The following is a 60,948-nucleotide window of genomic DNA, read 5'->3' as shown; positions in this document are numbered from 1 at the left end:
CATTCCATTTAAAACGAAATAAGATGATGCAAACTAGGAAATATAGCATATAAACCCTACAAATTCAGTAAAGAAATTAAAACTTAAAATAAAAAGAAATATTTTTATTTCAAACTAGCATTCAGCACACTACAATAATGAGTACACCAAGTTTTGCAAAATTACAACAAATATCTTCGTAACGACCTGAATTAATCTTCAGCCTTGTATGACTGACTTCTTTTGGGAAATCATTAGATAATTCTTCCACACGATTAGTGGCCCAAGGAGCATGGACAGGAGCCATCATTGGTTCAGATCAATAAATGTTTGGTCAAACTATTCATGCAATAAAGTGATAAGCACGATGTACAGTTTGAACAGAGCAAGTAGCATGCATACGCGCACACGCAATAACTCGAAATGAGAACCTTATAGTTCAATCAGACCCTATGAAATGCAGTTTGGAAAGAAAGGGAGTTCCACATACGACAGAACGTACACAAGAGGTACTGCCATCTAAATCCAATTGACTGATATTAGGTGTGCATACAGCAAGTTGCATCAATTAATCCAAACCTTCAGTATCACAGCATGAATCAACCATGGATATTTCAAATTTGCAGCTAACCTCCATGCCTCAACTATTTCATATCGAGCATGGATAGTATTGAGGCACCGGAAAAGCCTGCATTCACAACAATACATACAAATAAGCAGTAAAATCAGGAGGAACATACTGAACAATGGTCAATGTGAATTTAGCAGGAATATATCGAACAGGAAATCAGAAATTCTTGTTATACCTGGGTAGATGAACAAAAATCTGAAGATCATGCAAATATATCTGAAGACATTTTGTGCTGGCGGATGATGGCATGGATTCTTTCTTCACAATTTTTAACGCATTTTAGTAGCTTGAGATAACTTTCATGATCAAACTTTGATGTATACATTTTCCAGAAAAATACAACTGTCAACCGTACATACAGGTTAGCAAAAATAAATGGGTAACTACAAGACCTATTTACATGATCTTGTTCTATTTCTTCTCAACAAACCGGGCTGCCTCGGCAGCCAGGCAGGCCACATCGGTGAAAAAAATTACACCTTTGGATCCTAAATTCACATGAAAGAAGAGGGAGAGAAGGCTATCAAGCTAGCTTCCATGATCTCAAAGGGAAGAAAACGTTAGTCTACTTTACTTGTACAGTACTTTGAAAATATTTGCAAAATCACTTCCTTTGCAGATGGGAGGCCCTAGTCAGGCTTTGTGTATTCAAGCAGCATATGTGGTGATCTGTAGATGTTTACCAATGTCCAGTATAGGACTTCTTCCACTTCTAACTCGCCTTCTGCTCTTGCTGCATAAATGCCTTCACAAATGTCGAGTAGCCTACACAAGGCAGCTATGTCATTCTTAATCCTAGGAGAACAATCATTGACGATAAAATACATTCCAAAAATGCGTCAGATTGTACTGTGACCATCTGGATTTGTTTTGCAGCCTGTTGTTTAAGTAGGAAATAAGTGATAGAAGTGCAATTCGAAAATGACAGGCTTTCAACTTTATCTCACAGCATAAATTAGCACAAGATAATGGTAATACAAAAATTAGGGCTTCAGAGCTGTGCATATGCCTATGAAAACTTTCGGATTAGAACATAGTTTTGGAGCAACATATCTCACGCCACCACTACAAGCTAAAGTATGCTGCCATAAGGTTTGAACAGACGTCATCTGTGGTTGCATCCAAGATGATAACTGTGGTCCTGGATGAACTGACTCAGTCAAAGGGGTGGGTGTGGTGGAACAATACATGGGGGCATCAGACTAGTGACAGCAGATAGATAGAATGACAAGACACCTAAAAGCACATGGAAGTTATGGAGATAGCTTGCTAATTGTGGACAGTGCTAAGATTTTCCTCTACAATTGTGCACTCAGGGCAGACACCATCATGCTCTTTGTGCACTTTATCACTCACAATGATGACCTCAAGCACAAGCAACACCTCTGAGTAGTGCCCAGCACTGGAAACTAAAACGAGAAAAAATTTAGCATCTGATGCAGGTTAACTTGGTGAGAGGAGCATGGAAGTATGAAACATCCTCTTATTCATGTGGATGTCTAGGCCGTTTCTATCACAGGAATAGAAAAAACATAGGATTTTGCAGAATGCAAGTGGGCAATGAAGGATAGAGAAACTAAATGATCATTTGCAGAACTAGATCAGTTAGAATTTTATTAAGTTGCATGCACCGACCAGTTCAACCCAAAAACTTAAGCTGATGGGGAGAGGTGGGCAATTCCCTTATATTCCAACAATTTATATCCATGAGGTTGCACCTCGTATTAGAAATCCTCCAAAATTCCTATAGAACAAGCTAGTCCAAAATGAATTTCATAAGATTGTAAGTCCAATCCTTTGTTCCAAATGGCTTGTTTTCTACTTTCCTATAGGAATTGAATCCTTCAAAATTCCTACAATTTCCCACATCCCAAAAGGAGGCTTTAGCATTCCATTTAAGGGATAAAAGGAGACCTCAGTGTTCCCAAATCAAAAGAAGCTTAGTTTTCCGAGGATAAAGAAAGAAGTAGGGAAGGTCATACATTTCCAAGACCTTAGTTTTCCCAAATCAAAAGAATAGAAGAGAAACATTAGCATGATCTGGAGGAGCTTCGGAAGCACAGTTGCACAAGACCAATTAAGAAAAAAATGATGGTACAATTAGAGATAGATTCTTTCCCAAAGACATGAATCCAAATGATGCTCACAAGATACATGGTTGAAAATTTGACCTTTTCCCACTGTTGTTTACTTATAAAGCTCTCAAAATATACTCACCACTTGTGTATTCACCAGAGATTTCTGGTTTCGCGTCCTATCAAGTTTTGGTTTGCAGCTTTGTGTCCCCTCAAGACATGAATTCTCTTTCTCAGAATGGTGGAGGAAGAGTGTCAAAAAGATCCAGAAAGACAAACGGAAAGGTTTCAATACATTGGTTATGTTGGGTGCTTGGATCATTTGGAAACACCGAAATGCATGTGTCTTTGAGGGTGGCAGACCGAGCTTGGACAACTTGTTTCAGGCTTTCAAGGATGAACACCATTTTTGGTGTCTTGCAGGCGCTCGGAGCCTTAACTCCTTGAGTGCTGGTCAAGCCATTGGACTAGGATAAGATTAATTTTGTCCTGAGTGGGTCTCGTGGTCAAGTGTTCTTTTACTTTTAAGAAACTTCAAATTCTGTATCTCAGCCACTCACAGCTCGGCTCGGAGTGAGGTGTGCTGCTTGTAAGGGCCGACTTATTCTCTCTATTAATACAAAGGTACGCAGCTCTCATGCGTACTCGAGAAAAGAAAATAAACTAGAACATTCTCACATATATCTGACATACCTGTCACAAGACGGAAGATTCTCATATGGTATTCTCATTCTCAAGTCTGAGCACTGCAGCCTAATAAATCTTGCAACAGCTAAAACAAAAGTAATGTATAAACTCCATATGCTAAATTTGCTGAGTGTCTCACCAATAATGCCCTCTGAACAAAAAAAAAACATAAATTGTTAGCAGGAAGGTGATAGCAGCTAAAGTAACCTTAGCTCCATGGTACAAACAAAAACAAACAAGAGGAAAAAAATAACCTCACTCATGGGTTTGTTCTGGATAAATTTACAACTAAACTATTTAACATACACTTGAGTTTATATGATAATGGAAATCAGTAAAAAATAACAAACATGAAATATAGAGAAATCTAAGTTAAATCTCTGCCAACAATGAAAAACCATTGGTCTACCTTTTCTGTGAGTTTGTCATCGTACCTAAATCAAATATAAGTCCAAAATAAAAGCCCAGATGTAGTTTTGCTTTTTTTTAAAAAAACAAAGATACATTACATCACAAAAGTCATGCAATGAAAGAGCAAGAATAAATGTAACTTTCAATATATAAGACAAGTTTGAGGCAACACCAGAGATGACTACAGGTGAAACTTAACTAGATATTTCTGTTTGTTAAATTATGAATATCTTCAAACAATGTGAACTAATAAATCTTATCTATCAGCTTTTAAAGGCCATGCTAGAGTTAGAAGAAAACTCATGAAATTTGAGGCCAAGAATAGATACATACGAGGTGTCTCCTCAGACACAACTATGGCCATGGGACCATTCAGCCCTTGACAGCCTGCCAAATCTGAGGGTTTTGTATAGAATGACCACCAAGGAGGAGTGCCATTATTCAATAGCAGTTCCCCACTTACTGAATCTATCTGCAATTATGGATACAACCAAACAATTTAGGTTTTGTTAGGGAAAGCTAACAAAAAATGTCCAGAACTTTACTGCATACCACTGCTTCTAGTCGCCGGACTTCACCTGATCCAGTAACCCGAAAGTACCTAGGGTAAGCATCGATTATGCTGAAGCTGTGTGTAGTTCCATTAAGCACTTGTTTAACATCATCTACACTCGGGCAGTGTTCAATAGGGGATTCATATCGCACTAATTCCTTCCCTTTTGGTCTAGCTCTGAGAAAATCCCAATTTAAAATAAGTTCCATCTTTTCAAAAGGTATTTCTCTCTCAAGGGATTGGATGAATCTGCTTTGGACTGGAGGAGGTATCAACCACATTGTTGATGCATCCGGTTGGCAGCAAATCAGCTGAATGTCGTCAACATTGTATGACCCTAGGTATCCTAGAGGATCAACATCATCGTAGGCCTTCAAATACTTCCAGGGTATTTTTTCACAAGCAGTAGTCTTAAACAAGGTTAATCTTCCACCAAGTGCCTTTATATCAATCTGAATACTTACATCAATAATGGGGTTGGCAATATTTGTAGGATTACCGCTACTATAAATCTGAAATTTTCGAAGAGAAAGAAGCTTCTTCAGACATTGCCAGAGCTCTATCAGTTGGATTGGGTATTCAAGAACAAAAAATGAGTTCAGGGAAGTTAATGGTAAAAATTTGACTTAAGGGAAAATGGGAACAGCATTAATGCTTGAACATTGTCTTTGGCGATTAGCAAAGCTTGCACATTGAATGATATGGTCGAGAAAGGATGTTACATAGATATATCATGTTTACTGTGCTCGGCAGAAAGTAAGTAGTACTCAACAGAAAGTATATTTGAGGAACAAAATGACGGACAGTCCTCTATGGTTTATTAAAATAATAGAAATAAAAATACAAATGTAATAAGTATCCATTTAAACAGCTATTCTTTGTGGTGACATGGAAAAGGAAATGCAACTGTAAACAAAAGGAAATATGAATATAAATGGAAACTAGGTAAGCAGTATGGAAAAGACAAATCAATATAGCTACTATGGAAGATTCCTGTGTTCACATACCAACATAGGAGCCCAAATAACGCAAATAAGTACAAAGAATAAGCATATCCCACTACAGAACTTTGTCATTTTCGATTGCTTTTCTCCTTGTCGATGATTTGCTCTATTCAAAATTGCATCGCATTTCACAAGAAACAAGCTTGCATATATGTCCTCCAACTGTTCAGAAGAAGTATCATGTTGCAACATTTTATGTAGCAATGAAAACAATACTGTAAAGTACAATTAAATAAATTGTTGGAAATGGAGAATGCATGTGTTATATTCTGTTAATATGAAGCATATGTTGCTGTTGGTTATATTCAGTGCATGTGTTGTAGGAGAGAATAATGGCTTGTATTCCTCCAAACCCTAGAAGGGTGGGATATATAGATCCTATACATGGGCCTCTATACATGGGCTCAATATACTCCAACACCCCCCCCCCCCCCCGCTAGTCTGAACTACCGGCGCAACGGTGTTCAAGACTGGACAACAAGAAAGCTAACACCCCCCGCAGTCTGAACAACCGACGCAGCGGTATTCGAGACTGGACCAGAAGAGAGTACAAATAGAGTACAAAGGGCAAATACCCCCCCCCCCCTCCGCGCAGCCACAACTAGCCACCGGTTACGTTAAGCCTGGATCGAAACTCCGAGAAGGTCGAGGAGGGCAGCCCCTTGGTGAAGATGTCAGCAAACTGGGAGGTAGTCGGGACATGGAGTACCCGAACATCGCCGATTGCGACTCTATCGCGCACGAAGTACAGGTCGATCTCCACGTGCTTCGTCCGCTGATGCTAGACGGGGTTGGTGGAGAGATACACGGCGCTGACGTTGTCGCAGTAGACAAGCGTGCTCTTGGCGAGCGGGCTGTGGAGCTCCGCCAAGAACTGTCGTAGCCAGGACGCCTCCGCCACGCCATTAGCGATAGCTCGGTACTCCGCCTCGGCACTGGAGCGGGAGACAACCGGCTGCCGCTTGGACGACCAGGAGACCAGGTTGCCGCCCAGGAAGACGGCATAGCCGTAAGTGGAGCGACGAGTGTCCGGGCAGGCAGCCCAGTCAACGTCGGTGTAGACCACCAGCTCAGCAGAGGATGAGCGGTGAAGCACCAGGCCGAGGTCCACGGTGCCACGGACGTACCGGAGGAGACGCGTCAGCGCAGCAAGGTGTGACTCCCAGGGATCATGCATATGGAGACAGACCTGCTGAACAGCGTAGGTGAGGTCCGGCCTGGTGAAGGTGAGGTAATGCAAAGCGCCTGCCAGACACCGGTAGGCAGTAGGATCAGCCACCGGATCACCCAGATTAGCAGACAGCTTCGCCTGAGTGTCGACAGGAGTGGAGCAGGGCTTGCAATCATTCATCCCAGCCCGCTCCAGAATATCAAGTGCGTACTGCCGCTGGTGAAGGAGAAGACCAGACGGGCGAGGCTCAACAGTGACGCCCAAGAAGTGGTGGAGCTGACCGAGATCCTTCATAGCAAACTCCTGCTGCAGAGAGGAGATGACACTCTGAAGCAACCGCTGACTGGAGGCTGTGAGTACAATGTCATCGACGTAGAGCAGCAGATAGGCAGTCTCATCCCCACGGCGGTAGACGAAGAGAGACGTGTCAGACTTGGCCTCGGTGAACCCCAATGTCAGCAAGAACGTGGCGAACCGAGAGTACCAAGCCCAAGGAGCCTGCTTCAGTCCATAGAGAGACTTGTTGAGCCAGCAGACAATATTCGGACGACTCGAGTCCACAAATCCCGCTGGCTGAGAGCAGTAGACAGTCTGACAAAGTGCCGTGAAGAAACGCATTCTTCACGTCCAGCTGTTGCACAGGCCAAGAGCGCGAGAGCGCAAGCGAGAGGATCGTGCGCACCGTAGTGGGCTTCACGACTGGGCTGAAGGTCTCATCATAGTCCACACCAGGCCGCTGAGTGAACTCTCGGAGAACCCAGCAAGCCTTGTAGCGCTCCAGCGTGCCATCAGCCCGACGCTTGTGCGTCCAGATCCACTTGCCAGTCACCACATTGCAACCAGACGGACGCGACACGAGGTCCCACGTTTGGTTGACAAGAAGAGTCGCGTACTCCTCTTCCATCGCGCGACGTCAGTGAGGATCTACCAAGGCGTCGCGGACAGAGGAGGGTACCGGAGAGACCCGCGCCTCTCCCTCGGTGGCGGAGTCGCGGCCTAAGACGCCATCCGCCGAGTCACCATGGGATGCATATGCCGTGGATCCCGATGGATGACTGGCGGGTGGTACACCTCCGGCTCGGCTCGAGAGGGAGCCGGAGGAGGCGGCGGCGGCGATGGCTCCGGTGTCGGCGTCGCAGGAGCCTCTGGAGCAGGAGGCAGCGCCGGTGTCGACGCCGAACGACGCCGGTACACCTGCACCGGCTCAACGTACCGCTGCGGCGCCGGGGTCGGTGCCGAGCGACGCCGGTACACCTGCACCGGCTGAGCGTACCGCGCAGGTGCAGGGGAAGGCATCGGGGCCGCGCATGGCGCAGTAGGAGACACCGGGTCCGCGCGCGGCACGACCGGAGGTCCAGGGGCCGCGCGTGGCGCGACCGCGGGCACCGGGGCCGCGCTCGGCGCAGCAGGGATCACCGGAAGCGGTGCCGGTGTGCCGGAAAAACCTGCAGGAAAAGGACAGACAGGTAGCGGTGGCTGAACCACCGGGTTAGTCCGAATCAGAGACTCCAGCTCGGGGTCAGGAGAAGGTGTGGAGGAGGTGGAGTAGGGGAAATCCGACTCGTCAAATACGACGTGTCGGGAGATCAGGACGCGGCGAGAAGTGAGGTCAAAGCATCGGTACCCCTTGTGGTCAGGGGAGTAACCAAGGAACACACCGAGTCGAGCGGGGCGCCAGCTTGTGAGGAGCAGTGGCGGAGGTGTTAGGGAACACGCACACCCGAAGACCCGAAGGTGGTCGTAGCGAGGAGGGGTACCGAAAAGAGCGTGGTGCGGAGCGGGAGCAGGAGAAGCAGTGGACGGAAGACGGTTGAGCAAGTAGGTGGCGGTGTGGAGGCTCTCCGCCCAGAAGCGCGGGGGCAGAGAGGCTTGAATCAGAAGGGTGCGCACGACGTCGTTCGTCGTGCGAATCATCCGCTCAGCCTTGCCGTTCTGGGGAGAGGTATACGAACAAAACATACGCAGCTGAACACCCCGAGAGAGGAAGAAGGAACAGGAGGTGGAGTTATCAAACTCACGCCTGTTGTCACACTGGACGGCCTTAACGGTGAGGCCGAACTGAGTGGACACCCAGGCAAAGAAGTGGAGGGTGGGGAAGGTCTCAGACTTGGCGCGCTAAGGAAACGTCCAAGAGTAGTGCGAGAAGTCATCGACCACCACCAGATAGTAGTTGTAACCAGAAAGGCTAAGTACAGGAGAGGTCCACAGGTTACAGTGAACAAAGTCAAATGCATGCGTCGCATCCGAAGAAGAAGAAAAAGGGAGCCGAACATGACGACCGAGTTGGCACGCATGGCAGAGGGGCTCAGCAAGAGCCCTAGTACCAGGAACATCGGTACTACGACTGAGCTGAATCAGAAAATCGCGGCCAGGGTGACCAAGACGGCGGTGCCAGGGGGTGGAAGACGTTGTCGCGGCAAAAGCGGCAGACAAAGACGGCCAGGGCGAAGAAGGCGAGAGTGGTGCAGCGGAAGAAGGAAGGCGAAGGGTGTTAAGGGGCCCCGTGCTGTCACACCGGAGTAGCGGACGCCGGGAGGCCGAATCCTTTACAGTGAGGCCAGAAGAATCAAACTCGATAGAACAAGAATTGTCAGTTGTAAATTGACGAATGAAAAGAAGATTATGAACCATCTGAGGAGCAACAAGGACATTGGGAAGACGAAAAGAGCCAGAAGTAAAACCCACGTCGGTGACAGGAAGGCAAGACCCGTCACCAACCATGATGGAAGCAGGACAAGAGTGGTGTGGGGGTCGGACAGAAGAGAGGATACCGGCATGTGGGGTGGTGTGAAAGGAGGCACCCGAGTCGGCGATCCACTCGGTGCTGACCGGCGGCGTCCGCCCCATGGCGCTGAAGAACTGCGCCAGTGTGGCCTGGTCCCACCCCCAGGCCAGGCCGGCTGCTGGCTGGGTGGAGCGGGCGGGGTCCAGAACGGTGCGAACAGGGGAGCAGCAGCGGCGAGCATGGCCGCCGGCCGGGGCTGAAGACGAGGGCCCCCCCCTGCGCGGCGGGCGCGACGGCCTGGGCCTGCGTGGCGTGCGCGGCAGCCTACGCAGCGGCGAGAGAGGCAGCGGCCCGCGAGGGGTCCCTGGGCGCGACGGCTTGCGCGGCGTGCGAGGGAGGCAGCGGCCCGCGCGGCATGCGCGGCGGGCGCGGCGGCGGCGGCCAGGTCTGCGGGCGAGACGGCCTGAGCCTGCACGGCGGGCGCGACGGCCTGAGCCTGCGCGGTGGGCGCGATGGCGGCGTGCGCGGCGGCGAGGGAGGCGGCAGCGGCGGCGGGGCGGCCCGCGCCCTGGAGCGGAGGAGGCACCTGGGCGGCGGCCTGGAACAGAGGACAGATGGCAGATCAGGCCGGGCAAGACCACACGCCCGCGGCCGGAGCAGACGGGGCCACAGGGGCGGCCGGGGGGGGGCACGCGCCCGCAGGGGCAGCGGCGGGGAAGGACCCTCGGCGCGCACGGCACGCGCGGCGTCCGCGGCTGTAGGGGCTCCAGGCGGCGCGCCCTGCTGCTGGAGGTCGGCGAGGGTGGGTCCGCCCAGGACGGCCGGAAGCGTGCCAGAGGCCAGCTCGGCAGCGCCAAAGGCGCGCCAGGGCAGGCAGGCGGCGGCCGCCGGGGCAGGCGCACGCCAGGCACCCTGGGTGGCAGCTGCAGCGGTGCCGTCCGCGTCCATGGCCAGCCGGCGAGCATCAGGGGCGGACGCGGCCGGCCCAGGGGGAGGCGGCCCTGGCGGCAGTGGCGCGCCCCCCGGCGGGGGAGCCCGCGGCAGGGGCGGTGGGGGAGGATCCCGCGGGGCTAGCCTGGGTGGCGGCGGCTAGGCCCGCGTCCCCGGCGTGCAGCGCGACCTCCAGGGCGCGCCACGAGCCGGCGGCGGCTGGGGCGCGCCAGGGGCCAGCAGATCCGGCGGCGCCCACGGCCCAGGCGGCCCTCGCGGCGGCGGCGCCCGCGAATCCAGAGGCAGCGGCACCAGGAGCCGGCCCGGCGGCGCTAGAGGCGCGCCAGGGCAGGGCCGGGGCGGCCGCCGGGGCAGGCGCGCGCCAGGCGCCCTGGGCGGCGATAGCAGCGGCGCTGTCCGTATCCTGCGCCTGCAGCGGCAGGGGCGGCCCCGCCTACGCCCGCAGGGGATGCAAGGGATCCGCGGCGGTAGGGGAGCCCCGATCCGAGTGGAGGGAAGGAGGAGAGGGGAGGGAAGGAGAGGGCCGGCGGCGCCGGCGGCCGGCCGGCCATGGAGGCGGCGGCGGCAGCCGGGGAGAGGGAGAGAGAGGGCCAGGCTAATGATACCATGTAGGAGAGAATAATGGCTTATATTCCTCCAAACCCTAGAATGGTGGGATATATAAATCCTATACATGGGCCTCTAGATGGGCCTCTATACATGTGCTCAATATACTCCAACATGTGTTGCTATGGAGAGTTTTCTTGCGTTGAAATAGTTTAAGTATGAGTAAGGATGCAAGTGGGTACCCAATGGTGTTTTTTGGGTCAGCTAATTAATTACAATGGCATGCCACTCTAGTTCATTTCTCCTCCCAAATTACACATAATGCAATTCTAGTTCATTTTATCAACTTTTTGGGTCGACCCAATGACCCAAAAATTATCTAACTTGCTTCCCTAAGTATGAGCCATGAGCTTGTTTCTTACGTGTTGTGGGTGTTTCTTATTCCTTATAATGGCTTGGGGGTATTTTTGTCCAAGTTAACAGAGTTGCAGGTGAGATCTAACAGATTGGCACTTTCCGGTAACGTTAACATCTTTCAGCCGTATTTTACAGGGCCAAGTGCTTTTGATGGTATTTTACGGAAGTCGTGATCTTCCGATGTTACAGAACCAATTTTCCCTCTCGAACACGCAGGAGAGCTGCGTATCTTTGTATTAAGAGGAGAGAAGGTCCAATTACAAGCAACCAACACCCCACCGTGGACCAGAACAAGGGATGGTGTTTTTAACCATACAGGACTCTTACAAAAAAGAGAGGAAGAACAAGAACCCGACCACCACCAAATACACACAACCAGCCCAACTAAACCACCCGGCCTAAGCCAGGTGGTAAGCCCCATTGCACCAGTAGATTGCCATAGATGTGATCCATCCTTAAAAGACATGAGTTAATTTAAGCATTAAATGTGCTACTTTTAATGTCAAGATTGCTAAAAGGAAAATGTGGGAAAAGGAACCCTTTTATGGGAAATACTTCACAAAATTATGTAACTGTGCACGATTCACAGCATACTAAGGTCCTGTTTGTTTGAGCTTCTAGGCAGCTTTTCAGCATGAAAAGCCAAAAGCTCAAACAAATAGCGAAGTCAAAAGCTCAGAAAAGCTGAGTTTGTTTGTAAAGCTGAAAAGCTCAGTTTTCTAAGTTTTCTGTAGCTTTTAGAGTCCAGAAAGTTACAAGCATCACAGCAGCTTTTCTAGAAAAATTCTAAATGTTGCAGCTCAAACAAACAGGCCCTAAGACAGATACAGTGATTTAACATACTTTAGGTTTGCTTTAGGGCCTATATGCAAAAATAAACATATTTGGTGATTAACCTTGTAACTGCAAAAGAATATCGACAACCCATACGAACCTTTAGCCAATCATACATTGTTAATGATGTGGTTGTGCAAGACCAATCAAGCACACACCGCAATTCATACAAGAATGGTAGAGCGCGATACAGACGAAAGCCCAAGTAATTTACTTGTGTTACTTTGCTAGTCAAGAACTGTCTATATAAGTTACTCTTGTTTGGAATACCATATCTGATCTGTAATGCCTGCAGTGCTAGGGAAATTGATTTTGTAAGGTAGATAGCACGTACTACAAATCCTCCAACATCCCTGTGAGCTAGCTCCATTCCCCAAGCATATTCAGTGACCGAATACGTGAAAAGCACAAGGTTAAAAATATAGAAAACAACTTTGCCAGTGGCAAAGGACCACAGGTATATAATGCGGTCAACCACTATCAAGAAAAAGAGAACCTGCAAGAAAGGTAGTAGAATTACTAAGAAAGCAAATAGCTCATAAAATGAAACTAACTTAAAACAGTAAATTAGCTCGCAAGTTAAACAACAGCAGTGTTAATGGGAAGGTGGGCTCACCATTAAGATGAAAACAAATTCTTTCGGGAACTGATCCTCCAGCTGGTAAACCTCCAAAAATTCACTCTTATTTTTCAGGACAGATTGATAGAACATTGCAACAAGGAAGAAAACTGCCAAGTCAGCACCAAAATAATATGCATAAAGATCAATCTCTCTTTTACCCCCACCTATCACTGAGACAATTGGGTAAGGAAAATTTATTTCCTCAAAAAGTCCAGCTTTCTGTGACTCATGAATTTCCCTTTCTACATCAGCTGCTGGAGTGAGTGAACTGTACCATCCTGCTTGTTGGCATACTGCAGGAGCAGCGTAAACAACTTCTAGTACAGCAAGAGCCATATTAGAATTTTCTTTGCTTTTCTCTATACTTTGAATCCGGACTTTGCTACAACAGTGACAAGAAGCAGACAAGTTAGCTTGGCATCGTTCTTCATGTGCAATAGTGAGCACCCTATTTATGGCTGACTCTATCCTCTCTGGCTGGATTCCATCTTCTGGCCAATGGCTTACCTCCATTGTAACTTGCACAAAATATGGAGGAGATTCTGCCCCATGTGTTAATGACATCCAATATCTAGATAAGCCTCTAGTGATCATCCTTATGAGATTCATTACAGGCAAGTGCAAACTTTTTAGCCTCTCCCTCCAACTGTAAGGCATACAATGTTTCTCTTCAATGTTGTTTCTTGTACTAAGAAAGCTGAATTCTGTTACTGGAACCCATTCACCATCTTTGGCAGTAATAGAGCTCTGCAAGAGAGTGGATATATAGACTAAAAAGAGAGGCAATATGCTGACAACAAACGATGCCTTTATTTTATCATCAGGGAAACCTAATCTCTGGAGAAGAGGTAAATGTATATTTAAACCACAGTGCTGAATGATAATCTGGTATATGTACTGTGACAGAATGTTGAGCTCCGTGTATATCAGAATGATGACCCAAAACAAGTAACTTGGGCCATAGTTCACACAAAGAGCATATAAGAAAAGTGCCCCAAGGTAGACCATGGATAGCAAACTAAAATTCCACAAGAAAACCAGAACAAAACAGCAATAGCAAACATAATCATAATTACTTCGCATCTGATACCATATATACCTAAAGATCAAACCAATTGGCATGCTTGATTTTACTTTAGTCCCTGAGGTATCTGAAACTGAATGTGTTCTCAGAAGCTGCCCATCTTGTGTTTCCTTCTGACTCTCAACAACATCATAAATGTCACCTTCTGCAGGATGCTCATTAGAGTGTGGTTCATCTGGATCAATGTTCAAGAAGCTAACAATATTTGTGACTGCCTGGTTTCCAAATGACTGAACTTGGGAGACACCATCACCAATCAATTGTACAGCTGATTTTAGTGGGTTTTCCTTAGGTTGTGTGATTGTCTTCTCCCATTTCGATAAATTATAATTAATTTTGTCATCACTCTCCTCAAGCTCAGTGATCTCAGGTGTCAAACCCAGGGTATTTCCAATATTATCAGTGTGCACAAATTCATCACTTCTCCCCCTGATTGGGGGTCTCATAGTATCAGATGAGCCCTGGAACATCAAATTTCTGATGTTCTTCTGTGTATCTGTTACAGAAAATTCAAAGGACTGTGCTGACTCAGTGCTTCCAATCTTATCTTGCTTTGTTGGTGATCCAGTCTCATTACCTACATCTGGGGTATTAGTATCGTTGTACAGCTTTGTATTCCTTCTGCGCCTCAGGCCCTCATTGTAAGATGTATCATTTGTCGGTGTGAAAGAGTTCATTCTGTTAAGCTGACTTTGTAAATTGTACATCTCAGACTTCATCCTCTCCACTTGCATGTTCCGCTGACGTTTATGCTCCTCAGACCTGCGAAGATGCTGTAGTTGCTCGGTTTTCTTCAAAACTTTTTTTTCCTGCTCACGGACCATAGCACCAATTTGCTCTGCTTCAAGGTATCTTGACACATAATCAAACTCACCAGAGCTAAAGATGTATGATTGAACAGACACCAATAGGAAGATCACTATTTCGACAAAAGCTGATCGTGATGTTATCTTAAAACCATAGTCATACTTGTAGAATCCAATTATTTCATAAAGGTAATCAATTTGATCGCAAGTGCCAGAGCTAAACTGCCCAACATAAGGAGATTGGTAGGCTAGTGACAAAACAATGAGTACAAAATTATACATCCGTAGATATTTGAAAATTTTGTTCTTCTTCTTCAATATTTCAAGTCTCATTCTAAAGAAAACCAGAGCAAATCCAAGGTAACCAAGGTGCAGAACATCATACTCTAGAGTACCGGTGATAGCAATTAATGCCAAAACTATGTCTAATAAATGGCAATAAGCATAAAGCCGTACATAGTCAAGGAATGTCCAAAAGCTTTTTGTTTCCAGTGAGAGGTCCCTCCAAACTACTGCATTTTTCCTTTGGGACATCATCTCGTGATATGTATCTGAGTCTGAGAAGCCTGAGAAGCGATCAGATCGAAGCTTAAAAGAAGAAAATATAAACACAACATAGTAGCTAATCAGCATTCGAGGATCATCAGCAATTATCCCTGCATCATGTAAATGTAGAAATAGTTAGTAAATGTTGTAATTTAGAAAACACATTTAATAGCATTGAGTTACAGAGAAGAAAGACCCAATGACATACCGAGCCAGCATTTTGAGCAGTAGTCAAAGAAAATCCTTGAATTCTTCCAGCATTCACGGCAATGGACTTCAATGTCATTGATATGATGGAATCGAGGCATCAAATTGTTCCAAAGAGCAAAATATTCGAGTATCAAGACAGAAGCAAACAGAAATACAAAAAAGGGCCACAATTTCTGGATTAGATCTCTGTTCATAAGAATGCAGACTACGAGGCACGTGATATAGAAGATCGATACAACATTCAACAATGTAAAGCTTGCCAATAATAACACAACCATGTTAATTTCCAGACCACGCAGTTTGAAAAGATTTTCTATCCAGAACTTCATGTAACATTTGAATGTTATCTTCTGAGTTTCGAATCTTTCTCTTTTCAGAGAAATAACTCTTTTCTTATCCCACTTGTGGCTTTCTTTTGACAATCCCCAAATCTTTGCAAACGAGTATCTTTTGTCCGCAGCTGAGCCATTGATGGCATTATCAACATACTCTGACTTCTGGTAAGTGTTGCCTGGACCCAAAGATGAACTTGAGCTGCTACCTATAAGACCTTGAACTTTAGAAAACAACGAAGTAAACCTACTTGATGAATTATTTTCTTCATTGCTTCTTGGATTGGATGAGATAAACAGCTGGCAGGGCTCTTCCCATTTTCCATTATGTACCAGAGATGTTGGCATCATATCTAACCAATGGAAAACATTATACTGAATGGTACAGGCCACAATCACCAAAACTTTTCCCCTAAGCCCACATTCAACCCCCCAAAACCCAGAATCATAATATTTGAGACCAAGAAACGCAGACAAACCATAGAAGTGCTGATCAGGACACATTTGTGCAGGCTTGCAGACCATTTGGAAAAGATATTCAAATGCAGCAAGTAAACCAGTGTAGACAAGGTAAACCTTTGAAGGAATTCGAGACATTTTTGGTAACGTACAAAACACAATGAGGCCTAACAGATAAATTAGGCCAGATAAACTGATGGATGATAGGCAAGCATAAAAGACACTAACTGATAATATCTTATCACTGTGCCAAATTAGAAATCTTCTTAGGAACCCCAGAAGTCCATATACCGATTCATCAGATGCACCAAAGTTCTTGTCACTATTTTGTCTTCGTTCATAGCTGTAAAGTTGCATTACTACTAGAACGGCCAATGATTGCCAGACATTTTTGAACAAAGAAGCTTTAGGATCAAATCCCAGATCAGGATATAGTTTGAAAAACTTTGAGACTGATTCTGCAAAGATCGGTGAAACACTCAGGCTGTAGGTAAAGATAAAAACCACCGTGGCATATACTTTTAGAGGAAACCACAGTCGCCTTTTTGTCTTTTCCACAAGCTGCCTTCCAATTATCCAAAATAGAAGGAAAAACAGGTAACCAAATGATATGTAATTAGGGGTCACCAAGTATAGAGTCAAAAGAATAGTCAGAAAAGCCACATAAGTTCCATATGAACGGTACACAGACAGAAATTTCTGACCAATTTTACTGAGATACGATGCAATTTTTCTCTCTGCAGAACAACAGAAAAGGAAATAACATGTTATGGATTTTCTAAAAAAAGGCACGTACCCTGTATCCAAATCTGCATGTAATCAGAACCCCCTACCAGAAAGTTAAAAGGCAGACACCCTAGGTTCTCCGACAAACATCTAGTTTGGATTTGTGCTTGTATGAAATATTTAGCTAAATATGCCCAAAGAAAAAAAGGCACTGCAGACAAATGCTCCATTGTAGCTAACAATCAAATTGGAGTTTTTTTTTTTACTTTCCGAATGAAGAATAGGTAAATGCAGCTGCAAAATAAACATGTTTATATTCGAGAAAAATATAAACATCTTCCAGAGTCTCAATAAATGTTTTTAAAAAATGTTGTGCCTCTACTATATAGAGTTTAAGATATCCAAATAAGAATTAACCTATACAAAGTGTACGTAAGAAATGCTCCAATTAATAGATATTATAAAATGAAGGCACAGCAGGTATATTGAGTTGCATGCACCAACCAATTCACCCCAAAGCATAAGCTGGTAGGGAAAGGAATTCACTTATATACTCCAACACTCCCCCTCACGTGCAAGCTCCGTCAGGCCTCAAACGTGGACATAGGAGTCGGCTGCAATTATTTTATTTAATCGCATCCGCTAGGATTCGAACTCGAGACCTCTGACCCGATAGCATATTGAGTTGCGTGCACCAACCAATTCACTTATACTCCAACAAGGAAGAGTTCTAATGTGACCAAAGTTTTATAGAAAAAATACATTAGCCTTCCCAGAAACATACTATTAAACTACCAAAATCAGCACTGAAGGGAAAAATTCTCACCATCAGGTTCAGGATTAATGGCCAAAGGACAATATTTGAGGAACTTTAATCTTAGGTGAACTATATATGTACATGTTTTAACTTATCAATAAAAAGAGTCAAAGTGCCAACAATAATGAGGTGATACCATGTGAGTTACGGCAGGCTTCATCATTTCGCGTACTTTGCGAACTATAAACTGACAGTAGAACTGACTTGTTCAAACCAGCCTTTAGAATGGTGAATCCAACAGGTGGACAAGGTGTATGCTGCAAAACCGCTGATAGTGAATAGAGCATCTTAAAACCATGACTATGCACAGCGCAGAAGCACACTATCGAGCCTATCTCTATGAAGTCCTTTGTTGAAGCATTATTTGAGAGACCTGCAAGATGTATCAGGGAGCAGATTACAATAGTTAATTGATTATTCACATCAAAAAAGAACAGCGTGTCAATTTTTATGATCATGATTCATCATCAAGCACATATAATCACTTGCTTAGAAGGAAAAAAATAGCAGACATATGAAACAATTCGAGTGAACAATCCAGAAAAAGCATGCCTATTTCTGCCAATGTGTATCCTGGTTACACGTATGTAATATCCCAGTGGAATTTAAATGATCATTCTGCAATAACTTATGCACGAGAGCATGATGCTCACCATTGTGTTTTATCAAGTTTAAACAACAACAACAACAACATAGCCTTTTGTCCCTAGCAAGTTGGGGTAGGCTAGACATCAAACCCAAAAGAAGCAAAGGTCACAGTTTAGGCACGTTGATAGCTAGTCTCCAAGCGCTCCTATCTAAAGCTACCTCCTTAGAGATATTCCACTCCTTAATGTCTCTCTTAACTGACTCATCCCAAGTCAGTTTAGGTCTACCTCTACCCCTCTTTACATTATTGACCTGCTTTAGAACCCCACTATGCATCGGCGCCTCAGAAGGCCTCCTTTGGACATGTCCAAACCTTCTCACCGATGTTGGGTAAGTTTCTTCTCAATTGGTGCCACCCCAACCCTATCCCGAATAACTTCGCTCTGGTCTCTATCCCTCCTTATGTGCCCGCAAAACCACGCAACATCCGTATCAAGTTTAAACGAGGATGCAAAAAACAAACACAATCATAGCTGGCTATACATAAACTGTATCTTACATTCTTCCAGATGATTTGGTCAGTTGTCACATTTTGATCAATTTGTTCTCAGATTTAGATCTTCAGAAAAGACAATTTATTTGAGAAGTATAATTATTTCTATTCGCCCGTTCACTACCGGCTTGACAGCTATATTTCTGTTGACCAGAACAATTGAAACAAGACATTGGATGTTCTGGACAGCAAAGGCTTGAGCATGAATGTTCAGGACGGGGCAGCCTTGTGAAGGAGCAGGGCGTGATGGACGGTGTGGTGCTGCACGTGGGACTTGCGGTCATCGTCGTCTTCGGGGGGAGAAGCAGCCTTGCGGTCACACAGCCTGATCCAGAAGAGAGAAGGCGCATGCAGCCGCAGTGTCATGCTCCTGCATGCCGACGGTTGCGGCACACTAAGCCACGATGGTGCGCGTGAGGGCACGGCGTCACTAGCTGCCTGCTCCTCGCCCTTGCGCTGCTTGCTGTCAGCCAGCGCGTGAGAGGAGGTCCCGACTATGGTGGTCACGGCGGCGTGGAGTCTTCGCAGCGATCTGCTAGAGGGGCATAGCCAAGGGTGGCGCACCTAGGGCAGCAGAAGCGGAGGCAGGTAAAGAACCCGGTCTCTTGATACCATGAAAGCAGGAATATGGCCGGAATAATAGACTGATTAGAGAAGGGGTACATGGACATATATAGGCAAGGAGTTCTAGGGTTAGGCTTATAGAAGCAGGGCCCACACATAAAGAAGTCCTTGCCTAATACTAATCCTCATACCAAACCATAAAAGTTGAAACAATTGAAACCCTTTCTCACCAAGATTAGGTTCACCGTACCCCTCACGGAGATCCCACTTGTCATGCCAAAATGTTTGACGAAAGGGGGTGGAGACCCATTTTTTATAGAAGGAAAATGTTTCTACCAAAAAACTAATAATTTTTACACCAGCAATTTCCTATACCCACCTTTTGTACCCGCGTATTCCTTTGGCACACACTTTACTTTCCATTGCATATGCCCATGATTCGCGTCATTATTTAGGATAATAATTGATATCATTGTTTTATGGAAGGAAAAGAAAGACATGTATTATTTTTGGAAGGAAAATAAAAGACATCGTTGCTTGATGGAAGGAAAATTAAATACGTGCTTGTGGCATGTGCATCTCCACTAGCACCAAACCAAAGGACACACACGGCACTAGGGACAGCGGCCAGCCTAGCCAAAGCTTGCTTCTAACAAGAGAAACTTTTACCTCTCTCAATACATGTCACAAAGATTAAGATATTTTCTTAAATTGCAAGACATAAGCACCATATTAAACTACATGGCATATTTAAATACATTTTTCTGGCAGAATTGGATAAGATCTGTGATTAGTGACTTGTCATAAGTGATAACCTTGGTCACCAACATTACCAAACAAGCCCTAAAACTGATATTTGTGTTCCTGCTTTATGCAGAGCAAGCAGCCAGCTTCCACCATGAGGTGCGTGTCTCAGGTCTATACACCTTTCAGAATCATGGTAAGTTTGTAGGTATGATGAATTGAAACCCTAGGTCAGCTGATTTAGTATCATTCCACTATGTTAAGGAGCTTCATTTAGGCCTAGCATATTTTACAGTTTTCCCTTCTTTTTCCTTTACAAAGCTATGCTTGATTATGCATGGCACAAAGCCTCCACCCCTTGGGCAGAAATCCATCACCTTGCCTGATATGCAGTTTGAGGTGCAGAAATCCAAGGACCTAGGTTAACAGCTTTTATCCATTTAATAGCACTCAGGTATAAATGACAAACAAGGGTACCTCTACAGAAAAATGGAGACAACATAAAAATAAGAGTGCCCACCTAACTGTGAGAGTACTTCCATTGTTAGTGAACCACTGCGCTCCAGAGCACTGGACACCAGATCAAACTGAAGAATGTACAGTATTGAAAAATGAAACTCGCTGAACAATACTAGGATCTGGCGTAGTCTCTTGTCGATTGAATGATTCACCAAAAAGACCAGGAAAAAGCACACTGAGATAGAAGTAGGCTAGTTAGGAATGGTACAGATCTAGTATATATACCAACAGAAAAGAATTAATTGAAGGTGCACAAAGCGATTTAGTACGATAAAGGAAGCAACTACCAACATAAAGAAAACAAAGCAGAACATTGCACCTTTTGCATGCCTGACTTGGTGCATATGAATGAATGGATACATAAAGAATAGAATAACAATGTAAAAGGGCATTGAAGCGCTAACAAATACTTAGAAGAATAGGACCATTTGCACTTAATGGCTGGGATAACAACAAATAAACCTTATGAGCATCTGCTATGGAGACATAGTTCACATATGAGCATCAACTATGGAGACATCATAGTTGACATATATACACATACGCATCTGCTATGGAGACATCCTAGTTCACATATATGTGGTACGCATGCCATTAGACACTCAGAACATAAACATGAGCTGTCCGTAGATGAATAAATCAAGAGATCAAACATTTTAAGATGAAATGCATAAATCAGTGGTAGATAAATATTATCTCACATGTTATAAGACAACATATAAATACTACCATGAATTTAGCAAGACAGCATAGAGAAGGAATGTTTCACCATACTGTAAACAGCATGAATAAATCCTCGCTTCATCACAAGCAGAAATAGTAATGTTAAAGTAATTGAACGTGAAAGTTTGCGTAGACCCCATGCTAGTGTTGCTACAATCAGAACCATTGTATCTTCCTTCTCTGCAAAGAACAGGCCACAACAAAACAGAAGAGAAATCAATGACATCATACAAAACAAAAAATGTTCGCAACACAAAACATAAGACAGTAAATGCAGTAGAGCTCCAATGCAATCCGTTAAAAATAAAACTTGACTAGCGGCAGCGAGGGAGGGGGGACCACCCCCATGGCATTGCGCTAAGAATAAATCTCAGCCAAGCCGGCCGAGAACCCCGAACCCCGGCTTCAACATATAGGGCCGCACCGAAACCTAAGCCGACCACCACCCACTGGGTTAGCGACCACTGCAACTACCCCCTGGCAGGAGGGCCCAAACCAACCACATGTGCTACAGGCTGGCACCCTGCTGCTGTTTTTTGGGTTGCCAGTGAGGTTTTTTTTTTTTTGCTGACACCAGGATTTGAACCCTGGTTGGTGTCTTCCTCAACTAGGAAGCTTACAACTACACTACAGGAGTGTTGACATTGTAGTAAACTCTCAAAATTCAAAAAATTAGAAATGGTATAACATAATGAGGTAATTTACAAACTAGCCTAGAATCCCGAAAATAGCCACATAAAATTTGCTGAGCTTTAAAGTCAAGATAACATGAATAACTGTGTATTATTGGGTTTGAGGAGAAGTTGAAGAATCATGAGTTCAATATAGTGCTTAACTATTAACTATGGCAGGAATTAAATTCTTCCTCATGAGAATATGATAAGTCATACCATCAATGAGATGATCATCACTTGATGAAGGACCATCCATGGATTGCACGTAAAGGAAAACAGAATTATTAACAAGATTACACAGTGCTACAAAGACTCCAAGGCAGAATTGGGCGAGTAAAAATAACCCAGGAATAGAATAGTGCCAAAGCCCAACAGTCTCCCAGATCTTCATATCCTGCAACATTGATTTGATAACTTCTCATAAATACCAATATATAAAATAACGACAGGTGGACTTGTACTTTAACGTGATACCTTTTGAAATCTTTTGTTAAAGAATGTGAATGCCACATTGAAGACATATGTGCTGGCTGCCCATAGCAGAATGAACACTAGAAGTGACCCATTCAACCGATGCATTTGGAACAAGGAAGGAAAAGCATATAAAATGTATCCAACATATGCTAGGAGACCAAAAGCACAAATACTAGTGAAGTTGAAACTCCAGAAGGCAAGGGCAAGCAGCAGGACCTGCAATAATCGAAGATATTTTTTCTTACATGAGAAGGGGTCATTGCCGAAAAAAGTCTACATAACCCCCCACCCCCACCTATCAACAGTCAATTACTTAACCCCCTAACCTATAAAACCAGGTATTCCACACCCCCACCTTTCCAAAACCGGACAAATAACCCCCCCCCCCACCCCCCCAAGCGGGTTTGACGGTGGTTTTGTCTTTTTCTTTTTTTATTTATTTCGGATGAATCATCCAAAAATCATAGTAAATCATGGAAAAATAATAAAATAGAAATTCCAATTTTGTTGGACTCCACATGAGCAGATCTACAATTTTGAGCTAAATATATACAAGGGCCAAGTAAGATTGTGAAGAGAGCACTAGGGCCATGATCCATTACCACCCCTAGATGCATCCCTCATTGTTAGCGCGCCCCACCTAGCCAACCCGACCATAAAACCCAGGTGTTATAGTGGGAGGGGTGGGGGCTTTTATCCATAGTCCAACATTCCCCCTACTGCGTGCGAGCCGGGCGAGCCGCGGGGCTGTGCCACCTGTCCGGTCTCAGCACTTCGGTCTCAGCGAACGCAGCCAGGGAAATCGCGCAGCGGAAATGCGTGGCCGGGAGGGATCGAACCCAGGACCTCGGCTCTGGTACCATGTTAGAGAGAGGATAGGAGAGAATAATAGCCTTGTATTCCTCCAACCCTAGAAGGGTGGGTATATATAGCAAGGTTTTAAAAAACGCTAGACGCGAGGTGAACGCTTGCCTATGGTTTAGAGTTTTTTGTGATTAAACGTAGATTAAACGTCTTTTGTGATTAAATGACACTGTGATTAAACGCAACGCTAGGCCAAAGTTTAGAGTTTAATCAAGATTAAACGTAGTTTTAAAATGTTTTTTAAAACAGGGATATATAGTATCTACACATGGGCCTCTAGATGGGCCTCTAAACACATGGGCTCAATATACTCCAACACTCATGCCGCTTCTGCTGTCATGTGTGCATCCTTTGTAGGCTACAGTAGCCATAGTGGTTTAACTAGGTGCCTGGCATGACACTAGCTCAACCACAACACATGTGCCGCTAGCTCCATGCAAGCCTGACTAAATGCCTCTTGGAATGGCTCATTTCGTTCTTATCGTATTCGGTATCTTTCAACATGTCAACCTGAATATAATGGATCCTACCCTATTTGTTCTTATAATTTCCTTTAATTCATATGTTTGTTCCTGACTATGTTCTCCAATCATCAGTGACTTAACATGGCAGAAACAAAGAGGAATGGTTGGCCAAGCCAATCACAAAGAATGTCAAAGTCTACGACAGCAAATGGAAAGGTAGAATTAGAAAACAAAAATTAGGGAAGAATACCGGGAATCCATAAGTGAAGAAGTTAATACTGAAATTTCTGAAAACCGATCCTCTCAGTAATATGTTAGTATGCCTTCTGTCAGATCTGACGTACAGAAAAGATAATTAGCGATAAAATGTTATTTAAAGTGGCGATGTAAACAAGAGTATTAGCAGTCACAAAGCAAAGAAGTTAAGCGGCTCGCTAAAAGTCCATTAGAACATTCTGTGAGGGATGCAAATTGATGAGCCTGTGGGTATCACCCTCTTTAGTTCAGCCAATAGTACTAGTTTTTCAAAAAGAACCTACCTTTTGGAAAACTAGTATTATTAATTGAATCAAAAGAGTTGGTGGATACCCTTAGATTCATCAATTTGCGCCCCTAGACTCTGTAGAGGACATGTTTCTGTTGGCTGGAAAATAATGGAAACACAATTAGATGACTTGCTACATCAAGATTGAGAAAATGAGTAAATCAAGGAGCTTAAGTAGTCAAGAACTCAATACACTGTTAGAATAATCCTTGCATGCTTAGCTTATCTAACTTGTACTGGTGTTCTTGTGCTTAATTAGCCTGACGAATGAAAAATCATTCTTTTTTCTGCTTTAATCTCGTTATCTCAGAACTGTACTTGAACCACCAGAAGCTCCGAAATTTGCTTTGTGCCCTCAAAAAGCCAGGCGAATGTGAAATAGTTCCTTTTTTTGCCAGATCATGTAGTGTCCATTTCATATAAAAGTTGGTAAAATATCTCAACCACAAAATAAAAATTTGAATGTACTGATGATATATATCCACAAAAGTGAAGAACAATGCCAGCAAGATAGTCATTCCAAAATATGTTGTGATTGTGATGTCATTTAGCGGTCACGATCATTAGCTAGTGCTACTCTCTAATTTCCTTCTTCTGTGGTGTTAGTAAGATAATATTTTGCAACAACAGTCACTTTTTTCACAAGTGACACAAGCCCACGATTAAAACCATCTCAACAATTTAACGGAACAAAAAAAATCGTTTGCATACCGAGATTGGCAACTGAAGAAAGCATTTCCAGAAGGCAGTAGGTGTTCTGTTAAGCTGCCATCTTCTAGAGATATAAGCGAATCCGTTTCCTTTATGTCTTGTTTCACTGATGACAACTACAGTAAGTGACCAAGAGCCAGTATTAGAAGAGATCTTTTGTGTATTGCAAACTCAGAACTTAGCAAAGCTTTCCTATTAATCGCAGAATTTTGACGATAGTTTGACTGCTACTTTGAACTAATGGAGTGCAACACTTGATATTTTTAATGATACATACTGTATTATTACTTCAGTCTAGTTTGATCAAATGATCAATCATCTAAACATAAGGTCCACTGCTTACTCGACTGAATATTAAATGCTAACACCTGACAAGGCATTCTGTTTTATGATCTTCCGCATATTACTACCATAACCAAAAATGCAGTTGATCTCAAGAGCCTAATTGGTTCCGCTTTAAATTCTTACTTTAAGCTCTGCCTATAATATGTAAATGATTAGAAATCCCAATTCAGAGTACTCGTAGTATTTTTTTATTTCATTGTGCTACTGGGTTCTCAAGAAAGAAATGGAGAAAATGATGCTGTTGTTAACACTCTTATGCATAAAGATTTGGCAACAACAGCATCGGAGCAGAACAACGATATTTCAATAAGTTATATCTGAATATACCTTAACTCCAATATGCCAGATTCCGCTACTGGACAGCTTATCCCAATATTATAACAATTTCATCCTCCTATATTATCTACAAAATCCTATCGCAAGCTAAAGCATACAACAAGAATATCATACTTCACATTGTGCCTACGGTAGAAATAGATGCTTAGTTTGCTTACCATGAAGTAATACACCAAAAGAGAAATACCAGAAGACAGCTCAGGCCATTCTGATTTCGAGGAAACTTTGAACAGACCAATGAAGTCAGCAAATGCTAGGACAACATAGGGAAACTGCACAGGCAACTGGTAGATATAAAGCAGAAGAATACTAAACACCGAGTATATCTCAAGTAACCTCCACCATCTTCACAAAACATAAAAAAATCAGTACCCCTAAAAATTAAACCACATTTCTAGTAAGATAAACCAATCTTCACATGAAGGAGCTTACCGGAAAAGACCAAGAAAGTTGCTTGTTAATGACCAATCCACAAGGCCAATGCAACTAAATACAAAGAATGGTAAAGAAATCCACGAAGGATGGCTAATACTGACAACTAACTGGGCAGCAGGCAGTAAGAAACAGCATGTTACCCGCAAATGGTAACCTGCACAGAGTAAATGCTTTTTCATTGCACAGTATACAATAGGTTGTGAACTAGTGTGCCAACAATTCTTATGGCATATAGTATTGCAAGAGAAAGATGGGATACCTTCAAAAAATGAAATCATATCATTTCTCAATGATATTTTTTAAAAAGTTCATCATTCATAACATCACTGGTTTTGCAGTGATCTGAAGTCTGAACTAACTATTGCAAAAGTCAGACTAAATGTTCTCAATTCTAGTATATTTAATGTTTTAGGAGTTAAAAAGTGTTCTTATTTTGTATGTTATAGGTTTTCAAAAAGATGAACACCTAAATTGCCCCTAACACATCTATATTTATCTGCATTTTAATATTATTTACAAGAGACAACCTTCATTTTTGTACACGTAACTACAAATTTTAAGCCAACAAAGAAAAAATGGAGCAATAATTCAAGGTCCATCAAATATAACTGTGAATTTAAAGATAATGAGATACTTTGAGTTAAATAAAGAACAAAATCTTTTTTGTCTAATCCGTGTTCGTCCACAATTCTTACAAAACAGACCTATTTGCTCAAACCCAAAAGAGAAGTTCAGCCAACATGAATCTTGATGAAGCCTACTTCCAAAGACTTCAACCAAAGCAAGGATTGTGGCAGATAGCTGCAAGGCTAGAAAATAGATAACTGATGGTGATTCCCAAGGCTGGCCCCTGCATTAACATGCATGATTAGCTGCAATACAGAAATGCATCCATGGGAAGAATCTAAAAATAGGTGGACAGATGGATATGTGCACATACACGTGAATACAGAATCAACATGAAGAAAAGGACTGATGCAAACTTATTTACCTTGCTAAACCCACCAGCTTCACCCACCAAGAATAAGCCACAGACCATCCCATGCCCTCAATGCACCAGATTATATGAAACGTAACTTGTGCTAAAATAGCAAGCACTGAGTAAATAATCGTACACCATAATAGAAGGTACAGCCTCCAAGTGTGAAACCCTTTGAAATGAGAAGAAAACAATTGCCATTTAGGATGCGCATAAATAATCAGTGTATGTAGTTTGTAAGAATACAACTAGGAGAACCTATTCCTCATCTAAAAGTTGCAACAAGAATCATTCCAAATTTAAAGGCCAAGTTATTTGTGCTCCTTATAGGTATATAAATAGCACTAAATATGCAATTAACCTCATTATAACAAGTTAGTAGTTAAATGACCTCACATGATACGATGGTGAAACCTATAAGTTATGTTCAGGAATAGGTGCCTTTTTCTTAACTTGTGTTATCCGCCTAAACCAAGACTTTTAAATTAACATTACAGAAACACTAATCCACCACAATAATAAATCTCGTGAGACCATCTGTCAACAAGTCATAAACCCTTGAATCAATAACAAATTCAGCCACCGTTGTAAAGCAAAAGGAACTTTCAACCATGTGCTTGGTACAGAGCACACAGTTGTGGATTTGATATATGACAGTAAAATGCTTTCACCACAATGTGATTCGCTTGAGGGCATTGGCCTAACACAATTAAGCATGTGTTACAATTTGCTGAACAATTAATTCAATGGCATTGGTTCATGGCTTCATGCACAACAAAAAAAAAAGCCCTGGTATAAAGGTTAGAACTGCGTGCTAAATACCTTATTTTCTGATCGTCAAGAGAATGTCAAATGAAGAAGGTAAACAGGAGATCCACTATAAGAATATGTATACAATGGAGATTATGAATTGATCATGTATGCATCAAAATATGTACATCAACATATTCAAAGGGGTGATTTTTTTCCAACCAAAAGTAACTCCCAGCTTTATTCCTAAGTTTAACAGAGCAGATACAATGATCAACTGCTGAGGATGCCAGTTACAAATACAAGTCCAGGAGCAAGAGAGAGACTAAAAGTTACCAGAGTTTAACAAGTTTTCTCATCTCAAACTAGACCAACTCAACTCTCACTTAATCTAACTTTGACTCACTAGATGACACTAACCAAATGACTTTCCAAAGCAGAGGCAGGAGTTACAAAAAGGATCGAAAAGAAAAAAGGGCTGAATTAAGGTGATACAAGATGATCCTAAATGACAAGAGATGACATCCCAGTTTTGCTCCTGCTAATATTTGAATTCAGTTCTAAAAAAACTCAGCTTTATAGGCCATTCATTTTGCAAATGATTTAGGTAGTCCATAAATAAAAATCAAGTTGAATTTGTTGGACTGAGGATAAAAGCCCCCACCCCTCCCACTATAACACCTGGGTTTTATGGTCGGGTTGGCTAGGTGGGGCGCTCTAACTTGGTACCAGAGCCGAGGTCCTGGGTTCGATCCCTCCCGGCCACGCAATTTCCGCTGCGCGATTTCCCCTGCGTCTCTCGTGTGCTGAGACCTGCTGCGGGCTACGCCGGGCACTAGAACCTACTGCGGGCTACGCCGGGCTCGCACGCCGTAGGGGGAATGTTGGACTGAGGATAAAAGCCCCCACCCCTCCCACTATAACACCTGGGTTTTATGGTCGGGTTGGCTAGGTGGGGCGCTCTAACTGAATTTTATAAATAAACATATCAAAGTTTGACAGTAAAATTTTCAAAAATACTTAACTGTACTATCAACCCACAGAAACACGTGGTAGTTCACAAGTCAAAATAAATAAAACATCAATGTTTAGATTACACCAGGAAACACACATCAAAGTTTGACAATAAAATTTTCAAAAAAAACTTTAATGGTACAATAGAACCCACAGAAACATGTGGTAGTATTCCTAGTTGTCATAAATTAAGATCCCTAAATACTGATGGAAAAAACAAATCCATGCTATCAAGTATCATAACAATACCAAGACAGTAAAAATACTAAAATCAGCCAATTAAATATTTAATAATATGGTACTAGAATCAGTTGGTTGAACCAAATGTCACAATTTTAAGGAGAAAAGTGACACTTTTCAGTTTAGCAACCTGAACTTAGATTTTCAAATAGTACACAACCCAACAAAAACTCAGTCCAGCTTTATTGAAAGAATATAACTGACATACTTGAGCAATGCACTAGATATCAGTCATCACAAACATACCTCTTGTTGGAGCAACAAATCGAATAGCAAAGAAGATGATCATATTAATTAGAGAAATCAAGTTCCAATCAAGTAAGGAGGCTGCAAAAAATACAGATGCAAAGTTAATAGTCAGATCAAAAGGAAGCATATGCTGAAAAAATGGTCAACTTTTGGTGGTTTGAGAAATAGTTTTGAATAGCCTCATGGGCCAGCTTGCAATTGCTATGCTGCAATCCGAAACAGGGAAAACAAATAGACAAAGACAAAGGAGATGGACATGGACATGGACATCAATTCAAGGCCATATTCATCAGGAAGGTAGTCTTCTAAAGTAACATGGAGCTTCAATGACCCAGAATCACCAGGTGAAGAGGTCATAAGGCTAAAGGGCTTCATCCATCATTTCACACTCACAGAAGCAATGCTGAGCCCCTAGGGCATGAGGGCCAGCTGGCCAAAGGATATCATTACGCTTCGGCAGGTCACATTCCTAGTGTCCACAGAGGCTGGAGCCCAGAGGGCCACCTCCCAGGTTTACGAAGTACCCAGTCCACCAGACAGAGAAATCATTTCCACTAGATAATCTACCAGAAATAGCCAAAGTACTTCTATGTTTGAAACCCTTGGAACCTTTCTATCTATACTACTTCCCAGTCTCCTGTTCTAGAGTAAAGCACAGACCAGGTTGAAACGGACATGTATTCTAAAAATACTAGCCACTTTTCTACCAGGTCCCCTTTTGCCCATCATGCTCTACACTCTTCCTACACCATTTGAAGCCCCACATTCTAGGTTTAGTCGTGTAAATACTAAAAAATATAATAAATGCCTCTGGTTCAGGCCTGATGGATACTCAGAAGTCCTTATATTTATGTACGAGTATTGTGGACAAATTTCAAATGCTAGAAGTCCCTAGTGAACAGAGGGAGTAACATCTGCAATACCAAATAAAATGCACTATCAAATATACCAGCATGGATTTAACGAAACTAATTTGATGTTACAGATGTTGATCTAATTTTCTACAAACAAATTCGAAGTTTGACTTAGGACAAGACTAAAACACCTTACTTTTTTAGAACTGAACAAGTATGTCGTTAACATACAGATAGACAGGCAACTTATCTGATAGACATGAGCCGCAATGTACGCGTGTGAAATGTTCCAGAACACGAGAGCCATTTCAGAAAGGGTAAAACCATGATAGATTGCCTAGTGGAAGTATCACAGAAAATTAAATGGTGCTAAAACGAAAGGATTTCTGCTCTGTCCAACAGGCACCGAGTTTCCCATCTTTGTATGACACCATCAGCGCGCGGTCAATGTCTCACCTAGGATACATTTTACCTTGTCAACCTCTTAATCGCGCCACTCAACACAGAAAGCTCTCGCAACTAGACACCATGTGCAGCTAAAATCGACGCACGGCGCCCACAGCTACAACCCAACCTAATCGGCAGAGACACCCGTGCCGCCGTGCGGAAGAGACGGGTTGGCATTTCGCGACGTTCTCGGATCGAAGGGGAGGAAGGAGGCGAACCTGCCAGGAGCACCAGCGGCAGCAGGAAGCCGGCGGCGCCCGTCCGCCTCGCCATCGCCCGACAGCGGCGCGGCGGTTCACGCCTTTTTCGCTTGGGCTTAGTCCGACCGGGCCGCCATCTCGGGCGCTCACACGAATCGGATCGAGAGCGCTGCTCGTCCTCCGCGCCGGGGAGGGAGAGATTGCGGCTGCCAGGGGAGGGAGATCTCACTGGGAAGGGTGGGGGGTCGGGGACTCGGGGTTCCTTCCTTTCCCCTCTGACGATGATCTCCGCTCCGCTCTTGGGCAAGTTTCGCTGTTTCGTGACGGTCCCGACCGACGGGGCCTACGTGCAGTCCTGCACGGACCACGGAGCGCGTGACACCCGAGCGCCGTGTTCCCTGACGGAGACATATCTGGTGCAATCACGGAACTGGTGAAATCACCGTGCAATCCGACTAAAAAGATTTTCAAAAAATTCTGAAAAAAATCATGAATGTACATCTCGGTCTACCCCATCTACATATAAAATTTCATGGTCAAATTCATCTTACTCTAGCAGTTACAAAAAAAACAAATTTGGGCTGCATTTGAACGTTACTGATTGTCAGAAAATTTGTCTTTTTTGTAACTGCAAGTGTAAGATGAATTTGATCGCGGAAATTTATATGTAGATGAGGTAGACCGAGATGTACATTTATGATTTTTTTCAGAATTTTTTGAAGACCTTTTTAATCGGATTGTACGGTGATTTCACCAGTTCCGTGACCGGATATGTCTCCTTCGCTCACGATTCGATTGCTCCGCCCCGCTTTGGAGTTTCCGGCATCGTGTGGGCCCTTCACCTTGGGACTTGCTGACTTGTGGGCCCATGGGACTTGCTGACTGGTTATATAAATTTTATTATGCACTTAAAATACGCTATGTCTAGACCTCTACTAGTTAAAAATATGAATTTAAAAAACGTACAATTCAGAATGAATGTAGGAGCACCGTCTAAATTAAACCGGCTTAAGTGTACTAATCATCATCTTAACACTTAATCAAGTTACTATGCACTTAAAGCGGTGTAATCTGACAAGCTGTCGGGTAAATCCCGATTAAACTACTGTACTCCAGGATCACAATTGCACTAGTAGACTCGTACGAAGACGAGCACAGGTGACACAAGTATACAACAAAACCAAATTAATTTACAACACTGAGTTTTACAGATAAGTTCAATATATCAAATACGGCGTTTTTAAACGTATAGCGGAAGTTTAAAATGGGGTTTCAAATACAATACGGTAGATGCAAACAACGATAAAAGGTGGGCTCCACATCCTGCCCACCGATGTGATGCCGATCTGCCCGACCTTCACGGAGAAGACGGGACCCACTCGACAGTCCACCCAGGAGGAAGTGGTTGTCCAATTCAGGACGCACAGACCTCCTCGAAGTCAGCGGAGACACAATCTGCTCAAAGAGGTTACAACAACAACCCTGAGTTTACTAATACTCATCAAGTCTTACCCGACTATGGTATATACTTAGCCGACTCCTAGATATGCAAAGCTGTTTGGCTCTGGAGTTATTTTGCTGAAAAGCTACTAATAGTGGATCCTTACTTTCAGTATTTTAGCTCAAGTTTATTATACAAATACCGACTAGATTTGCCTGTACATCTAGAGCACGCATGATTAATCACATTATCTTTTCAGAATACCACAGCCATACCTCATATTCTCAACTTTCCATTTCCAATTCCATCATTTACTACGATGTGACAGAGAGATCAAGGTTCTCATATCCGCGAGTCACAGTGAATCGATTCGATTTAACCTTGCAAGGTAGACTTAACCAACACGACCATGTAAACCCCGTCGGGCCACATGCATCAACTATTTACATCGTTATCACAACATCTGAATCGCGCCTGCTAAAACCCAGGTGTTGGGCCCCTCACGGTGAACTCCCAGAGAACCCGAAGGTGGCATCCATCCAACACCCGCCAACTCCCACGCCCAACGTAGCAGTTAGGGATTCAAAGTATCGTTGTAAAGCGGTACACAGCTTACCGGTTTCGACTACCTCCTACTTCCGGCATGTGGTTAGTACTGTTCAATCCTCGATCAGTAGTGCCAACAACGGTACGGTCCTCAATCGACACAGGCGGAGACTCACTTTCCATACCTTCCATATCCATAACCAAATTCATCTCCGTCCGGTCTCCATTTTTCCTTTTCTTTCCCAATGATTCATTCTCTAGTAACCCTTTCATAAGTAACAAGGACCTATATCTCGCGAGTGACAGAAATCACTCGACTTCTATCGGGTTCCTACTTAGCACATCATTTCTAACGATACTTGTATACTAGTAGAGACTCATAGGTACCTAGGGAGAGACATGCATACTAGGGTTTCATTCAACTCCTATAAAACTTAATGCACAATACTTAAATAATAACATTGAATACTGAAAGTAGGGGTTATGCTCCGGGGCTTGCCTTGCAAGTCAGTAGGGTTAGTGACTTCTTCGGGAGCTTGATCAACAACTTCTCCTGGCTGCGGTTCTCCTGTGGAAGGCTCTTGGACCGGCTCGGCAATCAGCTCGTAGGTGACTTCAGTTTCAGCGTCTATACGAATAAGAATATGTCATGCATGAAACTCAGGAAATGATGCAAGGCAATGCAGTAAACATACAAGAATGCATGGATAAAACGGATAACAACAGCCCTAACTATGGTTTAAAAGGGATGGTTCAGTGCTGAGATGGATTCCTGGTTCAAATGTCTTTGAGCCTGAAGTGTCTCCATCAAAGAAGACTAAGGAAAGCTCTTGAGTGGTTCAGGCTCAGCTCCATAATGCAAAAGGAGTGATTCAAGATTTTAGATACCTCTAAACAAGAACAAGTAAAACCATCTAACAAAAGGATCGAATCTAGCTTTTACATGGCTCTATCAGATAGAGCACAAAATTATGAAGCTATAGGAACTGGTTTTGCATTTTTAGCATTTTTCCTTGATTTTATATGACCCTTGCAAGCCTCAACTCAAATCAAACAATAAAACAAAACTACCCCTAATTTCCCCCTGACCAGCGGGCCCCACCCGTCAATGGAATAGAGAGAGGGGGGTGCTCTGCTCGTGAGCACGGCGGCCGTGAGGCCGGCCAGCCAGCAGAGCAGCGCGGGCGGGGCAGCGGCGGCTAGCACGCAGGGAGGTCGGCGCGCCCGCGGCCCGCACAGGGGCAGCGCGAGGGCCGAGCCCGGCGGTGGCGGTTGGGCGGCGGCGGCATGTGGCGGCGCGTGGTGGCAGGGCCATTCCGGCCGCGGCAGGGCCAAGCGGTGAGCTAGCAAGGCGGATCAAGCACCAGCACAGCCGGGTGACCTCGGGGCGCGCGACGGCGGTGTGCGGCCCCGCGCAGGGCGGCCCCGCGGCATGCGCGCGGCGGCGCTCCGGTGCCGGCGGTGTGGGATTCGAGCGGGGAAAGAGGCGGGAAGGATGAGTAGGTCGCGAGGAAGCTCACCACGCACTCGATTTGGGTGGAGGATGGCCAGAGATAGGAGATTGACAGAGAGGGGCGGAGCTCCAGTGAGGCAACAATGGTGGCCGGCGGTGGCGGTCTCGATTCAGTTAGGAAACGGCTCAATCGAGCTCGTGGAGGGGCATAGGAGGTGAAGGGTGAGGTGGGGCGACTCGGGCGTGGCGAATCAAGGCGGGGTGGCGAGGGGGTGGCCGGCGCGGCGAGCGGCGGCAGCTCTGTTCGGCTCTGCGCGACACGAGCGCGAGGAAGAAGATGGAGGGGAGGGGAACGGATAGGCTTCGCGAGCAGATAAGGGCGGCGCGCGAGCGCGGCGGGCAAGGTTCACCGACGGCCGACGCGTGGCGTCGCCGGCGCTGTTGCCGGTCGACGGCATGGGCGCGCGTACGGCATCACTGGAGAGCACAGTAACCGAGTTGAACTCGTTTGAATTGATTTGACCAAAGTTCGACCGCCCAAAGCTCCAAATTTCATATTGAAACTTGAAATTTATCCAAAATAGAAGTTGTAAAGGAAGAGAAGATCTACAACTTTTGTTTTGGGCGAAAGTTGATTTGAGGCTCTGATTAGGGAGAAAAACGCGATCGAACATGGCTAAATTGATGTTTAACACGCGAACTCGATTAACGCTAATGACATCGCTTAGGTCCTTAATTAGCAAGTTAAACACATGATTAGCGCCTCGATTAACACAGGGGTGTTACAACCCTTCCCCCTTAAAAGAATCTCGTCCCGAGATTCACGCATGATAGAAAGCATAAGGTGTAGAGATTTAAATGCAAAGGTACCTTGTTGAGCGTTTAAGAAATCTAGATACTTGGATCTCAGGAATTCTTCTTGCTCCCAAGTAGCCTCATCTTCCGAGTGGTTGCTCCATTGAACCTTATAGAACTTTATAGTACAGCGACGAGTAACTCGATCCTTGCGATCAATAATCTTGATAGGATGCTCAGGATAAGTGAGATCAGACTCTAGTTGAATTGAGTCGCTTTCAACAGCTTCAGTCGGAACTCTAAGGCACTTTCTGAGTTGTGATACATGAAAGATGTTATGAATTGCAAAGAGGTTTGCTGGCAGATCCAATTGGTAAGCCACAGGACAGCATTTTTCCACAATTAGATATGGACCAATGTAGCGGGGAGCTAACTTTCCTTTTATTCCAAACCTTTGCACGCCTTTCCAAGGTGATACTTTTAAATAGACATGGTCACCGACTTCAAAGGCGAGTGGACTACTCCTTTTATCCGCATAGCTCTTCTGCCGAGACTGCGCGATCTTCAAGTTCTCTTGGATAAGACGGACTTGTTCTTCGGCTTCTTGAACTATGTCGGGTCCAAAGATAGTTCTTTCACCTGCTTCAGACCAATTCAGAGGTGTTTGACATCGACGACCATATAGTGCTTCAAATGGTGCCATTTTGATGCTTTCTTGATAACTATTGTTATAAGAAAATTCAGCTAATGGCAAGCATTCATCCCATTTCTGCGGGTAAGCTAAGACACAGGCACGGAGCATATCTTCTACAATCTGATTTACTCTCTCTGTTTGGCCATCTGTTTGAGGATGATAGGCTAAACTGCGAATAAGATGGGTCCCCAAACAAGCATGTAGTTGCTCCCAAAAGCGAGCAACGAACTGGGTCCCTCGATCTGATATGATGGTCTTTGGCACACCATGTAAACACAATATGCGATCCATGTACAACTCAGCATACTTCTTTGCTCGATAGATAGTTTTAACTGGAAGAAAATGTGCTGATTTGGTAAGGCGGTCTACAATGACCTAGATCGAATCATAACCCTTTTGAGTTCGAGGTAAACCGACTATGAAATCCATGCTGATATCTTCCCATTTCCATTCAGGTATACTTAAAGGCTGTAGAGTTCCAGCCAGCCTGAGATGACTAGCTTTGACTCTCCGGCATATGTCGCATTCTGACACATATTTGGCTATTTCCCTTTTCATCCGAGTCCACCAAAATTGTTGTTTCAGGTCTTGATATATTTTGTTGCTACCAGGATGAATGGATAGTCGTGAGGTATGAGCTTCATCAAGAATCTGTTTTCTGAGCTCAAAATCTTTAAGCACCACTAATCGGCTCTTAAACCATAGTACATTCTCACAATCTTGGTGGAAATAATTTACTTTCGGATCTCCTTCTGAAATTCTTCTCTGAATTTCCTTTACTCCTTTATCTTTCTTTTGTGCTTCGATGATCAGATCACGAAGAGTAGGAGTGAGTTCTAGATGGGCCAATGTGCCATGTGGTACAATGCTCAAGTTCAACTTTTCCATTTCAAAACAGAGAGACTCACTTAATGTTATAGCCGAAAGACAATGACAGTGAGCTTTGCGACTTAGTGCATCCGCAACTACATTTGCCTTGCCATAATGATAATGTACTTCGAGTTCATAATCTTTAATCAACTCGAGCCATCATCTTTGACGCATGTTCAGATCAGCTTGAGTGAAAAGATATTTGAGACTCTTGTGATCTGTATAGATATTACAGAGTGTACCGATAAGATAATGTCGCCAGATCTTCAGAGCATGGACTACAGCTGCTAATTCAAGATCATGTGTAGGATAATTTTCTTCATGACGCTTGAGTGATCTAGAAGCATAAGCAATCACTCGATTTTCCTGCATCAGAACACAGCCTAAGGCATCACAATAGACATCAAATGGCTTTGCAGTATCAGGTTGGGCCAAGATTGGAGCCGAAGTGAGAAGTGTTTTCAATTTCTGGAAAGCTTCCTCACACTGGTTACTCCAATAGAACTTGACACCCTTCTTCAGAAGCTCAGTCATAGGTTTAGCTATTCTGGAGAATTCCGGAATGAACCGATGATAATAACCAGCTAAACCCAGAAAACTGCGGATTTGAGGAACTGAAGTTGGAACTTCCCAATCCAGTACATCTTGTACTTTACTGGGATCAACAGAAATACCTTCAGCGGATATGACATGACCTAGAAACGGAACTTCTTTCAGCCAAAAGTCACACTTGCTGAATTTGTCATTTAGCTGATGCTCTCTGAGACGCTGAAGTACAACATGAAGGTGTCGAGCATGTTCTTCCTCATTCTTGGAGTAGATTAAAATGTCGTCAATGAATACCATGACGAACTTGTCTAACTCCGACATGAATACCGAATTTATAAGGTACATAAAGTAAGCTGGAGCATTGGTTAATCCAAAAGACATAACCAAATACTCATACAGACCATAACGAGTGGAGAAAGTTGTTTTTGGTATATCAGATGGTCTGATTTTGATTTGATGATAGCCAGACCGAAGATTTATTTTTGAGAATACTTTAGCTCCGGCTAACTGATCAAAGAGATGGTCAATACGAGGGAGTGGGTATTTGTTCTTGATGGTGACCGCATTCAGGGGGTCGATAATCCACACATAACCTCAACCCTTAGTCTTTCTTCTTGACGAATAGAGCTGGGCATCCCCAAGGTGACGTACTCGGTCGAATGAAACCTTTATCTAGTAAATCTTGTAACTGAAGTTTTAATTCAGCTAACTCACTCGGAGTCATCTTATATGGCCTTCTGGATATGGGTGCTGTGCCAGGTTGTAACTCAATAACAAATTCAACATCTCGATCTGGAGGCATGCCTGGCAATTCCTCCGGAAACACATCGGAGTATTCAAAAACCACAGGAATTCCTTCTAAATGTTTCCCTTCCACATGATAGATTGTACTTTTTGGGATCTCGTAACGAGAAAGATGAACATCCATCGGACCATATGTAGAAGAGTTTAACCGAATGATGCGAGAAGTGGTATTAATGATAGAACCGTGCTTTTTCATCCAACTCATTCCAATTATGACATCTATCCCTTGACTTGGAAGGACAATGGGAGTGATCGGGAAATTTTTCCCACCCAAGTTAAGAGTCACATTCCGAACTACCCTGCCGGTAGTTAACCGTGTGCCCGGTGTCTGAATAATGTAGGGTCTTTCTAAGTATGTTACTCGTAATTGATGTCGAGCAACACATGCTTCACTGATAAAGGTATGGGATGCTCCAGAATCAAATAACACAGTAGCAGGGCAGTGATCAATGGAAAACATACCAGCCATCACTTTAGTACCCTTAGGAACATCCTCCAGTGTGGTGTAGTTCACACATCCGGTTTTAGCAGATACGATCTTTTTCTTCTGATCTTGCTGACTGGAACCTTGACCCAATGAGGGAGTCTTGTAGTTATTATGCCTAGGTGGCATAGGGCAGTCACGTGCGAAATGCACCAAATTACCACAGTTGTAACAGGGGTAGTTGTTGGGGCGTGTATCTTGTGGCACTAGAGGCCTCTGCCCCTGCTGCGGTGGTAGAAGATGTGGTGCCCACTACTGCCGTTGCTGTGGTGGCCTAACGACCCAATGATCTTGCTGCGGAGGGCGGTTTGGAGCCTGCTGAATCTTTGTCTGAACCAGCTTGTACCTCTGGGGTGCATTGCTAGAGGACTCCACAGGTGCCTTTCTTTTCTTGTCAGCCTTGTGTGCTAGCGTGGCATCTTCCTGAATGATGGCCTTATTAACTAGCTCACTAAAATTGTCACAAGTAGTGAGAGCTAGCTTATCCTGAAACTTTGTATTGAATCCCCTCCGGAAGCAATCTTGCTTCTTTTCATCAGTATCCACATGATAACCACCATATTGAGCTAACTGATTGAAAGTTTGGGCGTATTGAAGAATAGTTTGACTTTCCTGCTTCAGTGCTAGGAATTCTGCCGTCTTTGGGTGCCGGCGGTGCGGGATTCGAGCGGGGAAAGGGGCGGGAAGGACGAGTAGGTCGCGAGGAAGCTCACCGCGCACTCGATTTGGGGGGAGGATGGCCGGAGATAGGAGATTGACGGAGAGGGGCGGAGCTCCGGTGAGGCAACAATGGTGGCCGGCGGTGGCGGGCTCGATTCGGTTGGGAAACGGCTCAATCGAGCTCGTGGAGGGGCGTAGGAGGTGAAGGGCGAGGTGGGGCGACTCGGGGCGTGACGAATCAAGTCGGGGTGGCGAGGGGGTGGCCGGCGCGGCGAGCGACGGCAGCTATGCTCGGCTCTGCGCGACACGAGTGCGAGGAAGAAGATGGAGGGGAGGGGAACGGATAGGCTTCGCGAGCAGATAAGGGCGGCGCGCGAGGTTCGCCAACGGCCGACGCGTGGCGTCGCCGGCGCTGTTACCGGTCGACGGCATGGGCGCGCGTACGGCGTCACTGGAGAGCACAGTAACCGAGTTGAACTCGTTTGAATTGATTTGACCAAAGTTTGACCGCCCAAAGCTCCAAATTTCATATTGAAACTTGAAATTTGGCCAAAATAGAAGTTGTAAAGGAAGAGAAGATCTACAACTTTTGTTTTGGGCGAAAGTTGATTTGAGGCTCTGATCAGGGAGAAAAACGCGATCGAACACGGCTAAATTGATGTTTAACACGCGAACTCGATTAACGCTAATGACATCGCTTAGGTCCATAATTATCGAGTTAAACACATGATTAGCGCCTCGATTAACACAGGGGTGTTACAATGAAGAGATGCAAGAGTAATAACATGATGGTTTTCATCTCAGCTAGGAATGGCACGTGCGGATTCGGGTGCGGATTTGGCAAAAACCCGTCCGCAGGCGAATCCTTGGGTTGGGGATAACCAACCCGCAGGTAGATCCACGGGTGCATTTCTGTACCCGCATCTGCACTGCCCGCGGGTGTGGCAATAAATATAATAAAATATACAAATTCATCAATTTAAATAGTCAAATTGTACATTTCCATAAGTAATAAAGGCAAGCTTTCAAACTAACAAATAACAATTCACCATAGCAGCAGCATCACATAACAATACCTATGCTCATTTTATAGTTAATAACATAGTTGGGCTGGACCATACTTAAGCAGACTGGGCAAGAGTTTCTTTGTTTTCGGGTGGATGCGGGTCCACCCGCGGATGGAATTTCAAATATGCACCCACACCCGTAATACACAGGTGTGGGTCCTCCCGCGGGTGAAATATCGGATCCGTGCCTGCACCTGTTGGATTTGAAACCCGCGGATACCCGCATCCGCAGGTGGAATTGCCATCTCTAATCTCAACCACTTGCTGCATGGATAGTTTTAACACAGCTAGTTCTGAAGTCAAAGGGTTAAAAATCAAACTTTTATGATAATTGAAGGTTGAAATACAAACTTCAAATTTCAAATAATTGTTTTTACCCGCATAAAAAAGAATTGTATTGCATTAGAGTATTTTTCAAATGTTATACACTATTTGTTAATAATTCTTAAGGTACCATTACTTCCTTGGTTTGAAATTATTCGGACCAACAATTACTCCATGTCATTTGTGCAATAAAATATCACGTATTATTACAGAAATTATTTGTGGTAAGCCAATCCCAATAGAACCACGGGCACTTTGTAATTTAGAATGGAGAATACTTCATAATGAATCAATAAAGATCGCAAATCTAGATGGACTTCACAAAACTGTTTAACAACTAGAAAAAATATGTGTCTAATATAACTTAATTTTTATGTGTGAAGCAAGGTTATATTTTTAAAATTTTGTAATTATGATAAAATAATCATCAACCTTTATTGCCGCATGAGATGAAAACTAGAATGGTGTTGCCGCAAGGGTGTTTTCTTTTTGTCTGGATTGAGTTTGAGTAATAGCGGGATGTTGCGAAGTGCCTGCTTTGGAGTCAAATGGTTGGAGGTTTAAAATCGGATATATCCCTAAATCTTTGTATTTGCTGAGTTTTGATATTTCAAAAATTGTTCGATTAGTTTCATCCTAAGAAAATGTGGTTTTATAAGAGTACAATTTTGCTATGTTTCATAAATAACTTGCAACACATCGACGGTCTAGAAATGAACTTAATTAGTTTATAAGGTGACATTGTGCTAACATTAAGTAGTCGAGAGATGAACTTAGTATATAAAGGTGACATTATGCTAACATTAAGTAAACGATATTTGACCAAGTTGCGCTCCTTTTCTTCAAAAGAAAACGTTGATGCGCTCCCTCCTATACGATAAACAAGATGCGGGCTGGCCGCTGGCAGTAGGTTGGCAATGGGCCGGCCGCTGGCCAGGCGAGCTGCCGGTTGGTGAGATGGCGACTGATTGCGATTGAAATCAACACAATTTGACTTATTCAAATCCACAAGATTGAAACGTACTATATGCTTGCAGTACATTGATGAAGATGAACAACAGACCCAGAAAGTAAAGTAGCTTGCCTGCCTACCAGTCGAGATCGAGAGAGAGAGAGAGAGAGAGAGAGAGAGAGAGAGAGAGAGGTTTTCGTATTGTATACCGAGGAACCCCTTGCTTACCCTATACATGTAGTAAATTTCTATGTCACGGCCAAGTAATATACTGCTGCGGTCATTCTACACCGCCGTCGCGGTGGGGAGCCCACGGCGCGCCGCGTGCCTTGCCGCCTCCGGCCACACAATAAAACTGAGCCGGAGGCGGGGAGGCCTCGCCGCGCGGCGGCGCGGAACACGCACGCACCGCGAGACTAGCTAGAACCAACATACAGCTGCAGCCTGCAGCTCCATCGATCACGCGTCGACTACGAACTGAACTAACAAAGGGGGACGGACTAGTGAAAGAGGAACCGGGGAGGGGCCGCCAATCGATCACTCCAGCCGCAGGATGCGCCTGAGGTCGCGCGTCGCGGCGTCGTCGACGAGGAGGTCCACGGCGGCCGCGGCCTTCTTGACGGGGAACTGCGGCAGCGGCAGGGCGCTCGGCTCGGGGGACGTCGAGAACGCCGGCCCGGCGTACACCTCCGCGGCGGGCCTGGCCGCCTTCCTGCCGTGGTGCCTCCGGCCGGGCGCGGTAGCCGGCGGAGACCTCCTGCCGGCGACCGCGGGGTTGTTGCTGTTGCTGGGCCGCCGGTGCGACGCCGCCGGCCGGGTCCGGTGCGGCGCCGGCAGGAGGATGTTGTGCGCGCGCAGCACCTCGGTGGCCATATCTCTCGACAGGAGGATCGGCGGGGAGCTGAGGGAACGGGGGTGGTGGAGGCTAGTTGGGCTTGGGCGCTGGTTGCTGGTCGCAGTTTGGACCTGTGGAATTTTCCGGCGGGTCTGCGCGCAGGGCTCTTGTAGTGGTGGAAACGCGGAGGAGGAAGGAAGGGAGGAAGGGGAGGGGCGAGCAATGGATTTGGTAGACGCGTCGGCTGCTTTGCCTTCCGGCTTCCGGCGGGGGGGTTGGCTGCGGTGGACTTTGACGGCTTCCTCGCCGCGGCTTCGTTCCTCGAGTTGATCTCTTCGCCGCAGCTTCGTGCCGGTCAAGCTGCTTTTGAGCGAGCCTGCTTCGGGTCCCCGGCTCCTACACACACTTCAATATGTCGTGTCGACCAAGGGGCCATGGCTAGCAACTGCTAAATGCAACAGCAAAACGTATGTAACGAATGTACCGGCACTTCTCGGTAGTATTTTTGTGGGTCATATATTCCACGTTCGGGCAAATGTACAGAACTATATCCACTGGAGTAGTATTCTTGTACTACAATACAATTGCTCAGATAAGTGATGGTTTAAACATTTGCATAGTCTCTGAAATAAAACTCTATCCATAATTCTTATAACATATATTTGATGCAAATTTACTCATATCATATATAACATCCAAACCCAACGGACGCAAAATATTTATTAATCCAAGGTTGATATAGTTGTCTTTAGACTACCCAAAATATCACTTATTCCTGACTTGAGTGAGTAATATCTTTGGATTAATTAAGTAGTGTAATATTTTGGCTACTCAAATAATTTGTTAAGTTTCTAAATGGAGAATGTACTACTATCTATAAGTTCCGACAAAATAGTTGCAAACCTGCATTTGGAGAAATTTGGATGGAACTGTAGAGAAGGGGGCTTCAAGTTGGAATACACTTAACGGGATCTGTTTACGATGTTGTAACATAAACAATTGTATCAATTTAATGCTTGGGCATGCACTTTGTGTACACCCAGCACGTTCTTCCTTCCAAGATGGAGCAAGTTGTACCTGCCGGATGCAAGTGGGGTTGGTTGGTCTCTGAGCAAAACAAAACTCGTGCGTGTAGGTTGTCTCGCTACACTATTTTTTCCCCGAAGGGAGGATATATTTGTCCTGGTTTCAATAGCACGGTAGCATGCACAATTCTCGAAAAAAAATCTTCAATGCATGGAGTACTAAACGAAGTTTATTTGCAAAACTTTTTCACGGATGGGTGTAACTTTTCACGACGAATCTAATGACAGTAATTAATCGATGATTGGCTACAGTGATGCTACAGTAACCATCCTCTAATCGTGCGGTCAAAGACCTCATTAGGTTCGTCTCGCGAAGTAGTGCAGGGTTGTGGAGTTAGTTTTGCAAATTACCTTTATTTAGTACCCCTAATTATTGGTCAAAAATTTTGTGCTACTCATGCTACTATAAACCAAACAGGGCCATTAAAATGATGGAAAGTACAACCCCAGTTTTACAAATAGGATCCTAGAGAAAAGGAAAATTACAAAGGAGTCCAACAAACTCTTGTTCATCTTCCCGAGCTCAGACATCCCGTTCGAACGCCTAGGCCTCGATCTGCCGGAGCCAAAGCCCAAATCGAAGCCACCACTTCCAAATCCTCCACCGGCAGCCTCCGCATCATGGAAAAGCCGCAAGATCCACCACCCCAGACCAGTGGCGTAGCCAGAAATTTGCGGCTGGGTATGCCGAATATAGAAAAAAAAATTGAAGCTAATACGCAATATAGTTGACGATAAGTTGCATAACAAATCCATAATCGCACCGTTCGGCTGCTGTTACAGCTGCCACTGCCATTTTGCGCTGCCTCAACACGCGGTAGCTACAGCCAAGCGCTGTTGAACGGTGTGAATAATAACCGGTGGCGGTCTCCTTCGCACTGATGCTAGGGTGCTGGCACTGGGATGGCGAGGGGCTTGCGGCCTGCCCCTGCCGGAGTTGCCGTTGCCGAGTTGGGGAGGTCATCAGGATGAGAGAGCCGGATGCCGGTCGCCGGAGTGCCGCCAAACGCCGATCCAGGGGATAGGCGGAGGGCCGAGGCCCGAAGGCGAAGGGCTCAAAGCCGAGGGCCGGAGGCGCACTGGGGAAAACGCGGAGCCGGGGGGGGGGGACGGGGGCTCAGGGCGAGCTATGAGCAGAGACAATAGAATGATTCTTTTGCATTTGGGGCTTCCTTACTAGGCTTTGTTGAATTGGGTCCATAAGTTGTATATGATACTCTCTCCGTGTCAAAATAAATATAGTTTTTGGCATCCAAAATTTGTCCCACAAAGAATGTAGTTTTAGCTTTTAATGAGATTCATCTAATTAAAGCAATACCAATTATACCAAGAAAGCATTGCATAGAAGAACGTATAGAGCGAATCAAATATTTAGTAGATATTATTTTTCTAGTTTCAATGTGTATGCATTCATTAAGGATCTAGAAAACCAAATAAATAATACAGTTTTCAATCACAATTGGTAGAAGTAATTATAGGTAACAAAGTTATTTTTTTTGAATGAGTAATGTGTTTGAAATTTTCTAAAACTACAATTTTTGTGCAATGGAGTATATACATCTATGAATACATGTTGATATTTTTCTCTAAATTTTGGGTATGCCTAGGCATACAGGGGCATACCCCTGGCGCCGCCCCTGCCCCAGACCTCCGGTCGAGATGGATTTGAGACACCGAAAGACCATCGGCGAGCATACCGACGGGGGAAGAGGAAGAACGAATTCGCAGCCGGCGACAAAGCCCCCGACCAGGAAGGAGAAGCCCACCAGGGAGCACGGAGGATCCATCCCCAACGCGAAGAGGACCAAAGCAAACCTCATACTGATGTTCATGGAGCCGACACCGCAAGCAACACCGACGCCAGGAAATCGTAGAGGAAATCTTATTCTCCATGGGCCACCGCCAGCTTCATGTACACCGGCACCAGCACTGGCCCAGGGGAACAAAAGAGGCCGCCATGAAGATACCCGCGTCGCCGACGAGCCGAACCGACCACGGAGCTCTTCACCGGCAAACCCTAGCCTACTAGCAGCCTACCTAAGCTAGAAGCTACTCTACGCCGGACACCGATCCACCCAATTCCCTCCTCACTCCGCCAGCGGGGAGGCAGCCGGAGGAGGGAATCGGCGGGATTGACGCCGGAAACGGCGTCGCCTTTCTTTACGCCTTGCTGTACTGTAGAAGGGGAAAAGAGAAGAGACGAGAGAGGTCTCTCTCCGCTACACTAATATTTCATTGTTCCATTTCGTAGTGTCATAGAGTGTCATGTTATCTAAGAATATTTGAGTTTTGGCAAATGAAACAAGGTCCCCCAACACGACTTTTTTAAGAAAAGAACAAGGTCCCCCAATGCAAAGTTTCTGAAAGAGCATCTAAGCCTCTAGTGGATTTTAGTGTATTGAATGACAACACGATTAAAAAACTAACTTATTTAAATGAGATTATGAGTAAAAATTCAATTAAGGAATTGATATTAAATGAGATGGCTCATGTATTGCAAGTGTGTGTATCCCATTGGCATTATCTATATGTGACAAGCAAATTAAGAAAGAAAAACTTAGAGCAAGTTAGTCATAGTCAATTTGAAAGGCTCAAACATTGATTAAGGTTTGTTCAACTTACGATGGGGTTCAAAGTGACAAGCAAAGGTTTTGTGAATGAGACATGATATGCTTATGCATAGTCTTAAACTTAGAAGACTTGTCATATGTGATAAATATTGGTTATCAAAGGAAGCAAGCAAGGTACATGTGAATGAGACATGAGTTTACGTATATATATAAGTCTCAAATTGGAAAGGTTGCATATGAAATTGAATTGGGGATTCAAATTGATAAAGAAGATTTCATGCATGACATAAATCAACGTGAGTTCAAAATGGACGGCTAGAATGAATGTAGAAGATCGAGAGGCGACACAGGGCGACGTCTTGGGGGGAGCAAGGAAACCGATATGGGTTAAAGACCGGAGATCATAGAGTCATGAAGAGCTCTATGTTGAAGAGTGTCATTACTTGAATGAAAGAGGTGACTTGTGAATCAAAAATGAATTTCATTCTTATGCGATGGAAGATTCAAAGTCACTACCTCAAAGCGGGTATATATACTCAATGAATTGAAGATTTTGAAGTCCTCATGATATTGATTGAAAAAAAAATCAGCATGATCTTGATGAGAAGGTGTTTGTTTGTTTCAATTGTGCACTTGAGTGTAGTTATGCCGTACTATCAAGGGGAATGCAACATCAGTGAGTTTAGATAAAATCAAAGTGCTCATAGCAGTTCCTGGAGAGTTTAGCCCGAGAGAACTAAATAATTGCTATAATCAGTGAGAGACCAGTCTGACAGGTCCAGGGGACCGGTCTGACCGATCTGTGTGTGTTTAGTTTTAACAGCTATTTTTCATGTCCGACCTGTCTAACCAATCAAAGGGACCAGTCACTTCACCCATGCGAAGTGCTGAAGCCATTCCATTTCAGGACACTATGAGAGCCCTGTGAGCACTAATGGAGTCCTCCCCAACATCTCTTTGTGAGACTTGTTTGATTCTTGTTGAATTTTTGTGTTGGGTTGAGTGGAGCCTCTCTTTGAGAGCATTTGAGCAAGAGAGCATCATCCCTAGCTCTGAGCGCTTGTGGTTGCATTGGCCAACTAGTTGAAACATTTGTTACTCTTGGAGGTGAAGCCTCCTAGATGGCTAGGCGTCGCCGGCTAGCTCCTAAGATTGTGGTAAGCAGGTGCAAGTTTGTTGCAGCAGCGATCTTGTGCCACGAGGGTGCATGATCATATAGTGGAAAAGAGAAGATAGCTTGACCTTGCGGTTGCGATAAGCTTCCTCAACAAATAGTAGGATTCACACGTGGGTACACGGGGTGAATCTGAACTTTGGTGAAATAAATCATTGTGTCTCTCTTGCATCATCTTCATTTTGGTTTGCCTCACTCTTTTGCATAGAGTTCTTGAGCTTGAATTGTGCTTTCGCTTCGATCTACTTGGCTATGCTTTACTTGTGTGAAGGATACTGTTAGAAATACTCTGCAGAAGGATTACACCAAGTCTTGTATAGGCTCAAGCTCAAGAAGAGGATTTTTCTCTGTTGCTGTCTGTGTGTATGCACATACCGGCCTGACCAGTCCAGGCAGTGTCAGCAGGGTTAAGGGATTAAATTTCAAGAAAAGCCTATTCACCCCATAGGCTACGATATCGTGTGATTAAGATCCTTTCAGTTTCATTTCACAATTTCATAGACAGCCATGGCATTTAATTGTGAGGCCTGTGATTGGGCGTAACTGCATGAAATAAAACTTTATAGCCCCAAATGCAAGTTTCAACAAGTTTCATAATCTTGAAAACATTGTATACACAGGTTCATCCTAATGAAACTTCATCCCTCTCTTTCTTCATAATTATCCTATTATTCATCATAGATGTTGATGTGTCACTATATTTAATGCGCGTGAAACCTTAAATTTGCACTAGGATTACTGATTACCTTGAGACGACAACCACTTCCTCATGCACACCCATGATTCATCACTGAATGTACATACTATGCATTAATCTCCCTCGAATTCAAATCTTACACCAGTCAACATCCAAGTCGTATTATCAATTTATCATGTGAAAAATATTTCCCGCCATCTTTGTGGCTTCTGCTTGTCGAAACCTCACCTGTATGCTACTACTGCATACGAAGTGAATACATATGTTCTTTCACTGGTCTGTAGTTGCCGCACATGCCAACAAATTTCTTAAATTTTTGTAAGTGGTAAATTTATGCCTTGACTTTGATTCTACTAGTACTTTGTTTTTGCTATGTGTGATTGATTCATCTCCGAAATTCTAATTAACTTGCATATCTAGAGAAATCCACGCCTTCCAAATAAAGCATCTAAAGGTTGTAGTGGGCTTTGTGACCAGATTCCATCTTATTTTCGGGGGCTTCTTGATCAGGATGCATATAATCTTCTATCTTCTTATATACGCTATCCAGATTCTTCTACAACAGAACATAATAATAAGAACATATATACTAACTTCATTCTTTTGATGTTCTAAATATTAACATAATCTCCAACATATATCTTTAAAAATATTATTGTTAAGTACTATTATTCAAATTTACTCAAATATAGTCATTTGAAACTATTTTTTATGAGAAATCTAGTAGGACAATATTTCCATGTGACAAGTCTCAACGTGTTTATGTGTATCAATGGTCATCTTAAGCATCATCTAAAGGCATCCCTGATCGTTACTTACTCCTCAATTTTTAAAAGAGTGCTATTCTAGCTCTATCCACTACTAGATTTGATATAATTTCTGAGGGGTTTATTTGAGTGGTCGAGGGGGGATGCACTTGCTATATATTGTGCATGCCAATTGCTGACAATATTTAAGTATCACTACAGCATTTTTCACGCGTAAATATCATTTGCCTACAAAGAATCGCCATCCAACATAATTTGATGAGGTGCATGAATCAAAGAAGGATCCCGTCGGCCACCTGCAAACACCTCTCAGTAATTGTGTCAGTTCTTGTAGTGATCATAGTCAAATCATCTTGAGTTTAGCCAAATTTATAAAAAGAGTATCAACGTTTCCAACACATATACTATGGAAGTATATTTCATTTTTGAATCTAGTGATTCCTATTTTGTTTCATAAATATTGATGATTTTTTTTATAAATTTAGTCAAACTTAAGATTGTTGAATTAGGACCAATCTGGAATGACATTCTTTATGGGGTGGAGTGAGAGTATTTGTTGACGTGAGATGATAACACACCAAGCCCAGGAGCCCCGTACGCCAAGTCCGGACTGCATTTGATTTGAACCAAAGTGTGCCAGTCAATTTGACCTGTAAATTGACAAGGAAACAACAAACCGTCAAATTCAAGAGTGTATCGGCTAGATTTCCGAATCACTCTTACACTGCGTATCGACAAGGCCCTGCCGATACAGAAGATGACAATAGATCGGGTATGATAAGCGTGTAATAAAAGCGATCTACAAGGGATCGGCAATGAGCTGCCGATGCCGATAAGCAACTAGACGGCTAGATCTAAAGCCGACACGTGCCAGGTAACAGTGTACAAACTCACGAATGTATGGATCTGGACAAAGCTAAGCTTATGATTAAATCTAATCGGCTTTACAAGATTTAGCGTGATAAATAAGGAGCTTACAACCGATTAAACAGATCACTAAGCCGGGTAGTTTGTGAATGAATCTAAACGAGAAAACAGCGATGCGCCCGAGATCAAAGCTTAGATAAATTCAGTAAATTTTGAATAGATCTGAACGAAGCCACAACGATGCGCCCGGAAGCTAAAGCTCAGATTTACTCGGTAAATGAAGACTTACCAGCAAACCAAGTCGCTCGAATGTGAGGCATCCTTGATCAGCTTGAAAGAACTCGCGGAAAAGAAAAAGGATGGTGAAGCCGCCGACGAGAAAGTAAATTGCAAGTAGTAAAGTTTGTTTGTTTGGATGTGTATCAATCTTTATAATAGCCAGGGGCTCATATTTATACCCCACGCTAACACAATCCTAGCCAATTACGGCAAAGCACAATTCTATCTTAAGGAACAAAAACTATTCTAAAAATAAAATAACTCTTGCCAAACCGAAGCTAAATTATCTGGTCAACCTCCTCTTCTTCGGTCAGCAAGATCTTTGACCGTGGCACATGATCTCCTCTCCAAACCCACTGATCGTACGATGCAGAACCTTTTCTCCTCTGCAACACTCTTCCTTGACACATGCCAAAATCCGGTGTCAACACATGCCCCCCAATTTTGGAGTAAAAGTGTTCTTTTTACTTTGAAATTAAGCTTTGTCATGATTACGCTGCCGAACGGTCTCTTCACTTACTGCCGTCTCGCTTCCCGTGCGGGTGGCGAATGAAAATATCTTCTTTGCCCTCAACCCTTCACCTTCTCAGCCGCACAACGGGAATCTAGCGATTCACCTTCCATCTTTTTACCCATATATCCCTCGATTAGACCCAGGAGTAAAGGCTGCACCGGCGCACGCAACCGATTCATCTCCCCCATCTTGGGCTATCAATTGCCCCATCGGCACTGTAGTTTCTCTATCGGCCAGAGCTCCTTTTGCCTTCTTCTTCCTCAAGCTCTTCCAAAAACCCTAGCCTTTCCTTCCTCTCCCGAGCAAATGGCCTGCAACAAGCGCACCGGCGAGGGTTCCTCCGGCACTCCTCCACCACTCTGTCCTCGCCTCGGGTAAGACGTCGTTCCTGTTTGTCAAAGCCGTATCTCAGATCTGCTTCTGACCATCTTCTCATCTCCGCAGAGACGCCGCCGTTGAGCTCCCGGCCAACTTCCAGAACCTGGATGAGGGCACCCATGGTTACATCCGCGACCTCCTCTGCCAACTCGCCGAAGCCCGCCGCAACCTCGACCGGGCACAGACGGATCAGGTCGTCGTCCGCGGCCATCTCACCAACGCCGACACCAAGGTCGCAAGTGAGTCCTCTTGGCCATGCCTCCTCTGGTGAGATTCTCCAAGTTTCTGCTCTAATCTTTCAACCTCCCAGACTTGGAGTCGCAGGTCTAGACCCTCCTGGAAGCCTCCCGAGTCGCCATAGACTCGGTGAACGCGAGGGGAAGCACCGTCGCCGCATGCCTCTGGAACGTCCTGGCCCGCGTCACGGAGGTTGCCGAGCATGGGGTCCACGTGGGCGCTGCCAGGGCCATCGTCGTTGTCTCCCACATGTCTGGAGCAGACTACCGGCAGTGGAAGCCGGTCTTCCCCGAGTGGGGAGCGGCGAGGGAAGCCTTCGACGAGCTGGTTGACAATCTCAGCCTTCCCGCCGACGCCATCGTCGCCGACGTGAGCTTGGAGGGGGTCGTCAGCAACCTCTTCGGAGCAGAGTCAGATTAGGTTGTAGAACGTAACATCCTATCTGGCTCTTTTGTAAAAATAATTAATGGACTGGCTTCCTCCCCTTGCTTCTGTCTTTCGTCTCCACTTTGCTGCGATTTAATTTTCTATCTTGCAATCCACGACCATCGCACTAAACGAAGCAACACACCTCCACGATCCAAAATTGAACAGAAAATCCGAATCAAATTCGAACCATATGTCTGGATTGTATTTTTGATCTAAGGGCAATATATGTCATATCGGCCACGAAAACACTTGAACGCATTACGATACGATCAAGTCCTTTCTTATTTTACGCTAAAGGCGATATGTTTGTCTGTATCGGCAATTATGAAACAAACCGATCTTTTCGTGAAATCGGCTATGCATCTACCCACACACTTGGGTAATATTTCTTTAGATACTTGCCATTAAGTGCACTGAAAAACTCTTCTCCTTCTAGTGTCTCCAAAATATACATATTTCTAGGAACACATCTGCTGATCTTGTACGGCTCTTCCCACGTCGGGGACCATTTACTGAACTTGGGATCTTTTGTTCCTATCGGCAAGACCAGTTTCCACACCAAGTCTCCTTGGTCAAAAGATTTGGCTTTGACTTTCTTATCATACCATCGGCCCACTCTAGTTTTGTTAGCCTCAATATTGATGAGAGCGTTCAGCCGATGCCCAGCTAAATCTTCCAACTCATCCTTCATCAATGTGGTATAATCTTCTGTTGTTAACTGATCTTGGAATGTAACCCGTCTAGAACCAAGCCTAATTTTCCATGGAAGTACCGCTTCATGCCCATAGACCAACTGATACGGAGACACTTTGGTAGCCCCATGGCAAGACATTCTGTAGGCCCACAAAGCTTCACTAAGAGTCGTGTGCCATTTCATTGGTTGTTCTTCAATTTTCCTCTTAATTAACTTGATGATCCCTTTATTGGAAGCTTCTGCCTGACCATTGGCTTGAGCATAATACGAAGAAGAATTCAACAACTTGATCCCTATACTCACAGCAAACTCTCCAAATTCCTCTGAAATAAACATACTGCCTTGATTGGTTGTGATAGTTTGTGGTGTGCCAAACCGATACACAATATGCTCCTTCACAAACTCAATCATCTCTTAGGACGTCATAGTTTTCAGAGGAATTGCTTCAACCCATTTGGTGAAATAATCTGTTGCCACCAGTATGAACTTGTGATTCTTGCTAGATGGTGGATAAATCTGCCCAATCAAGTCAATTTCCCATCCTTTGAACGGCCACGGCTTAATAATAGGATTCATAGCCGATGCCGGTGCTCTCTGCACATTGCCAAATTTCTGACACCCTTGACAACCTTTATAATAAGTGAAGCAATCTTCTAACATGGTTGGCCAAAAGTATCCGTTTCTCCTGATCACCCACTTCATTTTATATGCCGATTGATGTGAACCACAGACACCCTCGTGTATCTCTCCCATCAAGACCTTAACTTCTTCTTGGTCAAGACATCTGAGTAGAACTCCATCAATCGTCCGATAATACAATTCTCCTTCAAGCAACACATACTTAGTCGCCTGAAATCTGATTCTTCGGCTCACTTTCTTGGAGGGATTTTCCAAATACTCTACAACCTCTTTCCTCCAATCATCAGCAGGCAACTCCAAAGTCATCACACCTTCCATCGGCCGATAACCAGAAGCATGTTGTGCCAGCCGATTAGCATCACCATTGTAAAGCTTGGGTACATGCTCTATGGTCACTTTTTTGAATTCTCTCAGCAATCGGCAACATTCTTCATGATAAACCCGCAGAATATCATCTTTACATTCATATATGCCGATCAGTTGATTGACCACTAACATAGAATCTCCAAATATTTCTACTGCATCAGCTCCGATTTCTTGCAACAGCCGAATTCCTTTAAGCAAAGTCTGGTACTCAGCCTGATTGTTAGTAGCAGTAGCTTCTATTGGAAAAGACAACTCAAATGTTGTCCCCCGAGGCGACGCCAAGATAGTGCCAATGCCAGATCCAACTCCACATGATGAACCATCAAAGAATAATGTCCATGGAACTAGATCGACAACTCCCAATTCTGGCCCACAATGTTGAACAACAAAATCGGCCATGATTTGCCCTTTAACCGCTTTAGCCGATTCATATCTCAAATCAAATTCTGATAATGCCAGGATCCATTTTTCAATTCTCCCACTCAAAATAGGCAACGAGAGCATGTATTTAATAACATCATCTTTGCTTACCACAACACACTCAGCCGATAACAGATAATGTCTAAACTTGGTACAAGAAAAGTATAAGCAGAGACATAATCTTTCAACAGGAGAATACCTAGTTTCAGCATCCAAGAGTCTTCTACTGACGAAATATATCACGCGTTCTTTTTCCTCGAACTCTTGAATAAGGGCCGATCCGATAGCACGCTCATCAGCCGATAAATATAACTTAAACGGCTTGTGCTTTTGCGGCAGAACCAACACGGGAGGCGATGTTAGATACTGCTTGATTTCATCCAACGCCTTTTCCTGTGCTTCTCCCCATACAAATTTCTGATCGGCCTTCAACTTCAATAGAGGACTGAATCGCTGTATTTTACCGGAAAGATTAGCAATAAATCTCCGAATAAAATTAATCTTGCCAATCAACGATTGAAATTCAACTTTTGTTTCTGGAGCCACTACTTTATTAATGGCTGCAATAGTTTTCTGACTAATTTCAATTCCTCTTTCATGAACCATAAACCCAAGGAATTGACCAGCCGACACACCAAATGCACACTTGTTAGGATTCATCTTCTATCCATGTCTTCTGGTACACTTCAAAGCTTTGCGTAAGTCGGCTAAATGTTCTTGATACCCCTTGGATTTCACCACGACATCATCAATGTAAATTTCAACAATTTTGCCAATGATCTCATGGAAAATATAGTTCATGGCTCTCTGGTATGTTGCTCCAGCGTTCTTCAACCCAAAAATCATGACAATCCATTCGAACAAACCGACATTCCCTGGACATCTGAATGCAGTTTTGTGGATATCTTCCTCAGCCATGAATATCTTATTATATCCAGCATTCCCATCCATGAAACTGATCACTTTATGTCCCGCAGCAGCATCCACCAACATATCGGCAACTGGCATTGGGTAACCATCCATCGGCGTAGCTTTGTTGAGATTACAGAAGTCAATGCATACACGTAGTTTCCCGTTCTTTTTGTACACAGGAACTACATTAGATATCCACTCTGCATATCTGCCTTGCCTGATGAACTTTGCTTCTATTAACTTTGTGATCTCGGCCTTTATATCTGGTAAAATTTTAGGATTACACCGCCTTGAACCTTGCTGATGTGGCCGATACCCAGGTTTGATAGGCAACCGATGTTCAACAATAGACCGATCCAAACCTAGCATCTCATAATACTCCCAAGCAAAACAATCTTTGTATTTTTTCAACAGCTTCACTAACTCTTGCTTATACTCAGGATCTAACTTAGCACTAATAAATGTCGGCCTTGGTCTATCTTTATCTCCAATGTCTAATTCTTCCAAAGCGTCGGCCGATGTGAACCCGTGCCCCAACTTCCCTTCATCTTCTAGGAACTCATCCATTAGGAATGTTTCGGGGAACCGACTGCTTGGATCGGTAGAAGTATGGAAGCTATGTTAACAGACGTGGCCGATGATCCTGATTGCTGCCCTTCATCGGCCTTTGGCTTGACACGCCAAACTTCAGATCTGACTCCTCTTCTGGGAACCTCCTTTCTTTCCTCTTTCAGTGCCTCTGTCTGACGCAACCTTTGAACTCGTCTCTTCTACGATCTGGTCAAACCTCTTAGGCACCGTCGAGGTCGATCAATGTTATCATGAACAGACTCTCTTTCTGGATCCCTGTGATGTGGATACTCATCTGAAACCTGAGCAGTAGCAGCCTACTCAACTCGTTCATCAGCAGAAATCCTTCCTCCTGCAGGATCACGCAGCATGGTCCTGCCCCCCAGCCAATCATGCACTGAAACCCTGCCCCCCAGCCGATCATGTACAGGGATGCGTCTGTCATCACCCCTCTCTCTAATGATAGGCCCTCGAGGCCTCTGGTCAAAACGTGGCTTCTTATGCGATCGGTCTTCATGATAGAAACCGTTGCACTCTGGACAGTTATCCACTGTCAGCAGAGTCAAGCCTTCCTCCCAACAGTACATAAAGAAAGGGCATCTCCAGTGCCCTTCATGGCGTTGTGCAGACTCTTCTCTATATTGTCTCCTTTCTTGATCATGTTGGAATTTATTCAGCAACATCTGAGACGTGACCTTCTTCTTTGGTGCCACTAATTCTTCTTTCTGTTGCAGCTCCTTGCCTTTGGCTTCATCAGCCGTTATTTGAGCTTTGGGATCAACAGCCCCAAAGTCCTTGGCCGATAGCGATGTGAGCATCTTCGTTTGTAATGCATTCCCTTTCTTTCCAACATCTACCATGTTTGCTGGAAATGGATGCCCATCGACTTTTTTGGGTGTCTCAAACTTGAGCCTACACTGTTCTATAGCTGATTGTATCTACTGACGAAACACTTTGCACTCATTGGTGTCATGAGATGTTGCATTGTGCCACTTGCAGTACTTGATGTTCTTCAACTCTTGTTCTGTCGGGATCTTGTGATATGGCTTTAGCTTAATCTGCCCCTCTGACAACGACAGGTCAAAAATCTTGTCAGCCTTGGTAATATCAAACCCATACTTCTTGAGTTCTTTGTTACCGAAAGGACATGAGATCGGCTTCTTATTGTTCTAAACCCATTCAGCCAATTCCACCATCTGGTCATCATCTGAATCGGAAGTATCTGAGCAGTCAACAAAATTGACTTTCTTCTGGAAGTTGCCTCTCTTCTGATCATACGGTCTGGCCTCCCCTGTTATCCTGTTGGCCATCTGACTGATGCTATAGAACTTCTGGGAAGCATACTTCCCCTTGATGTGTGGCAGGAGTCCTTGGAAGGCAACCTCTGCAAGTTGCTAATCAGATAGAACCAGATTGAAGCACCGGTTCTTAACATCTCTGAACCTCTAAATGAAGGCAACGACCGATTCATCATTCCTTTGCCTTAAGTTGGTCAAATCGGTCAGTTTCATCTCTTCTATACCAGAGTAGAAGAATTGGTGGAATTGTTTCTCCAGATTGGCCCAGTATATAATGGAGTTGGCTGGCAACGTCGTGAACCATGTGAAGGCCGATCCAGACAAAGACATAGAAAACAAACACACTTTTAATGCATCTTGCTGAGCCGGTTCTCCACACTGTATGATGAATCTGTTGATGTGTTCAACTGTGGAGACTTCCCCCTATCCAGAAAACTTGGTGAAATCTAGAAGCTTGTACTTGTGGGGCAATGGCAGTTGATCATAAGCAGCCGGATATAGAGTTCTGTACATCAGATTCTGCTGCTTTGGCTTCAAACCAAACTGATCTCTCATCACCTCAGCAATCTTGGATGCCCAGTCAATCTGTTGACCACCAGCTGATGCTGCCTGTGGTGTTGGTGGAGTCATCGGCAAGGTTGACGATGTTGGCTGAAGATTCGGTGTGGTCATCGGCTGAGTAGCCGATGCGGTCTGTGTGACTTGCTATGGGGATTGATTGGATGGTGATTGATATAGCACCATCTCATTACCATGACTGCTCTGCACTGTCCTCTGGCTAGGTTGCTGTTGTACCATAGGAGGTACATTCACGTGACGCACAAAACCAAGTCGCAAGATCATGGAAAACCCAAGTGACTCCAATGGCATGGGGAATCCTATTTGCCAGGACTTCTGTAGGAGACTTGGGCTGCAGCATCATCGCCAGATTATGTTGTTGAGGTGTCGACCATGGGGCCGATACATTGCTTCGCTTGTTGGTGAAGGTACTGACGTAGGTGTAGCCGCTGGTTGTGAAGCTGGTGCGGTATCTTGAGGCTGGGTCGGCTGTGGAGCCGACGCATTGACTTGCTGATTCATCGGCTGAGAAGCCGATGTATTTGGTTGCCCTGTTGGAGACGGAATCATATATTCTGGAGGCATACCAAGTCTAGTAGTAGGATCCCACACGGCTGGGTATCCTGACATAAAGCTTCCATGTGCATAAGTAGCCATCGGCGTGGAATTGCTGTACACAGGAGGAAACTGAGTTGACGCTACAGTACTAATCGGCTATGCATCTATAACACCCTCATCTTCCTGAGCTTGAGGATGAATCTGTGACGTCCCAGTAGCCGATCCAGTAGGAGAAAAGACCATCTGACTGGCCTGTTGATAGGTCGGTCCCACGAACCCAGGTGTTCTCCTGTCTTGCAGCGTCTTGAGCACAGCATTGTGGACATAGTTAGCCATGATCGGAGCATGATTCATAAAAGCATGTCCGATCGCCTGATTCATCTGATGTATCATATTATCCTCCTTCTGTGACTCATTGTAGGGTGGAAGAGTAGAAAAATCATACATTTTTATTACCTCTCCACTCCTATTGGTGTTGTAGAATAAGAGGCACTGTCGCTCAAAAGCTTCCACAACCGCCTGGAGTTCTGCCTTTTGTTATTCCTTCAGCTTATCCTTGTCGATCGGGATCTGGTTCCGCTCGGAAACCTTTGCATTTCCTTCAGTTGACATCTTGATGTTTCTGGTCCCACCAGGCGTGCCAAAAGATGTGTTGACACGAGATGATCACACACCAAGCCCAGGAGCCCCGTACGCCAAGCCCGGACTGCACTTGATTTGAACCAAGGTGTGCCAGTCAATTTGACCTGTAAATTGACAAGAAAACAGCAAACCATCAAATTCAAGGGTGTATCGGCTGGATTTCCGAATCACTCTTACACTGCGTATCGGCAAGGTCCTGCCGATACAGAAGACGACAATAGATCGGGTATGATGAGCGTGTAATAAAAGCGATCTACAAGGGATCGGCAATGAGCTGCCGATGCCGATAAGCAACTAGACGGCTAGATCTAAAGCCGACACGTGCCAGGTAACAGTGTACAAACCCACGAATATAAGGATCTGGACAAAGCTAAGCTTATGATCAAATCTAATTGGCTTTACAAGATTTATCGTGATAAATAAGGAGCTTACAGTCGATTAAACAGATCACTAAGCCGGGTAGTTTGTGAATGAATCTAGACGAGAAAACAGCGATGCGCCCGAGATCAAAGCTTAGATAAATTTGGTAAATTTTGAATAGATCTGAACAAAGCCACAGCGATGCGCCCAGAAGCTAAAGCTCAGATTTACAAGGTAAACGAAGACTTACCAGCAAACCAAGTCGCTCGAATGTGAGTAAGGTGCTATTTATAAGCGGGCTCGCCCCTCAGAAGGGCTGGGCTGTGCGGCATTGGAGGCTGGGGTGTTACAAATGGTATCTGTCGGCACTCCTTAAGTATCCATTTTATCCCCTGTTTAACTTTGATAATGGCATGAATTTAATATCAAAATCACTAACCATCCTAACCTCGGCCCAATTATTGGTCGTTTTCGTATTTGCACATATATTTTAGAGGTACTTCATTTTTGCAGGTTTTTAACCAATTTTGGAGCATGAAATGACGAGGCCCACGATCACGCGATGACACTAAGAAAGACGAAGGCCAAAGCCCAAACAAAGGGCCGAAGGCCATGATGATTAGAGGCCCATTCGTGCACATCCACCCTCCAATGAAGCCCAAAGGACAAAGCCCACAAGATAAGATCAAGATACTTCGGGACTAACCAAAGCAAAGAGAGATTTAAGGAAGGATTTTCCATCCTATCCTTTTCCTAGAAGAATCTCGAAGATAACGACGTCTAATGGGGTGCAATCGTGAAAGGCATAAACTCTAGAAGACTCCAGGAGACTTGGGGAGAAAGGAGGACACGAGGCGGTGAAGAAATGGGCCAGGCCGGCTGGCCTGGGTCCATTGGGCCGGCCGGCCCAGCCCCTTTTTGTGGCGGTTCGGCCTCCCCTTTGACCTAGGGTTTCCTGAGGCTATTTAAAGACCCCTCCCCAAGGTTCATGAGTAGATCAATTCGGGAGACAACGCCAAGGAGCAGAGAAGATAGAGGGACACCTCTCGGAGAGCCGAGGGTCGTGCTTGTTGTCTAGGGGCTTTCGTCCAAAGGGGGGCGTCATGACAGGGCGTTGCCACTAAGTAGGTGGGGTATCGAGGGATCGGATTGGAGATTTTGAGTTTAAAGATACTTTTCATTGAGATTCACATCTATCTTACTTCACTACATCTAGCTGGAACTACAACATATGCATGATCTAGGTGATCTAGATTGGTTATCTCTAACTTTCTCTTGCTACCTTCGGTGTTTATCATTTTTAGTAGATTAGATTCGTTTTTCACCATCTCAACACTAAGGAATCTCTATGCTAGTAGATTGTTTCTTGTATCTTTGGTTCCGTGGATTGATAAACCTTGGGGGAATACTCTAAGGGAAAAGCTACACGAACCGTGCGCTTGCGGTATACAAATTGGGGGCGCTAAGGAGCATCAACAAGCTTTTCTGGCGCCGTTGCCGGGGAACCATCGATTTAAGATCCAATCTTACTTGCATTCGTAAATATTTCTTTTTCTTGATTTTTCTTTTTGACCTTTTTAGATCTCTTATTTTTTCTGAGCTAACTAAAAAAACGGATCTATTCCACGAAAATCAATCTAATTTAGAGTTTGCTTTATTTTGCTTTATTTTTCTTTTATGTTTTAGATCTTGTATATTCATCTTTTAGATCTGGTATATATTTTTCTTTTTCGCTAACCCCTAACACGAGATGGACGGGAGCCTCTCCAACAAACCCGAAAATTTTGTGGATGATCCAGAAAAAATTTACAGGCAAAGGAGACGAGAAGCACGATCAAGGAAGCCGGAACTAGTAGATCCAAAAGTCGAAGCCGACGGTTCATCGTCTTCACCTCTAGCAACTCCACCAACAAGTCCAAAGGAGGCGCCACTTCACCAAGGGATGGCACTACCGGAGCAGGAGCGTACGATCAGAGAGCTATGCACTCCGGACGTTCGGGACTTGCCGATCCAAAATCTCGACCACATCGGAGTTCCGTTCGAGATCAAGACTTCAATCATAAGGATGGTGCAAAGCTCGCCCTTCACTGGAAAAGAAGACGCTAATCTACATCTTCAAGCGTTCCTCCAACTATGCCGCACCTTCGACATGCAAGGGATGACTCAAGATCAAATAAGAGCGAGGCTCTTTCCGTTCTCTCTACTTGGGAGGGCGTTGCAATGGTTTCATTCTCTACCACCGCGCAAGTTTCAAAATTGGGAGTCCTTGATGAAAGAGTTCATGACGGAGTTCTACTCGCCGGGCAAGACCTAGATTCTGCGCAACAAGATTGCAACATTCGCGCAAGCCCCGACGGAGACTATTGCGGAAGCCTATGAGCACTTCAATGACTACATCCGCGCCGTACCTCATCACAAGTTCTCAAGGGAGGATGTGGTCCAGAAGTTCTATCATGGCCTTACTACTGCATCAAGGGGGGGGGGTCATTGACGCATCGGCCGGAGGTTCTATCATTGAGTTCACGCCTACTCAAGTTTTCAAGCTATTCAAGAACGTGGCAGACAATGACGCTTGGGCATCATCGGGGCGCCTACAACCACTC

General features: G+C 44.4%; 2 protein-coding genes across 7 annotated transcripts; both read right to left on the bottom strand.

Moving 5' to 3' along the window:
- Window positions 1-887: 887 nt before the first annotated feature.
- LOC120673342 (piezo-type mechanosensitive ion channel homolog) lies at window positions 888-31,179 on the bottom strand. 6 transcript variants are annotated; one of them, XM_039954136.1, is made up of 22 exons: window positions 30,876-31,162; window positions 29,354-29,434; window positions 27,116-27,275; window positions 26,829-26,974; window positions 26,122-26,278; window positions 25,848-26,034; window positions 25,009-25,124; window positions 24,004-24,088; window positions 22,426-22,641; window positions 22,168-22,345; window positions 21,329-21,457; window positions 20,556-20,729; window positions 17,723-17,959; window positions 15,836-16,780; window positions 15,251-15,763; window positions 12,601-15,152; window positions 12,085-12,480; window positions 5,344-5,502; window positions 4,336-4,848; window positions 4,117-4,255; window positions 3,379-3,523; window positions 888-1,375 (listed from the first exon to the last, which is right to left on the bottom strand). In XM_039954136.1, the coding sequence occupies exons 1-22, from the start codon at window positions 30,928-30,930 to the stop codon at window positions 1,240-1,242; spliced, it is 7,419 nt and encodes a 2,472-aa protein (XP_039810070.1). In that variant the 5' UTR covers window positions 30,931-31,162; the 3' UTR covers window positions 888-1,239. The 6 variants fall into 6 exon arrangements, with proteins under 6 accessions (XP_039810070.1, XP_039810073.1, XP_039810069.1 ...); XM_039954139.1 differs by having other exon boundaries at window positions 15,251-16,780; window positions 21,324-21,457; window positions 30,876-31,179; XM_039954135.1 differs by having other exon boundaries at window positions 15,251-16,780; window positions 30,876-31,174.
- Window positions 31,180-41,512: 10,333 nt separating this feature from the next.
- LOC120673341 lies at window positions 41,513-42,640 on the bottom strand. Its single transcript, XM_039954134.1, has one exon. The coding sequence runs from the start codon at window positions 42,367-42,369 to the stop codon at window positions 42,034-42,036; it is 336 nt and encodes a 111-aa protein (XP_039810068.1). The 5' UTR covers window positions 42,370-42,640; the 3' UTR covers window positions 41,513-42,033.
- Window positions 42,641-60,948: the final 18,308 nt, after the last annotated feature.

Source organism: Panicum virgatum, chromosome 5N (assembly GCF_016808335.1).
Source record: "Panicum virgatum strain AP13 chromosome 5N, P.virgatum_v5, whole genome shotgun sequence".
In the NCBI taxonomy this organism is placed as follows: domain Eukaryota; kingdom Viridiplantae; phylum Streptophyta; class Magnoliopsida; order Poales; family Poaceae; genus Panicum; species Panicum virgatum.
The sequence above is the reverse complement of the archived record's forward strand: the minus strand, read 5'-3'. Positions and strand labels throughout refer to the sequence as shown.

Bases quoted from the DNA above. Each gene is read 5' to 3' on its own strand.
- LOC120673341 (XM_039954134.1), bottom strand. From the start codon at position 42,369: ATGGCCACCGAGGTGCTGCGCGCGCACAACATCCTCCTGCCGGCGCCG.
- LOC120673342 (XM_039954135.1), bottom strand. From the start codon at position 30,930: ATGGCGAGGCGGACGGGCGCCGCCGGCTTCCTGCTGCCGCTGGTGCTC. The intron at 12,481-12,600 runs GTGAGCCCACCT...CCTTTCTTGCAG, and splicing joins AATTTGTTTTCATCTTAATG to GTTCTCTTTTTCTTGATAGT. The intron at 4,849-5,343 runs GTATGTGAACAC...CGAAAATTTCAG, and splicing joins TTATTTGGGCTCCTATGTTG to ATTTATAGTAGCGGTAATCC.